Source organism: Sphaerodactylus townsendi, linkage group LG05, assembly GCF_021028975.2.
Source record: "Sphaerodactylus townsendi isolate TG3544 linkage group LG05, MPM_Stown_v2.3, whole genome shotgun sequence".
Taxonomy (NCBI): Eukaryota; Metazoa; Chordata; class Lepidosauria; order Squamata; family Sphaerodactylidae; genus Sphaerodactylus; species Sphaerodactylus townsendi.
Window position 1 is genome coordinate 82,117,660 of NC_059429.1, and position 71,652 is coordinate 82,189,311.

The 71,652-nt window shown below is 42.7% G+C and overlaps 2 protein-coding genes across 13 annotated transcripts; one reads left to right on the top strand and one right to left on the bottom strand.

Moving 5' to 3' along the window:
- The first annotated feature begins 2,203 nt into the window (after nt 1-2,203).
- On the top strand, nt 2,204-39,466 carry HMGA1 (high mobility group AT-hook 1). 7 transcript variants are annotated; one of them, XM_048497430.1, is made up of 5 exons: nt 2,204-2,597; nt 19,651-19,762; nt 21,515-21,598; nt 28,680-28,730; nt 37,049-39,466. In XM_048497430.1, exons 2-5 carry the CDS (start codon nt 19,661-19,663, stop codon nt 37,103-37,105), a joined length of 294 nt encoding a protein of 97 aa, XP_048353387.1. In that variant the 5' UTR covers nt 2,204-2,597; nt 19,651-19,660; the 3' UTR covers nt 37,106-39,466. The 7 variants fall into 7 exon arrangements, with proteins under 7 accessions (XP_048353387.1, XP_048353391.1, XP_048353392.1 ...); XM_048497434.1 differs by having other exon boundaries at nt 21,518-21,598; XM_048497435.1 differs by lacking the exon at nt 2,204-2,597 and adding an exon at nt 2,889-3,144 and having other exon boundaries at nt 21,518-21,598.
- A 3,274-nt stretch (nt 39,467-42,740) lies between these two features.
- SMIM29 (small integral membrane protein 29) lies at nt 42,741-53,210 on the bottom strand. Of its 6 annotated transcripts, none has more exons than XM_048498495.1 (6): nt 53,105-53,210; nt 52,823-52,924; nt 49,810-49,981; nt 47,460-47,485; nt 46,104-46,209; nt 42,741-43,656 (listed from the first exon to the last, which is right to left on the bottom strand). In XM_048498495.1, the coding sequence occupies exons 3-6, from the start codon at nt 49,918-49,920 to the stop codon at nt 43,594-43,596; spliced, it is 306 nt and encodes a 101-aa protein (XP_048354452.1). In that variant the 5' UTR covers nt 49,921-49,981; nt 52,823-52,924; nt 53,105-53,210; the 3' UTR covers nt 42,741-43,593. The 6 variants fall into 6 exon arrangements, with proteins under 6 accessions (XP_048354452.1, XP_048354451.1, XP_048354454.1 ...); XM_048498494.1 differs by lacking the exon at nt 53,105-53,210 and adding an exon at nt 53,009-53,064; XM_048498497.1 differs by lacking the exon at nt 53,105-53,210 and adding an exon at nt 53,026-53,050.
- Between the last annotated feature and the right edge of the window lie 18,442 nt (nt 53,211-71,652).

The window sequence follows — 71,652 nt, forward strand, 5'->3', positions numbered from 1 at the left end:
TTGTTAGTTAATTTAAGAAGGAGAGGGGAATGCTCACTTTCAGCGCAGTCCACATAAAAGTAATTATTTCATTAACAATTCACAAAGGCCAATACAATTTATTCTATCATTTTAAAAAGTTGTTGAGACTATATATAATATACATTGTTATATATGTAGATATAAATAAAAATATGTATGTAATGCATGGGGCACTTTTTGTACTTTTGCCCCCCTTCAAAAATATGCAGATCTAGCTATGTGTTCTCATGACACATAGTGCATTAAAATAAGTTTGGTGGTTTGGCATTTTCATACATCATGAAAGCTTCTACCTGCAGCACATTTGCATGGAAAAAAGTCTTATGGAAATAAATGAGGCTTTACATATACATGTGTAGGTTCACAGTAGAAATGTTATAGCTCAGTCTTAATCACATTTACTCAGAAGAAATCTCACTAAATTGTGTACTTGAGTACAGTTGCTTCCACATAAGCCTTTTCCCAATGGTTAGGCATCTCTAGCCATAATGAAGCATCCACATGGTTATTTTACTCACACTTGCCCCACCCCACCCAATGCCACAATTTATTCCCTATCATATCTGCTTGGAATTAATTCCCACTGAAGTTAATTGCATTTACTTGAGGTAAACTGCAATTTGCTTGGGATGAATTGCAGCCTTGGAATTTTTAATGGCCAGTGCGTAAATAAACTTGCAGCCCTTTGCAAGGCAAAATATTTTCTATGCATAGCATCTCCAAAGCACAACTGACCAGTTTGATCAGGAAAACTTTCAAAGAACGATATTTTACACAGCCAATACTGTGTTTATTCTATAGCTACACCATCTATAAATATTAATCTCCCTAATGTTTAAACCAAGCTTGCCTTCATATAATTTATATATTGTCGAAGGCTTTAATGGCCGGATTCCACTGGTTCTGATGGGTTTTCTGGGCTGTGTGGCTGTGGTCTGGTGGATCTTGTTCCTAACATTTCGCCTGCATCTGTGACTGGCATCTTCAGAGGTGTATCACAGAGGGAAGTCTGTTACACACTGTGTCCAATTTATATATTGTTTTCATCCTGTCCTCAGTGGATCAAACAAACAAACAAAAACCAACTGCTTCTTTTTCCTGATCCTATTTTTTTTTAAAAAAAAAACTACAGTCCTATGTGCCCTTATGTGCTCAACTACATTGAGATTTCCAAGTTGGAGTGTCAACAACCAGGAGAAAAAAATGCCCTGATCCTTTTTAACAGAGGGTTAAGTTATGGAAATGGGCAGCTGAGACTTTTAATAGCATGAAAGTAAATAGCATTCCCAGTTTGCTTCTGTTAAAGGGACAGAACATTTTTCTCCAGGTTATTGGACGCCTACTAACAAGTAAACAATTATGGCCCAAAGTTTAATGTTTCTACATAGGTACAAATTAAGAACAGTTCTGATAATCAAAACAATAACCTTGAGACAAGCATATTAAAAGGGCATCTAGAATAAAACTTTTGATTTCCAGCAGAAAACGTTAAGATCACCCTTAAGAATGCAATCCTAAGCATGTCTGCTCAGAATCCTTCTCAGGCCTACTCAATGAGGCTTGCTCCCAAGATCCTTAGAATTGCACTGAAATTCTCCTGTAAAAAATGTGATAAATGCCACTGTTTTGTTATTGGTTATGCCTCAGAATATGAAGAATTGTTAGAAAACCAAGTAGCCATCTTTCCCCTCGTAACTATAATGGATTTATGTCCTGTAAAAATACTTCCTTACATGACAACAGCACAGACTGGTGTATTCCACTGAGGGGCACCCCTCGCAGGACGAACATCCCCAGAACTTAGAATGTCTGAAGATAAAATAATATTGCTTAGTGGCCATTTCATCTCTTGGGTGATTTCCTATCGGGCAAAACTTCAAGATCACGCACTTTCCAAGCGCAGGCTTTCCCAAACCACAGAACACTCAACAGCTCTCCTGCAAAGAAACTGGGCGCTTTCATCGGTGTGCAAAGTTCTAGAGAGGTGTGAATTTGCAGTTGCGTCTGATAAGGGGTCTCGTTCTCCTACTCTTGCCAATTTCCCACTACTTTCCTCTTCCGTGCTTGCTGCAAAACCACGCAGTCCTTTTAAATCCCCCTTGTTGGCTTCTTTGCATTTCCTCCACCCACAGGTGATGATGCAGTTCATCTGTGACTCCTCCTCTCTCCCCTTTACCCTCTCGCTCGCTCGCTCTTCCATTGGTAGGGCTTAGCTCCCCTTAGTCAGCCTGCCCTTATTTAATTTGGAGTGTGATTTTGGTATTTTTAGCTTCTGGATCATTTCCAGTAAGATTTGGAAGAGGGCTTTTTTTCCCTTTCCTTTTTTTTTTAATTTCTGCAAATTATTTTAACCCAGCTTCCTTCCTCTTGGAACCTTTAAAAAAAATTAATATAAATAAGAGAGGGCCTGTCTGCTCGTGCGCTCTCTCTTTTTTTCCCCAGTGCGAACCTCTCAGCATTCTTATTACAGCTCTGCATTTGCAACCATCAGCAGCCAGAAGGGGGGTTTATTTTTAATTTCATCACAACACACAAGGAAAAAACACATACACACAGATTCGCGAATAAGAGCAATAGTAAGTTTCCGATTTCTTTTTTTTTTAAGTTTGGCGTTTAATTTATGAGAATTTTACAGAATGTAGAAATACGTTTTGCGAAGTCGTCTTAAATTGTAGAAAAAGATCGGCTTCTCTGGGGGTTCGGAATTTGGGACTGAGCAAGGCATGCGGAATAATACACCGTTTTAGCTTTTATTCTCATGGAGCATTTGAAGGGGAGGAGTGTGTTTTTAAAAGCCACGGGGTGGGGGGGGGGGAATGTTTGCTGGGGAGGGAGGAAGCGGCTTTCTAACTGGAAAGGGTAATTGGAAAGGTGATGCCGTCGGCCACTTCTCCATTAACGTGAAATCCCAAGGCACTTGATCCCGTTTCCTTCGTGGAGGTGGTGGCGTGACGGGTGCAGTTCTGCAGCAGGTCTGGGCTCTGATGGCCAGCATTCCTCTCCCCCGGCTGTACACTGAAAGAGAGGAGGAGGAGGAAGAGCAGTCTGTGGCAAGGGATTGAATGCTGTGCCTGAAAGGCTGGGCTCAGCTCCGGCTCGCCTCTTGCAAGTCGCCTGTGGTCGGTAAGGCTCCGGTCATGCTGGCGCTTGGGGCGGCTGGTGTTTCAGGTTGCCCTGCCCCCCCTCCCCCAGCTGTCTTTCCGAGGTCTCTGCAGATCAACGTTCGTCGGGTCTGTTTCAATTTCAAATCGTGCGACAAGACTTTCCTCCACTTATTAATATTTTTTTTGCAATATATGTCTTCCAATAGACATGCAGATCTGGATTTTTTTCCTACAAATAGCAGGTAGTGTATTGGGCTCACTAGAAACACCCCCTTCCGCTCTTTTAAAGGGGAAGATCTCAGAGCATGGACGTCCCTTTAAAGAACATCGGAGTGTACCAATATTACAATTTTACACATGTGGAGAGATTGGTAGGCTTCTAAGATACTGATTCTGCTTTATGAATTAGCTTTTCCGAGGTATTTAGAAAACCAATCTACTGTAGTTTGGGGTGTGGGGTGTGTGTGAGAGATCACATTTGATTATGAAATCCCTGTGTGAATTAAGCTCAGTGGAAGGTGGCACACACCTTGCTTTTCAAATTGCAAGTTCTCGTTAAGTCATGTTGGATGTGTGTGGACTGGTAGATGAATTGTTAACTTTGGAAGTATTAGGGTGTTGAAATTAAAAAACAAACACTAATGCTTTACTTGTAGCTCAGTTGGGGTTGAGTGGGTGGAACCCTCACGGCGTATTTAGTAAGGAGAATTCTGTGAGTCAGTTTTCCCCAAGTATATTCCTTTGATTTTCAGTTGGCTTGATTTTAGTTGTTAGCCAGAAAATCTGGGGGAAAGACCCTTCCTTGCTCTACACACACCCTTCCAAAAGCTTTCTGCACACTTGAAAGGAATTCTTTACTAGCTGCTTCCTCTTGAGCAGGGGACTACACTTCACCCATGAAATCCAGACCTCCTGGGGTTGAATTTATATCCCCTGCAGGACAAAGTGCTTCAAAGGTCTTGGGTTATTGTCCTTCCTGTGTGGCTCCCCCTCCCCAAACTCTCCTTTTATCACTTCCTTTTATTATCCTGGTTTTAAGGGGTTTTCTGTTTTAATAGCGCATCTTATGGGGCCTCAAAGAATCTCCTTGGAATGTACCCATTAATGGATCTGCCACAGCTGTTCTTGTTCTCCTCAATCAAACAGGCTCTTCAAGTTTCTGATTTTGTTTTGTGTGTCCTTCCCACCCCCCACCCCCGCAACATGTTGTAAGAAATTGATCTAGGGAGGTGCCCTTGAGACACCACACAATTTGGAAAAAGGCCAATCATCTTAGGTTTGAAGAGAGTTAGGCTTAACCCTGTGTCTTCAAAACTTTTGTTATTAATCAGATAGAGGAATAGGAGTTATGGCCCAAGTAAATACTTAGCACATCCAAAGGGCGTGAGAACCTGGGAGAACACAGGACTGCTGTTTTTCAGGGTGATCGGTTGTGGTTTCTGGCAATTAACTTCTTTTGCAGTGCTGAGATAGCTCTCTTTTAAGTTCTTGGGATGCTGGGATATGTGGGCAAGAGGGTGATGCAACTTGGCAGTAGGATTTTGGTAATTTGAAAAGAGCAATGCAACTAATCAACCCAGTGGCAAATGCATAGTGAAGCATCATCCCTAACCATGGATCCAAATATTGGAATACTGTGGATAACAATCTTTGTTGGGGATAGAGTAGTCCTGGTGGCTTGAACTCCAGGTGATCCAAAATAAAATTCTCTTAGTGGGCTGTTCTTAGTAAAATGTGTGAAAATTGCTATTCCATGGCACAGTGATAAGACCTGATACCTGTTAGTAGGCTTATATGCATGTGTATAGGCAAGTATGATTGAACTAGTTAATCTTACACACCTAATAAATTACATAATGTTCACAATGCTGTAATAAGAGGAATTCTCTATCTCCCAGAGGGCTTATAGTTCTACATCATATATGATTATCAAGCTGCCTTCTTGAAAGCTTGACTTGATAACTTAAAAAGATGCTTGGTGTCTTGATTGTTAGGACCAGATGTTACCTAGGACACCATAAGCACACTTTACAGTTTGGCTGGATAACTTAGATCTGAGCTTGTTATACTGGAAGCTTGAATTTCAATCCTTACTGCACCTTAAAGAGACAAATAAATTGCTGTATAATTTTCTGAGGATTAGAGGTCACTTCACTAGAACACATGAAAGTTTGTGCTAGAATGAAAATCTGTTGGCTGTTAAGGTGCTACAAGACACTTGGAGTCCTTGCTGCATTCTTTACCAGCTTAGTTGTAATTGGTAGCATCTCTGAATAATTGGTGTTGTGTGTACATTCATGCACCCACTCATGGATTCTATGAAAGCTGATGCTATCTGCTGTCGTATTGCTGTTAGCTTATGTTGTGCTTATCATTTGACCATTTTACTATGGACAAAGGCATATTCTAGCATAGCAAAATGCTGTACGTAACCAGTAACAAAATAGCTATGGAGTTCGTGTGCACTGTCATTGGCAGTAAGCTCTTCAGCCCAGGGTTCCCTACAAATAAGTGCCACGCATGAAAATGGCCAGACAGAACTCCATTATATATCTACATACTTCTGTACCCCAGAGGCATACAGCATATGGGGGCATGGGGTTACCATGGGCACTGGGCATCCCCCACATGACCAAACAGCATACGCCCCAGCCACACAAAACTGAGCCCCGCCCCCTACCCTCCCTTCAGGCTGGCTTTTGACCTCCCCAGGCCCTGGGGACAGCAGGAGCTGGCCTGTAGAGAGAGCAGGGGCGGGGCCATGCCCCCAGCCTCATCCCCAAGCACAGGGGCGCTGGGGGCGCCTGGAGAAGGTGTTGTCCCCGGGCACCATTTCCTCCCGATATGTCTCTGCTGTGCCCCCAAAATTCATGTTAATCTAATTATCTCATGTTTGTTTAATTGCAGAGGTGAAGTCTGTTACAGTACAAAATAAATAGGAGTCTAGTGGGAGCAGCAGTGGCGTAGGAGGTTAAGAGCTCGTGTATCTAATCTGGAGGAACCGGGTTTGATTCCCAGCTCTGCCGCCTGAGCTGTGGAGGCTTATCTGGGGAATTCAGATTAGCCTGTACACTCCCACACATGCCAGCTGGGTGACCTTGGGCTAGTCACAGCTTCTCGGAGCTCTCTCAGCCCCACCTACCTCACAGGGTGTTTGTTGTGAGGGGGGAAGGGCAAGGAGGTTATAAACCCCTTTGAGTCTCCTGCAGGAGAGAAAGGGGGGATATAAATCCAAACTCTTCTTCTTCTTCTTCCTCTTTAAAGGCTAACAGCATTATATTCAAGCAGAAACGTTTGTTGACTAAAGCCCACTTCATGGAAATGACGGTCTCCTTGTTAGGCAGCTCTTTTATGTGAGAGATAGAAAAGAAAACAGACAGCCGTGCAGTGCAGGAAGTAGAGTGAAAGTAGCAAAATTATCTAATTTATTTTCCATCATTTATACTAGGCTAGTCTTCCCGATGGCTTATGATGTTCTTGTCTCCCTTTATTCTCACAATAGCCCTGTGAGATACGGTAGAGAGAGAGTGTGTGTGTGTGTGTGACTGGCCCAAGGTCACACAGCAAGTTGCATGGCAGAGTGGGCATTCAAACCTGATTGAGAAAAGTGAGACCGCTTGTTAACACCTTAAATTGATGCAAAGTTCCAAATTTTGCTAAAATAATTAATTCCTATTGTGAGTAGGAAGTCCCAGATCAGTGTGTGTATGTCCCTTGGTGGGGAGGATAATGTTATCACTCTTCCAAATTCTGCACTTTCATGCTGAAATCTCCCTTGGGCAAAAAAATGTTGACACTGAAGATGGCAACAGAATATGCTGAAAGAGTAAAATGTTCTCACTGTTTTCTAACTATTGCAGTTCTTGGTGTCCGTTTATTCTTTTTTATAGAGATTGGTTTGCGTATCTTATGTAGATAGCAGAAGGGCCTGGTTGATGCCTGATGGCGTACATCACTGTGGAGGATGGGAGACTACATAAATTCAGAAGGGCATTGCTGGTTTTGTTATGCTCTGAGATAATATTGCCTGAGTGGATGTAGGGACCAAATTGGCATCTTGATTTGTTGCAAGGTTTGGTTCTTGGATTTGAATCGGGTGGCCCCAGTTCTCATTTGTAGTAGGCTGTTTTAGGTTAGAGAGCTGTCTGCAAACAAAGAAGGGCCTACCATCCAAGAAATGTGTGAGAACAGCTAGTGTGGCTGGTGTTGGATTAAAATCTGGATAACCGAGGCTCAGCTCTCCATTTTGTGTTGAAGCTTTCTGCGCTAACTTTGACCATCATGATCTCTCAGACTTGAATGAAGGAAGAGGGAATGTTTCATTCTGCCCTGAGCTCCTTGGAACAAGGGTGAGATGAAAGTATATGGAATATTCATGTTGGGCTGTACATCACTGATGATGCCCTGAGCTGAGCTGAGAGCTGTGAGTTACAACCAATAGTGTTGTATTATGTCGTCTTGGTCTGTCTTGTAATAAGTTGTTTCTGGGTACAAAGCTGGTTTTGTTGATCTGTTTGTTCATTTCACTGTCTTGGTACTGTAATTCTAGTTAATGCCGCTAGTAAATCATTTTATTATCCAAGGAATTGGAGCAACTGCAGTTGTAACATGGTGCTTGGCTTGTGTTCATCATGTATCTGGGTGTGCAACAAATATATCTGTTTGGATTGAATATACTGTATGATCTATTTGTTCAGATTATATGTTGGTACTTCTGGTGAGAAAGATAGGGTTAAAATGCCTGGTCAGGCTCAGGTTGGTAGTAAGTCCTGGTAAAATGTTTCAGCCTTCCTCCCAGATGATGAAAATGTTATCCATAACTTTCAGGAGATGTTAGTGGGTAGAAGCTGAAAAAGCATTGCTATAGTTAGCTGTGAGGATGAAGCTGTGAAGATGATCTAAAGTCATGTGAGTATCCCGACTGATTATTTTTTTATTTTGTTATCTGCCTCCAGTTGAAGTGAGGAAGGCAGGCTGTAAATAAAGATTCAAGCTGTTTCCAAAGCTGAGGTAGTTATCAGTGAGAACTAGTGATGTAAAATTTCTGGAAATTCTGAAGTCACAGGGAGAAAACCTGGGGGGGCGGCAGGGGAATCTTCTTTTTTCTGAAAGAAACACATTTTGGGATAAATTGTAATATATATTCTTATCAAACCTAAACTACTTTTTGAACAATATAAAATGCATCATATAACATATAAAATTATATTATTTGTATATTTATGATATATAAAATTATAAATATCCAATTTTAAAAGAGTTGCCAACTGCCGCACACATAAAATAAAAGTTGTCAGTAGAAAACAAACTTTGTAGAAAACAATGAGTCTGTTATTTGGACAGAAGCTCTCTCACAGTCAGATAGGACTGCCAACATGTCTGAATATTAGCCTAGAGTAGACTTTGTAACACTGAAAATATTGAACTCTTTAATATTATATAATTTGTTTAATGATAAAGCATTAATTGTTACCAAAATTATTTACCGGTATATTGAAACCAAAAAAGTCTTGATAAATGCTGCATGTCTTCCATATGCTTTTTAATGGTCACAATTTTTTTTGCAGTTTTCCCAGTGAAAAAGGTCCTGGCACTTTCCATGCAATTTAAGTTCATTGTGTAAAACCCTACCTCAAGAACCATTTTACTTGAAAAAAAATTTCATACATTTTATTGAAGTGCTCCTCCATTTTTTTCCATTAGAAGAATTCAAAAAATGTCCTATGGGGAAGAAGCAGTGGTGGGATTCAAATAATTTAACAACTGATTGTTTACAAGCACCATTTTAACAACCAATTCTGCCAAATTGGTTCGACCCTGCTGAATCCTACCACTGGGAAGAAGTCTCCCCCCACTACCACCACCACCCTGGGCTATTGCAACTCTAGTGAGAATGAAGTTGCAGAGTTTAATAACAAAACGTGCTGTGGAATTACTAGGGATAGTATTCTTCTTGGCTTGTAATCTGTCTTTATATGCCAGCATCGAATAGAAAGCCTCTGTATCCATAAGTGGGGCTTGTGGGGGGCTGTGTCTAAATTGAAATTGAGGAAGTTAGCGGTATCATGCAAGTAACTGACACCAGGCACCAAAGGAAGAACATTTCAGTCTTCAAGGACATTCTGCTGCTGATCTAAAAGTCACCATCCTTCTTACCAAAGGAGAATCCAGAATGAAAGTATGGGAGAGCTTTGACACTAGTTTCCATATTGAGCTTACCTTTATTTTTATAGCAGATATCTCTTCTGTTGTCTAGAGAAATACTTACTTTAAACATTTATATTCCACTTTTCTCTTGATCAGCAGGACTGAAAGTGTCTTGTATAAATGTAATCATAATGTGTTTTTAGATCAGAATACAAAAATATGAGATGGAAGTAGGCCACAGCCATTCACTCATGGACCAAAAGCACAACGAAAATGTGCTGTAGAACTGAGACCTTTTAAAAAATAAATAATCTTTATTAAATTCCACAAATGATAATAAACATTATCATAATAAACCATAATCACATAATACAAAAGAAATACTATCAATGTCTCGCAGGAACGTAAACTCATTTTCATCCTCTTTATGACTCTATGAAATCAAATACTCGTTTGGTCCTCTTTACTATCTCTTTTCACAATTAATAACTTATTAGCTATATGTCACTTATCCTAAACATAACATTATTTCGACTTTATTAGCACTATAGATACATTGACACTTAAATCTTTTCTGTTTTTAACATAATTCACCAGCAGGTCCCAATCTTCTAGAAAATTATCCTAGTTTTTATATTTTGTTAATGTAAGCTTATCTATTGTTGCATAATCTGCTATTTTATTTGTCCAGTCTTCTGTTGAAGGGATTTCCTCATATTTCCAGCTCTTCGCTACTTAGATCCTTGCTGCTGAAATCATGTATCGTACCAATTTCTCATTCTTCTTACTGATACCAAAATCCAACACTTTTAGCAAAAAACATCTCCAGTCTTAACATACAGTCATTCCCCAAAATACTTTGTATTAAATATCTAACCAAAAATGTTTGATCTTCTTACACTCCCACCACACGTGAATAAAGGACCCTTTCTCTTGTTTACATCTCCAACAAATATCAGAGACCTTTACGTACATTTTTGCAAGTTTTACCGGGGACAAGTACTAATGGTAGAACATCCTATAAACATTTTTTATATTTGTAGAACACGTACATTTCAGATTTTTTCCAGATTTTGTCCCATTCCTCCAATTTAATATCTAAATTTCTCACCCATTTTATCATATTTTTATTCACTGTTTCTGTTTCCATTGTCAATAACAATGTATATATCTTTTTGATTAGAAATTATTCTCCTTTACACAAAGCTTCCCACAGTTCAGACTCTTGCCTTTCAAAGCCAATTTTCTCATCCTGTTTATATTTTTCTCTCAGTTGGAGGTATAAGAACAATTGACATTGTTCTCCTTTAATATTTCATTTCTGTCTTTTAATTTCTGACTTCCATTATGTTTTTTCAAGACATCCCCATATCTCAAATAATGTATACTTTCTCTGTCATTTAATCAGATGGTTTTGTGTGGAGACATCCACCAAGGTGTTTTTATAATCACCTTATTTCTACAATCCTCCCAAACTTTAAGTACTGCTCTCCATATGAAATGGTAATTAAATCCCTGATGTATTTAGTCTTATTTATACCATATATATGCATGCCACCCCCCAAAAAAATCATGGCCTTCCAAATTCAATCAATCTTGAACTGCTGCTTGGTAGTAAAGTTTGAGATTTTGACAAGCCTAGACCTCCACGTTCTTGGCTATCTCATATTTGATTCTTGGCTTCTTCCCTTCCCACATGAAATGTAATATATCTTTCTTCCATATCTTAAAGCATTTATCTGAAATTATTATAGGGATATTCCAGAACAAAAAATTAATCTTTGGTAGTGCATTTGTTTTAATCGCTGCAATTTTTAAACAGCAGTAAATTATAATTTGTCACATTAATTCTTAAATATTTGATTTTTTTTCTCCCTACTATAATTCATAATTTTATTCGGTTCTTTTCTTTGCAACTGATTAAATGTTAGTTTCATTTTCTGCTGGTTAATTTTCATTTCAGCTACTTTACTGTACCGTACCTTTACCGTTAATTTTCATTTCAGCTACTTTTTCTTTTAGTATCTGCAGAGATACTGCTGGTCATTCTAACATAACCACCATATCATCTGAGACCTTTCTTGCATCCTCCAAAAGCCCACTTCACAGCTCAGGTACAGCCATGGACAGAGTGCATAGCTGAGCAACAACAGTTCTGACTGACCCATGTAGGGGTTTACTAAGTCTGATTGGATTATTGGGACTGCCTTGTAGTAGTATATGAGAAGAGGCAGTCTGACAGATATAGAAGAAGAAGAAGAAGAGTTTGGATTTATATCCCCCCTTTCTCTCCTGTAGGAGACTCAAAGGGGCTGACAATCTCCTTGCCCTTCCCCCCTCACAACAAACACCCTGTGAGGTGGGTGGGGCTGAGAGAGCTTCGAAAAACTGTGACTAGCCCAAGGTCACCCAGCTGGCGTGTGTGGGAGTGTACAGGCTAATCTGAATTCCCCAGATAAGCCTCCACAACTCAAGCGGCAGAGCTGGGAATCAAACCCGGTTCCTCCAGATTAGAGTGCACCTGCTCTTAGCCACTGCTCATAGCCACTACGCCACAGGTCCAAGATCATGTAGGTCTTTAAATGTTAACACCTTGAATCAAGGAAGGAATCATATTGGTGGCCAGTGTAATGTTCTTAGACCCAGAGTTCAAAATTCTTAACCTCCATCAACAGTCTAGCTCAGGCATCCCCAATGCGCGTCCTTGGGCTGGTACATTGCTGATACTTCACTGGCATCTGCCTAATGCTTTTAGGAAGTATGTAGGACTAGGTCATGATTGGCTGTGCAGATTAAAAGGCATCATATTAAACAAAGCTTCTGCCTGAAATGTTAAAGAGGCACTACCGGTATTATTGTTTTAAATATTTAGCCTTGCTCCCTGCCATTTGGTGGTTGGCTCAACCTCCTGCAGCAGCCATTTTGTGACTGCTCCACCTTCTGTGGCATCCATTTTTTGATTATGCCCATTGCTTGGTGTCAAAAAGTGCCTGCAGGCTCAAAAAGGTTGGGGATCCTTCTGTTGTTTTCCTTACAAGTTGTAGCTTTCATGTACTCACATGGAGGTAACTGCTTCTGGAGGCTTCTTCTAAGTGATGTACAGCTGGTGTCATCAGAATTTTGCACAGTTTCTGTCATTCAAAATTTTGGATGATCCAAGTAAATGATTTATCATAGATGCTAAATGACATTGGAGATAATATTGAACCCTGTTGAGCTCCACATGAGAGCTCCCATGCTGCAGAAGTGGCATAATCAAGAAATACTTTCTACATACAATCAAATAAAAGACCAAAAACATTTTAAATGGCACACTTCTAAAACCAGCAATATATTCTCATCATCTCAGGAGAATGGCATGTGGACTATAGAAACTGAAAGCAGCTGATGAATTCAGCAGCACTAACAAAGAAGCATTGCTCTTGTCTGTTTGAAGACTGAGATGGTCTACCAGAGCAACTATAGAAGCCCCTGTGCAATAGCCTGGCCTTAAAACAGATTAGAAAGTGTCAAGGGCAGATAATCATCCAGAAAACCGTGAAATTGCTTTCCTAGCGTATGTTAAATTACTTTCTCCACAAAAGACAGATTAAAAATCATCCTGTAATTGGCCAGAATCCCTTTGTCCATCGAAGGTATCTTGATTATCAGACAAATCACTGCTTCTTTCAAAAACCTGGATAAGTCTCCTACTATCAAAGATCTCATCTAGCAGACACCCTACTTAAAAAAAGAAATTAAAAGTTAATACCTGATCCCAAAGTGCCTTTGTTAATCTTACCATATCAATTTATAACAATGTATTTTTAGCAGCACCTCATATTTTTTAGCAGCAGCACCTCATATATGGAAGTAAGCATGGCATGTTTAGCATTGTGAAGATGTTTTACTGGTGTAAAGTGCCATCCATAAAACAACTTCAAAGAATTTTATCTCATATTAGCTAAAATATTCAGGGGTATCTTCGAAAGATTCTTCCAAGTGGTTCTGGTGGGTTTTCCAGGCTATGGGGCCGTGGTCTGGTGGATCTTGTTCTTAACGTTTCGCCTGCATCTGTGGCTGGCATCTTTTTTTTCTTCTGCTCTATACAAGTCACAGGATTCCAGCATTTGATATTGCTGATACTTGTCTGGGTTGCAAAAAAAGTAGATGATTGGGGGATATAGGTAGTGCTAATATTGCTCTCCAAGATATCCAGATAAGTTACATACATCTAGTAAATGGAAACAACTGGGCATTTATTGGGAAAATTTTATCCCCTACATCTCACCTCCTCCCTTCCACTATTGAACAAAAATGAGATTTTTTACTTATTACAGGTGTTAGCCTGCTTAGCAAGCGTAGTGTAGGAAAACAGCTTTATGAAAGTAGCAGTGTTGTGCATTTTCCAGTACTCATCCTGGTGCATCTCCCAGGCTTTCAGAAGCTCTGTATAGCCCCATAAGATGTACTGTGGCTTCAGAGCAGTTTTCTCTAGTGGTTTTTAAGTCTGCATTGAAACAGTGCCTCTGAAACCATGTTTTCATATGACAACTCCCGAAAGAAAATATTTAAAGGGCTTTAAAGCTGTGAGTAATATTTAAAGAGTGTTTATAGGCGTCTGTGGTTTCTTTAAAAAAAAATCTTGAGGGTTTTTTAAAACTTGTGAGTCACTTCCACAACTGAACATGAGTCAATTTACATATTTGTAAAAGGCTAGGCAGCCTTTGTGTTCAAAGTTGGTATGCTTGACTGGGAGATGTATATATTTTAAATAACAACGTTCCTAGATATATTGGAATCCTGCAGGCTACCAGTCTTAAACCATAAAATCCCACTTAAGAATAAATGTTTCCCCAAAAATAAGACCTATCCCAAATATAAGCCCTAGCATGATTTTTCGGTATTGTTGGAGGTTGCTTGAAATATAAGCCCTACTCCAAAAAATGAAGCCCTAGTTACAGATTCCTTGGCGCATCCCCCATCCAGCCAGGCCAGGCACAAGGGCCTCAGACGCCCAGGCTACACACAGGCCCGCTGGCTCTGTGCATTAAAAAAGGTCATCTTTTAGCAAGCATGGTCCTGCCTTTGGGCTATCTTTTAAGTTATGGCGAGCATTTTTAAAATTATGATTTTAAACTGTAATGTAGGTTTAACATGTGGTTGCCGCCCTGAGCCCTTCTGGGATGGGCAGGATATAAAAATAAAAAATGAATTTATACTTTTTTAACAGCATACCCATGAGCCTTTGCTAAATAGGCAAATTATTATTAAGAGTCATAGACTCTTCTTGCAACAAGCTCTTCCTACCAGAACCCAAAGCTTGGAAGATCAAGGACCTTGCCACTCAGGTCATCTCCAGTGCAGCTTCACCTCTGATGCTCATGGCCAAACTCTTAGGATTACTCATCTCAACTATCTATCTCTATCCAATAGACTTCACCGGACCACTTCAGCAATTCCCCTGGCCCATCCAATCAGATATAATGTTCTAGAGAGACAGAGCCATCCAGGTTTCTTATGCAGTCAAGTCCAGCCTTACATAGTGGACTCACACACAGTTTGAACAAGGAAAAGGTCTACTATGTGGCTGAATACTCACAGATGTTCTTGGATGCCAGCCTTGCCAGTTGGAGAGCACTGGTCGACAACGGAAGTCAACCTGCCAATCAGTGTTCTGGAAATTCGAGCTATTTTTCTGACCTTGCTACTCCTCCAGCCCAAGTTCAAGGTAATATTCAGGATTAGTGGGTGTAGGCATGCGGTTTTGACAGAGGCAGCCCCCCCCCTTTTTTTTTCTTTTCAGTCTTCTGCTTTTGTTTTCTCTGTTTTTCTTTCTCTTTTAAGTTTCTTTGGATCTGCTGTTGTGTTGCCCAGATATGACAGGAACTGCCTTTTGCAACATCCCCACATCCAGAGATTCCTCAAGGGATCGTCACAGATGGATCTTCCCTCATCACATCATTTCCCATCATGGAAACTACACACCATTTTTCCATAAAACTGGCTCCCATAAAACTGCCCTTCAAGCTGATCAGGGACATTCCTCTGCCTTGGTTGAGAACAAAAACAACCTTTTGGGTAGCTGTGACTTTTGCTCGTCGGTTTTCAGAACTCGGGGCTCTCTCCATGCCAAATTTTGTACTTCTCACAGGGACAAGGTGGTGCTGAGAACAGATCCTGTTTTCAAGGAAAGTACCCCCAAGGAAAAGTTGTGGCACCATTTGGATGTTAGGAGGGCGGTCAAGGCCTTCATCATAAGAACAGTTGGACTATCTGTTCATATCCATCAGATGTCAGCACCCTCACTGAGTTCTACCCTAAAAGCTTGCATAGTCAAGACATATAACACGCAGCAGCTGGTGGTACCTTTAAGCACTGCACCTCATTTAGTCTGAAGTCTGGCTACCAATGCTGTTCTGTCATACCAGGCTTCAGTGGAGCAAATTTGCAAGGCAGCTGCTTGGTTGAGTTTATCCACCTTCATCAGATATTACAAGCTGCAAATGTATATAGCTCCATAGAAGCAGTAAAAAGGTGCTGCAATACGTGTTGGATACATGTTTGATGACCCACCCATTGAGGGGACACTGCTTTGGAAGGTTCCAAGACAAGATGTCCTCCTGTCCCATCAGTAGAACAGACCGTTCTATACTTACTGTGAGTGGTCCTCCAATGGGGACAGGAGGACATCTTGGCCCTCCCTATCATCTTAATCATGTATCCATCTTGTAATCCAGGGTTAAATGTTTAGTGAAATGGCATTACTGCCTTACCTTTTGCTTCCTGTTATCCTTCCAGGCTCTTCAATTCTGAATAGAAGTTATAAGTTAGTGTATCCAGAGTATTCAGATGTTGTTGTTATAATTCAAGTGTTAGTCGAGCACTGCATCCAAAAAGATCCAACTGAGGATGAGCGACTCCCAAGTGAGAAGACAGGAAGTGAAAGGAAATTCATTTCCTGCCTCTCTCAAGGAAGGGTGGTAATCACCCAAGACAACCCACCCCGTAGAAGTACCATTCACAGTGAGTATCCAATGGACCATTTACCCCCGCCACCATTCCTTCTGTACTTGCCCTATGTCCTAACTCCTACCACATAACCTTGAACTTCTGTTTCTTACCACCCATCAGGTGTGCATACAAGGGCTCTAATCAACAGCCTTCTACATTCATTCTTTCTGCTGAAACCCCTGCTCTTTCCTTCACTGATTTCTGCTCCATTAGAACATATATAAAAGGGAAGGGGAGCCTCTATGTGGCTCACAGAAAATGGAGGGAAGAAAATAATTCATCTAGGCAACTCTGCAAGGCTTGAAGGCAGTTGGAGGCTCTTTCCCTTCTACAGTTGCTACTGGTACCAATTGTTGTTCTTGGTGGTTCCTAAGTGCAGTGGACCATTTATTCTTCAGGTTTTATACAGCTGTCTTTAGTAGTCTCTTGTTTATGTGGTCTGTCTAGTTTTATTAGGTACCTTGTACCTTGTAATCATAATCATGATTTGTAATCATAATCATGATTTGACTTCTTGTTCAACATCAAGATACACTATAGCCTTTTCTGTAAAATGATGTCTTTGAGACTGGCCCATTATCATTACACTGGTTCAGAGGCATATGGGGGGGAAATGGTGCCCGGAGACAAGCCTTCTTCGGACACCCCCCTCCATGCCTGGGGGCAGGGTTCAGGGGTGGGGCCTCTGTGAAGAGGGCAGAGGCCAGGCTGTGGGGGGGGGCAGAGGGGGAGGGGGAGGCACCCTGCCCTCCCCCTCCCGCAACCTGGATTCTGACCTCCCCAGAGTCTGGGGAGAGCAGAAGCCACTGCCAGCCTCCGAAGACATGATTTTAAAAGCATGGAGGGTGGGGCTTGGTGCTGGGTCATGCCCCCCCCCCCGAGCCACACTTCTGGCCTCCAGCTTTTAAAAGCTCATCTCCAGAGGCTGGCAGTGGCTTCTGCTCTCCACAGGCTCTGGGAAGGGCAGAGGCTGGGCTGCGGGTGGGGGGAGAGGGGTGGCACCCCATCCATCCCCTGCTGGTCCCTTGAGCCTGGCTCCTGCTCTCCCCAGGGCCTGGAAAGGGCAGAAGCCAGCCAGGAGGGGGGCAGGGCACTGCCGCTGCCTCGTCATCTTCGGGCTCCCTCAGCCCTGCCCACTTCATCACTCCCATGATGTGGGTGGGGCTGAGGGAACCTGAAGACAACAAAGCAGCAGGTCATCTTCGCGAAGCCATCTGGTCATGTGGGGGTGATTTTGTGCCCCCCACATGACCAGATTAGTTGCCCCCTGGGACAGGGGCTACCCCTTGTCCCCAGGCAGATACTCCACTGCTCTGGTTCATTCCAAGTGGCAAGAAGGAAAAAAGTATGTTTCTCTCTCAGGAGTGCTCAAAATATATATTTATGCTGAGGGGTTCTTTATTTTTCTCCATTGCCCATGGGGGGAAATCTGTGTTGGTTCCCTTGTATACATGCTTCATTTCTGTTGCCCATTTCTGTCTGCCTGTGGTTTATAAGAATGTGTGGTGAACCATTTACTAGATGCAGGGACTGTCTTCTAGACCTGGATGCAAGGCAGTGCCTGTTGATAAGCATGCCAAACTTATTCAATGCTAAGTGTTGTGTCGGAGTTGTGCAATAAGTTGTCCTAGTCCCAAGGTCATAATAACAACAGCTTTGTCAGTAGCCCACACACACACATTTGAGGCCCCATTTCTGTTTCCTGTTTGATCCTGACTGTTATCAGGATAGCAGCTCTAAAGAGGTTGTCAAAGTGCTACTGCTATAGTGGGGTGGGGTAAGCCCTTTATTATCTGGAGAAATCCTTTACTACTTTTCTATGCCCTTCCCCAGAGCTCAAAGGTGCTCCCCTCTCTTCCTTCCCCCTCCTGCTGAATTTCATAATTACTATGGATTTAACTTTGAGCTTTCTTGCTGGTAATTCTGTATTTTCAGAAATAATTATTTTGGATTCAAAGGGGCTTCTCTGTACCCAGGGCCAAGTGTTATTAGAAAGATGGGGATAGAGATGCTCCAAAGAAATAAAGTTGAATCTTAGAGGATATTACAATATTCATAACACTGAAATAACAGCATAAATGCATTCAGTGAACTACAGAGAATAATACTGTGCCTCAGCTGAAAGGCAATGTATTCTCAAGGAGAATTAGTACCTCTTGGCCGAGTTGAAACAGTGTACTCACCACTACAACTGCAGTTCTCAGGCTGCTGCTGGGGTAAGCCTGGATGCGTCTCAGGAGAAGCCCTCCCACTGTAGCCAGCCAGGGCTCCTGGTGACATCATGGGGTAGGGCCTGGTATGGTGGTGGGGTTCACTTCATGGGCTAGTGTAGATCATTATGGTCCAGATACACTTTCTTTTAGTTGTGGTCCCCTACTTTAGAAGTTGCCATGGGTGTGGATATATTCATTCCCCCCCCCCCCCAAGAGTTGCTGAGCAACCGCCGCTGTAGATGTCAACAGTCACCAGAAGCAGAAGGTCTACTTTCCAGGCTACATTAATAAAGCAACTCCTCCTCCTTTTGTGACAGCAGAAGATGGTGGCAGGTCACCTGATAGAAATCCTCACCCCAGTCATGATGTTGCTGACAGTTCCCTCTATGGCATAAAAGGAACACAAAAGAGATGTCATACAGTGCATTAGGTGATACTTTATGCCAGCTTCTGTACTTGGTGTATGTATTATAGTTAAAGATATATACTTATAATACATAGCAAGACACTAAGTGCCTAGGTGAATATCCTGGACTTGGCCAGGAATGGATAGGATACAAATTTAATTAATTAATAAATTAAATAAGTAAATGACTATTCCAAAGGAATGGTAAATGCATATGGTATAACTAATTTGACTATTGTAGTATCTAGACTGAACTGGCCACTTTCTTCCCCTTCCCTTTCCCCCAGGTCTCTTTTTTTGGTTGGTATGACTGGGAGCTATACACTGGTTATGGAGGAGATAACTGTATTATTTGGTTGGGCTTGGCATCTTGGGTTTTTAGATTGAATTGTATTATATTTGCAATTTGTGATTTTATTATATGTTGGAAACTGCTCTGAGCCTGCTATGGTGGGGAAGGGCAGGGTGAAATCAAATAAATTAATCTCACTGGTTTTTATTATGTGGCTGGATGCAGATTTGGATTCTAGCCCCTCCAATCTGTTCTAACTCTCACCACTCTATGACACAGGAGCATGTATGCACATGTTGCAGATCTGTAAATCCTTTACTATTAGGCATCAACTGTATTATGGAGCCTGACTGCCTAAAGGTGATCAGTTTGTAGCAAAATCCATTTAATATCCTAAAGCAGCTATTTGGAGAATAGTGGCATTGGCTTCTATATCATCTGAGCGTAACATAATGATTGGGTTTTTGTTTTTAGACGAGGAAAGATGAGTGAATCCAGTGCAAAATCAGGCCAACCTCTGGCTGCCAAACAGGACAAGGATGTCTCTGAGAAGAGAGGACGGGGGCGACCCAGGAAACAGCCTCAGGTTTGTGGACAGCTCATGTTGCTGGGAAAGCTTTTGTGATAGTCTCCTAAAATGTTGCTAGCCAATGTAATTGACATGACACGAGGAGTACAGGGAAAGGCAGTACCCAGTTACACAGCAAAGTTATTGTCATAGAATGAAACATAAAGATAAGGATAGAGCACTACAGCTATCTCACACTGTTAATGAAAGCAAGTCTCTTAGGGAGAAGGGCCCTCTGTCACTGACAATTATGATACTTTGAACCCCTCCTCCACATGACTGCAGTTTCATTAAGCAATATTTACATATCACTGGATAATGCACTCTGAATCCACTATAGCAATGGTTTGTAACTGTAGCTTCCTGTGTGAAATATGAAAATCCAGTTGCAAACAATTGCCTTAGCGCGTTATTCACTGAAATGTGGAGCAGCCTAAAATCTCAGGAAGCCCTGTGGTGCTTTATAGCATCAGTAAGTCTTTGTCCCTGAGTATGTTGAAGACATCTATACTCCGTCCCACCGAAAGATGTTAGTAGAACTGTGAATTCATCCACCACCACTTCTTGATCCTTCATGCTGCCCCACAGCCCTCCCAAGCCCCTACAATGCTCCCCTTGGCCCAAGCACTGCTCTTGAAAGGCTGCATGTAATTGATAGAATTGTCTGCTTAGTTGTTGTTGCCTCTCCTTTGCTAGGGTTGTCTGATTGGTGTGGCTGATAAAAATCTCAGCACTACTGGTACAGAGTGACCCATATAACACTTTCCTGTGGTGAGCACAGCTCCTTTTCCTCTTGCATTCCAAACTATGACTAGATAACTGTATGAGCATCGTCCTCTCTGCCCCCAAAGATAGTAGTTACCAGTAGTTCAGTACCTGTAGTAAGGAAAGGAGATGAGACTGAAAAATTGAGGCATCTGCTTTAGAGGAAGTGATGACATATCTGCTGGAGTTAAATTGTTGAGTGGTTAATAACTGAAGCTGTAAATGGAATGGGAAAAGGAAGTCAAAACTGTCTGACCCTCAACAGTAATATAATGCAGCTTTTTAAAAATCTCCCAGGAATCTCTTAAGTGGTAGTCTGTTAAAGTGGATCATTTCAGGCGTCCCCTTCCGAGCAGATATCACTGAACAGCATTGTCCTAGTGTTTCCAAATTTGTACAGAAAAGCAAATTTTAACCTTTTAACCTCTGTACTTATTTCAGAGTAGCTGTTCTGTCAAAATTCTGAGTGGCTCTCTATACTGTTCAAGATTTTGTAAACTGAGATGATCTTGCAATCACTTTAGAGTGCAATCTCATAGTGGGTCCTTTTGCACTTGATGGAATCACCTTTCCAGGGCTTCTATACATGTAAATTGTTTTACGCACACATACTCATGGATGTGTCCTATTAAGTGGTCAGAGATCAGTTTACATGAAGGGGGAAGAAAACATGTTGCCTATAATACATGAGATAAGCCTTGTATAGTGCATCACACATCATGCTACAGGTTAATGATGAGGCAGAAAAGTCTTTAGTTTTTTTAGTTCTTGATAATAACAGTTGGAAACAAGTGTATGGTATCACAGATTATTCCTGATAATTTCCCTGTGGATGCCATAACTATAAGTGGTGGTCATCTACAGAAGATTGATGGGGTATCTTTTGTCTCTATGATTTCTGGATGGAAAACCAAAGGGGCTTTGCCTGAGTCAGGGCAAGTAGAAGCAACAGGCATGCTTGATGTTCATTCCCTTATTGGTGACTGTAGTATGCTTTTTTTATAGCAGGAACCCAGTGAGGCATCAGTCCCTAAGAGACCACGTGGCAGACCAAAGGGGAGCAAAAACAAGACTGCCTCAAAGGGACGGGTAAGTATTGGTAGGAGGGTGTTTAATCTACCACTTGCACTTCATTTCTGTGCTCACCAATTAGAATTAAGACTGCATCTAAATTGATATCTTAACAAAAGTCCCTTCCCATGGAAGAATGAACCATCTACATCAGTGGTTCCCAAACTTTTTTGGGCTGCCACTCCCTTGGCTCCCAGGCCACATCTCTAGTGTTGCCCCCCCCCCCCGACCCTCCCCCCCCACAAATAAACACACAACTTTTTCTTGGTATTAGGTCTACTGCAAATTCAAAACAATTTCTAACACTGTAAACACACATATGCATTTCACAAATAACACATGACGTAGTTAAACCTGTTTTAGCAATATGAAAGGATATGTTTGCATGTCACCTATCGTGTCTTCACAGTTTTAATGGGATGGATGTGTTGGTGCTGGGATATCAGCTTCTCAATCCTCTTGCAAGGCACTAAGAAGTCTTAGATCCCCACATTCAATAATTTTCAGTCTGTTTCTCTGCTTGGGTGACTGCACTGAAGCCCCCCTTTATTAAATACGATGTTGGGAAGACAATAGAGTACATCTTGACTTTGTCCCACAGTGCAGGCTAGTGATCAGGAAGGTCTTTTTGAGAGAACCATGTAATTGAGATACAAAGTGAAAAAGATGCCTTTGCTGCCTCTATGCCTTGATACCCCCCTCCCCATCTATGGCTATGGACCAAGGAGAGTTCTGTTGGGGCAAGAAGAGCAAGAGTCAAGTGCTCCTTATTTAATCAGCTCATAAGGCACTCTGAATCTCATCGAGCATGCAGGGTTCTGGAGATAATGAGGATGACTCTCAGGCCCCTCTAACAGTCAAGCTGGACCCAGACCTGAGAAACGCATCCTCCTGGGCTGTTACCAGCACAATCAAATCCAAGAGCAGCAGAACTCTTCAGGCAGCAGAGCTGGCAGAAAAATGCACCCAAACCTCATGCACCCAGCAGTGGTGGGGTGACCATGTCTCTCCCCAGAGCATTGGAGCAATATCCTCCATCCTCCTCAGGAGTAATCCCTAAGGAACAACAAGGGGTAATGTAACTGCGCCTGGTCCCAACCCTCTGCCACCAGACCTTTACTCCTTTGAAAGGAGCAGGTGCAACAAGGCATTCCAGGTCTGCACTCTACAGATCTAAGCTGGAATTCTTCTCCTATGTTCATGAAAGAATCAGATCCCAGGAAAGGGGGATGTAAAATCATGGACAACCAAAGCATTCCAAAAGAGAAACCTTTTCAGTCCCTATAGACAGGTGTCCAGAGGCTCAAAGCACAACTCAGATTCCAGTGAGGAGTAAATTCCTCTCTGAGGAAGAGGAGGATGGCAAGGAGGTCCCAGCAGGTCCCAGAATGGGCAGTATGATTCCTTAAGCTAAGAACTACGGTACCAGTCCCTTTTAGCAGCCCTGGATTGAAGAAAACCTATACCAGACACAAAGTCTACGTGTGTAGGGCACGAAGATTTTTTTTCCAATCCTGGATCAGGGAAGGACATGGGTACTAACAGATGTGCCACAGGAGTCATGTTATCCATGTGTTGAAAAACTGATTACTGATTACAAATTGGTTTCTTGGCAAAGGCCTACAATGGTTCAAAAGTAGTTGAAAGATTATTTCCTCTCATATAAACTTGCGTTTCCCTGATATTGTCCAGAGAAACTCTTCTCCAGACATCCCTGTGCTCCGAGATCAGGAGGGGTTCTTAGTAGCGGCTTTATTCCCGTGGAACTTTTTCCACATTGAGCCTTCTGCTGACACTTTTTGGGTACGTGTTTAAGCTCCTGGTGAATCCTTTAACCTAGGGCCTCCTCGCTGGCAGAATCTCAGATGTGAAACTCTTCCTTGAAGTTCACCTGATTTTTTTTTGGTGGGTATTTAGGCTCTGGATGAAATCGTTATTTTGTTCTGCTTTTGATTTTGTAAGAACTTGATTTATTGTTCTTTTGAGATTTTATTATTCAGTTTTTGAGCCTCTATCTCTCCATCTATTTTTCTTTTTCCCTTTCCACCTCCATTTCTGGTATAGCAAATCCTATCTTTCCCAGAGCATCATAACATTATCAATATTATTAGATCTCAAGAGTACAAAAAAGTTTCCCTCTCACACATCATCTTAGCCTATTTGTACCCTTCATAGACTTTTCTTCTCCAGTAATGGGGAAGAATTATGAGAACTGGCTTCTTTTCAGGGTGGGGGGGACAATTTTGATAGGGAAATTATCAATAATTAAAAAGATTCCTTGGAGTAGAGATGTCTAATTTAGATATGATCTGTATTTTATGTCTGTGCTACATATGACTGGAAACACATATGTGGAGGTATTGCTTTGAGATAGTTATCTGAAAAATGGGTGTCTGTTTTGTGGGGGCACAATTTTAGTTCTTGCCCCGGGTTTCATATTCGGTAATTACGCCCCTATGGCTGTAGACTATTGCCTCTACCAAGATGGTGTCGAGTTTGGCTCTGTCCATTCAGAAAATATCACATTTCAAATGAGAATTGGCTATGGATTTTGCATATATGTTGAGCTTGAGAGGAAAGAAGCCTCATGGGTATTGAAACAAAACTTCTTTTGTCTGAAAGGTATTTGAATTAGTCAGACGGCTGGTGACATTTGCTTTTTGTGAGTGTGAGTCCTGGCAGCTGGTCTACATGTGCCTTTAAGGGGAGGAAATGCATGTTCCACTCATTTGTATAAGAGGAAGATAAGAAATTAATGTAGGGGCCTAGAGTGGCACGAACCTATCCCCAACTCTTTGGCTCTTGAATTCCTGGCCTCCTTGTCACCCAGTCTCTCATTCTGTATAGCAGCTGCTGACCCATATCACTCTCTGGGCTGGTGGTGAGTGAAGCGTTGATACCATCTGGTGCCATGTAGTCAAAAGTAGGTGGGGATTGGAAAGGTGGCAAGTGAGTAAATAAATGACCCCACAGTTGGTGACTTGGCAGCTGTTGTGGCTTTCTTGTTTTTGTTTTTTTTAATGCAAAACACAGAGCTAATTCATGCAGAGCATATTTGGCATGCTCTTCACTACCCCTCCCCCATTATATAGACAAGGATTTTTAAGTGTTCAGCTGCTTTTAGAGCAACAGATGCCTCCTCTTGAATTGGCAGCCAGGCTGCAGGGGTTATTTCAGTGGACACTTTGGCTTAGCCCAAGCTTTTGACCATCTGTTCAGACCTCAGATATGTGAAGGAAAGAGAGCACCCAACAAGTGGCAGAGGATAGTTGCTTCTTCCTGTTCTGTACCTGGCTCCTTACAGCTGCTCCATTCTCTTCCTCCTCTGATATAAAAGCCAAGAATAGGAGACTGTCATAGCGAACTGATTTGACTGAAAATATTTACACAGGAGTTGAAGATCTATGTTCTCTGCTCTGGGAACATAAACTTTGGAGACAGTATTGGGTACACTCATGTGGTGACTTGTGCAACTACGCAGAGTGTTCCCTGTTATATCTGCTTGGATAACTGCCCTCCTGCCTAAACTCCTTATCCAGCACAGCGGCAGTTACTACTGTGTCTTTAGTAGCTTCTTACTGGTGCTTGTAAGACTACTTGCACTGTTCTGTTATGGCAAGAGAAGAGGAGGTCATTCTTTCATCCATATCCCTTGAGTAGCATTCCATGAGCATTGTCAATCCAAAGCAATCGCAGTCAGGCTCACACACACAGAGTGTTCTGTACTTTAAGGCTGCAGGTTGTCTTTATTGCTTGGCTAGTTTTCCTTACATGTTCTCCTTTCATTAACCAAAATGGAAGGCAGATGCCATAAAACAATGTACAAACCTTTTTATTTATGCTAGTACCTTGTTTGCTGTTTGGATGAGCTGAGATTAGATTCCCCTCTCCAAAGATCTGGAAGTATAGGGCATGCTGATCTGCTCAGTAATGCTTGACATTGCACATACTGTTGTGAAGAACCCGGCCTCTGTGATCCAGTTAACAGGATTTTGCTCCCTTTAGGGTAGGAATGGCTTGTAATGGCTATACCAGAAATGGGAGCATAAAGAGAGTTCTAGATGAGGACTGAGATCTGGGCTGTTGTTTTTAAAGGTCGGTCCTTGAAGACACAAGTGTAAACAACTTGGGAAGAACTTCGGGGGGAGGGGGGCATACAAGGCTCTGAGGATGGGGTGTGTTGGTTCAAACCTGTTTTGAAAATACGCGACTCATATCCTGCATTTCTGAGTCATGGGGTTGGGATCCCAGATGGCTCCAGTTGGAAAAGGCGATGATGGGGATGGATGACAAGGGAAGGTCTTGTGGCATTGACCCCCACCCCCCACCCCACCCAGGCCAAATGAAAGAGGTACTGTTGCCAACCCCGAGTGTTCAAAAGACACATGAGTCACATCCTCTGATCTGTAAGATTAGCTTAGAATTCACAAGATTTTACTACTTTTTTTCTCCTTTTGAGTACATTTGAGAAGCTAAAGTATTTTTTTCTTGGCAGATGAAATTGTTTGTTTCCATTCATGAACATTGTCTCAAGGGTCACATTCACATACCCCCTTAGAGAGCATCACTTAAGGTTGTATCAGCCCCAGAGCATTTAATTTCTCCTGGTTCTCAAAATTTTAACTGCGTTCATTATCCCATTTTTGGTTACTACTCACCTGTAGACCTCAGCAGACAGTATACTTATTGAAATCAACATGTGGGCGGGGGGGGGGGGAGAGCAGGCTAGCCTTACCATCTACCTACACAGAATCACTAGCTCATGAACAGCTGTGCAGAGGTTATATCCCTGTGACTTAAAACATTTGAAAAAGCAATATTCCCAGTAATGCAAAATCTTCCTATGCATATAGAAGTCATGCTGACAAGTTGGCAGTTGCACATAGGCATGGCCAATGAGTCCCTGCTCTGTCCCACTGCTTGTGTTTATTTCAACACATGTAACGTCACTTGTAGAAGGCCTGAGTGTTGGGGTCTTAGTATGGAACAAGGCTACCTTCTCTGAAGAATGCTTACAGGTGTCCTACAGGCCATCATCAGGCTTTCAAAGAATGTGATGTCTGTTCAAATAAAACTGAATAATTACTTTCATGATTGGTGCCTAGGTAGTATGTCTGCTTAAATGAGAAGCAGGCTGCTTGAAGTTTCTTAATACGTTATGCAACAAATGGATCACTACTATTTATCACAAAGCTGTGACAGTTCTATACTCTTTTCTACCAAAAGATCTAAGGAAAATTGTAAATTCATCCGTCACTTCTTCCTGGACATTCTTTGTAGTGGAATACTCCACAGTGGTCCTCGTATCTCCCTAGTTCTGTCCTGCTCCCGCCCCCTTCAAAAGAAAAAATGAAAAAAATTGCCCACATAACTTTGTAGTTGTTTGAGGAGCCCTGGAAGAAGTACACAAAATCACATTTTTGCCTACCACCTCTACCACCTTCGCGTTCTTATTTTCCTTTTGTAGCGCCTGCCGTTTTCTGCCTGCTTTATTAGGAGCCTCTGTTCTTCTGCCGCCAGTTGCTTGCAACTCATCTGATGATCATTTCAATGTAAAAAGTAGATAGCTCAACTCAACTTTACCTTTTTTTGGCATTGAGACAAAGAAGTTGGTACAAATAATATAAGGTATTCAGGTTAAAACATCAAAAGAGATAAAGAACTAGCATGCCTAGGCCAGATAAGAATAATCAGGAAGTGCCACATTTTGCGATAAGTAGGGGCGATATAGCTGCTAAAAATTTTGCCACAATATCTGTTGTAAATGAGTATTTGTCTCTCAGAAGTTGTATTATTTTCTTTTAGATTTTTTAGGCCCTTCTTATTTATATATAGTTCCAGTGGCAAATGTAGACGGACAAATTGTTTACAATTAAGCAATAAATGTAGTAAGGAATCTGGAGTATTGCAGCCAAATAAGCATAATTGCTGCTGGAATGGTATCTGTCTGTATCTTCCACTTGTAGCATTTGATGGAAAAACGTTAAGTTGGGCTACCTTAAATGCTTGTCGATGAAGTAGAATGTCTAGAGAAGCTAAGTAAGGCATTGAGCTCTTATAGATATGTTAAGCCAAAAAAGTGGGGAGCAAAAATAAGATGAATAAAGTTTGTTCTCCCTGGCACACATGTCTTTTGTTTTTGAGGGAGGTGTCTTCATAGCTACAGTGACACCATCTAAGAATTGTAGCTGTTCAGAGGGCAAGTGTACTTCTCATTAAGAAGCAATAGGTAGACCTGTCCTCTGTTAAGGGATGGTTTACCCAAAATTGAAAGTAACGGGTAGGCAGAGGATATGGAGACACCTCCCTCCACTGTTGTTTGGGGGGGGGGTGTTGAGGGAGGTGTCCTCATAGCTACAACAACACCATCAAAGACTCACAGCTGTTTGGAGGCCAGGTCTACCTCCCATTAAGAACCACTGAGGTCTGGTCTATATGTAGATGGAGGACAGGTCTACCCATCGCCCTCCGAATGGCTGTGATTCTTAGTTGTCATCATAGTTGTGAAGACACCTCTCAAAGCAAAAAAGGAGAAAATGACACATGGGTGGGATTGCCAGGGAAAAACAAACTTTATTCATCAACTTTTTTCAGCAAAATGGCCATTGTGTGAGCTGCAAGCAGAGAAAACTCCTGGGAACATTCGGCAACTGGGCGCAGCAGCCTGAAAGCTCCAGAAGCTGACACAAAATGGCAGGCGTTAGAAAAAGGAAAGTAAGAGCTTTAAAGTGTGAGGGAGGGCAAGTTTTGCTTACAGTCATTTGATGCACTATGAATGCTCTTTTATCAAACGAGCATGTTTAATAGTGCACAGAATGATGCACAAAGGCTGCTCTTAAAATTGATTCTTTAATGTTCATAGACATTCGGGACTATTTTCACCTGCAGAAACACAATTCTTTCACTTCCGCTGCACCACGACGGAGTTCACTTAGATCTTTTGGTGGGAAAGGGTATAATAAGGGAGAGTGTGACAGAGTGGATAACTCTTGGAAAACGTAATAGAAAAGAGATTGAATGTATAGAAACTGGGAAAGGCCTGAAATACTTCTGATATTCATACGATTGAAAGTTTTTCTTTTCTCTTTTTTCTGTCCAGAAAACTTCTGCAGCACCTGGGAGGAAACCTCGAGGCCGACCCAAAAAATCAGTACGTATTGTTCCTTTTGTTTGTTTTTTAAGCCACAATGGAAAAAGCACGAAAACTGATGCAAGAGGTCATGAATATGTTGAATCTCATGTGAATCCATTGTTAAGTCAGGATAAGATTCATTATTGGTGATTTGTCAATCTGGTGCTCTGTACAGAAATTGCAGCATTATAGCTGTAAGGTGATAATCTCAGTCTTTGTAGTTGGCTTCCTTACATGCTGACACACACACACGAAAAAAAAAGACATGGTGATGGATGTCTACTTGAGACTTTGGGCTTGGAAGGCATAGCTAACTTACTCTTGCTTCAGGAGAAAGAAATACAAGTGATAATGCAACTCTCTTGGGGAGCCTTCATTCAGTGTTACCAGGCGCACAGCAGGCTGAGAAATTGGAAGACCCCCAGTGTATTAGCATTGCTGGAATAATCCGCTGTTTGAAAAAAGGGTGTGAACCAAACTTGATGTTGTACCATTAAAATAAAAGTGTTCTCTTCTTCCTTCCCCAACAAAGAAGTAACTGGACAAGGTCTTCCATCTAGGCATGGAACAGTCATGCCCCAGTGAGGACAGTGAGAATTTTTTCTGTGGTGTGAGCTAATTGATGACGTGCTAAGAGGCCACTCTTCTCATAAATCTCAGATGTCAACACTTAGGTTTGGCTCCTATACCCTCTTTCTGCTTGTGCTCTTTTTTGTCCTTTCCAGCATTTCTCCTCCATTGCAGAGCACTCATAAGAACATAAGAACAAGCCAGCTGGATCAGACCAGAGTCCATCTAGTCCAGTTCTCTGCTACTCGCAGTGGCCCACCAGGTGCCTTTGGGAGCTCACATGCAGGATGTGAAAGCAGTGGCCTTCTGCGGCTGTTGCTCCCGAGCACCTGGTCTGCTAAGGCAATTGCAATCTCAGATCAAAGAGGATCAAGATTGGTAGCCATAAATCGACTTCTCCTCCATAAATCTGTCCAAGCCCCTTTTAAAGCTATCCAGGTTAGTGGCCATCACCACCTCCTGTGGTAGCATATTCCAAACACCAATCACACGTTGCGTGAAGAAGTGTTTCCTTTTATTAGTCCTAATTCTTCCCCCCAGCATTTTCAATGTATGCCCCCTGGTTCTAGTATTGTGAGAAAGAGAGAAAAATTTCTCTCTGTCAACATTTTCTACCCCATGCATAATTTTATAGATTTCAATCATATCTCCCCTCAGACGTCTCCTCTCCAAGCTAAAGAGTCCCAAACGCTGCAGCCTCTCCTCATAAGGAAGGTGCTCCAGTCCCTCAATCATCCTCGTTGCCCTTCTCTGCATTTTTTCTATCTCTTCAATATCCTTTTTGAGATGTGGCGACCAGAACTGGACACAGTACTCCAAGTGCGGTCGCACCACTGCTTTATATAAGGGCATGACAATCTTTGCAGTTTTATTCTCAATTCCTTTCCTAATTATCCCCAACATAGAGTTTGCCTTTTTCACAGCTGCCATGCATTGAGTTGACATTCCCATGGAACTATCAACTAAGACGCCCAAATCCCTTTCCTGGTCTGTGACTGATAGCACTGACCCCTGTAGCATGTATGTGAAGTTTGGATTTTTTTGCCCCTATGTGCATCACTTTACATTTTGCTACATTGAACTGCATTTGCCATTTCTTAGCCCACTCACCTAATTTATCAAGGTCCGCTTGGAGCTCTTCGCAATCCTTTGCGGTTCTCACCACACTACATAATTTGGTATCATCTGCAAACTTGGCCACCACGCTACCCACCCCTACTTCCAGGTCATTTATGAATAGGTTAAAGAGCACTGGTCCCAAAACAGATCCTTGGGGGACACCACTCCTTACATCTCCCCATTGTGAGAATTTCCCATTTACACCCACTCTTTGCTTCCTGTTCCTCAACCAGTTTTTAATCCATAGGAGGACTTCCCCTCTTATTCCTCGATTGCTGAGTTTTCTCAAAAGTCTCTGGTGAGGAACTTTGTCAAAAGCCTTTTGGAAATCCAAGTAGACAATGTCCACTGGTTCCCCCTTATCCACATGCCTGTTTACACCCTCAAAGAACTCTAGTAAGTTTGTAAGACAGGATTTGCCTCTGCAAAAGCCATGCTGACTCTTTCTCAGCAGGTCTTGCTTTTCTACATGTTTTATAATTTTATCTTTAATGATAGATTCTACTAATTTGCCAGGAACAGATGTCAAACTGACTGGCCTGTAATTTCCCGGGTCCCCCCTAGATCCTTTCTTAAAGATTGGTGTGACATTGGCCATCTTCCAGTCTTCAGGGATGGAGCCTGATTTCAGGGATAAGTTGCATATTAAAGTGAGAAGATCAGCAATTTCATGCTTGAGCTCTTTAAGAACTCTTGGGTGAATGCAATCTGGGCCAGGGGATTTGGTAGCATTTAGTTTATCAATGGCTGCCAGAACTTCTTCCTTGTCTACTACTATCATCGCTAGTTCCTCAGAATCGCCTCCTAAGAAGCTTGGTTCAGGTGCAGGAATGTTCCTCACCTCCTCTTGGGTGAAGACAGATGCAAAGAATTCATTCAGCTTCTCTGCAATCTCTCTGTCATCTTTTAGCACACCCTTTGTTCCTTTGTCATCTAACGGGCCTACCGCTTCCCTTGCTGGCTTCCTGCTTTTGATGTACTTGAAGAACTGTTTGTTGCTGGTTTTGATGTTCGCAGCCATGCGTTCCTCATAATCTTTTTTTGCCTCCCTTACAGCTAACTTGCTTCTCTTTTGCCACCATTTGTGTTCCCTCTCATATTCTTCATCAGTCAAACTGGACTTCCATTTTCTAAAAGACATTTTCTTTTTTCTGATAATTTCCTCAACCTCTCTTGTTAACCATGGTGGCTTTCTTTTGGACTGGGTGCTGCCTTTCCTAACCTGCGGAACACATTCCAGCTGAGCTTTTATTACTGTGTTTTTAAATAACCTCCAAGCATCCTGGACAGTTTTGACTCTCTTGATTTTCCCTTTCAGCTTCCTGCGCACTATCCCCCTCATCTTTGAGAAATTTCCCTTTCTGAAGGCGAATGTAACTACACTAGTAGTTGCCACTTGTTCGCATGCAAAGATACTGAAACTGACAGCATTGTGGTCGCTGTTCCCTATTGGCTCAACAACAGTGACTTCCTGGACCAGGTCCTGGGTCCCACATAGAATTAGATCTAGGATCACCTCTCCCCTGGTTGGTTCCACAACCATCTGCTCTAAGCCACAGTCATTTAGCATATCCAGGAATGCTCTCTCCTTACTATGACCTGAACATGCATTTTTCCAGTTTATATGGGGATAGTTAAAATCACCCATTACCACTACATTTTTGTTTTTGTTGGCCTCTCTAATTTCTTTTTCCATCTCAGAATCCTCTTGTGCACTTTGGTCAGGGGGACAATATATTCCTAATATTAAACTGTCCTTCACCCCTGGTATTGATATCCACAGTGATTCTGTAGGGGAACCAGCTCCCCTTTCATTTTCTATTTTATGTGACACTATGCTCTCTTTTATGTAAAGGGCAACTCCACCCCCAATGCTCCCTGTCCTATCCTTCCTATAGAGCCTGTAGCCTGGTATAACAGCATCCCACTGGTTCTCCTCATTCCACCATGTCTCTGTAATGCCCACTATATCAAAGTCCTCCTTCAAAACTCTGTACTCCAGCTCCCCCATTTTAGGTCGAAGGCTTCTACTATTAGCATAGAGACACCTGTATACCCTGTCTTTGTCCTTAACCTGGGATTTATGTGCTTTACCCTCAAGTCTTTTGTAGACACTATCCCTTGTCACATGAACATTGCTATGTTCCTTGCTTGCATGTGGTTGATTTAGAAAAACCTCCCTCTCTGTCTGCATCCCCATAGATACTGTATTCCGAACCGAAGTCACCTCAGCTCCTGTCGGCTTTCCCCCAGGGCTCAGTTTAAAAGCTGTTCTGCCACCTTTTTAATGTTGAGCGCCAGCAGCCTGGTTCCTCTTTGGTTCAGATGAAGCCCGTCCCTTTTGTACAGGCCTGCCTTGTCCCAAAAGGTTCCCCAGTTCCTGACGAATCTGAAACCCTCTGCCTTACACCACCTTCTCATCCACGCATTGAGACCCTGTATCTCCGCTTGCCTAGCTCGCCCTGCGCGTGGAACGGGTAGCATTTCTGAGAATGCCACCTTGGGGGTCCTGGACTTCAACCTGTTACCTAGCAGCCTAAATTTAGCTTCCAGAACCTCCCGGCTACATTTCCCAATGTCGTTGGTGCCAATGTGGACCACAACTGCTGACTCCACCCCAGCACTGTCTAAAAGCCTATCTAGACGAAGCGTGACATCCGCAACCTTCGCACCAGGCAGGCAAGTCACCATGCGGTCATCACGCCTCTCGCAAACCCAACTCTCTATATTTCTAATGATCGAATCACCCACTACGAGGAGCCCCCCACCTCCCTGAGGGGTATCCTCAGTGCGAGAGGATATCTGATCACCAGCTAAGGAAGGGGTCCCATCTAAGGGAGCATCTTCCCCCACCTCAGACTCACTCATTCTTTAGGTGGTAAGCACGTTTGCACAGGTAAGACTCTTTAAAGGGGGCGATAGGTGCCTTGCGTAAGAAGACCATTGTAGCAGAGGATCACCTCCATAATGGACGAAGAAGAGCACAAGCAGAAAAAGCCAGCAAAGGATCCAAGCTAAAGCCCCTTCTTCCTGGTTAGAAACTTCAGTGTTTAATCAGATCCCTGGATTTTGGTGTAGATGGCTCACTTTCCCATTATTGATAGGTGTGTACCTATTAAGTAATTATTAACTTCAGTTTGCTAAAATGCTAATTGAAATGTATTGATGCAAGAAAGCAAAAGCCACATTGTATTGCATCTTTGAGAGTCCCTTACTGAGGCCAGGAAACTGTGTTGTAGCAAAATGGGGAAAGATGCAACCACTATATGACAAATGGAAGCTGTTACAGAGCACATCGGAGGTTGTTGGGTCTATTGTTGAAGTCTGAAGTCTGTCACAGGTCTTTGGTGATTTCCTTTCTGGCATAGTTGACTGAAACAAAGTTGCCATTTAGATTCCCTCCTCTCACTATAGTGTGTTAAGATGTTTTGTCTCACTTGCCTAGAAGTGAGTAACAGGAAGTGGCTTGTTCTCTGAAGTTAGCTGGCAGAGACTTGGTGTTACTAGTGTGGCATCTGATCATTCCTGCAGAGTGAGTCTCTGGCAATTTCATCTGGCCTCAATCTTTTAGAGCAATCCCTTCATTTCATGCCATTAACAGTGTCCTTCCTGGCTGTACTGGCTACTCTAAAAAGAAAATCTCATTCCATAAGGTTGCAAATTCTCTAGTTCATACCAGGACAGATCTTTCCTTGGTCTATACAGAGCTTGCCTTTGGCAGGCTTTGGTATACTTGCAGAAGAAATCTTTCTTACAATAGCTGTTAAGGTAGCTGTGCTTTTTTTGTCCTTCCCATGTAGCCTCTGCCTGTAATAAAATACATACCAAAACATGAGATTTTCTATAAAGGAACTTCCATTGGCCTTACCGTTCTTGCCAGTTTAATACAGTTCACTTTTTTAAAAGTCTGGTACTAGCTCTGTGGTTCATATTCTGCTAGAGGTAATGGGAAGTTTTGTGTAAGTCAGGACCATAGTAGACCCTCAAGTATTTTATCTACCAAATCCATCTTTTGTATAGGACAGTGATGGTGAACCTTTTCAAGACCGAGTGCCCAAATTGCAACCCCAAACCCACTTATTTATCACAAAGTGCCAACACGGCAATTTAACCTGAATACTGAGGTTTTAGTTTAGAAAAAACGGTTGGCTCCAAGGTGTGCATTACTCAGAAATAAGCTTGGTGGTAGTCGGTGGCTTTGCTTTGAAGCAACCATGCAACTCTTCCAACGGGTGAATCACGACCCTAGGAGGGTTTACTCAGAAGCAAGCCCCATTGCCAGCAACTGAGCTTACTCCCAGGTAAAGGGTTGTGCTTTAGTTCTTTGCATGAAAATCAGCGGGATTTAACAGCGCTTAACAGGGTTACCTACACTGCTTCCCCAAAACTAGGTCTTACGTTTAATGCTAATAATCGAGCCCAGTGGCCCAGGCCAGCCTAGATGTCCGGGGGGGGGGGGACTCTGTGCATGCCCACAGAGAGAGCTCTGAGTGCCACCTCTGGAACCCGTGCCATAGGTTCGCCACCACTGGCTCAGCCATTCCTGGAATAAACCTACGGGGCCAAGTGTGCATCTGAGGGCAAAATTTGCTACCCTTCCTTTCCATACAGACCCTAAGTAGCTGACAATGTCACAGTACAAATCAGACCCCCAGAATCTGCGCTGATTGTAGTACGGCCCTGCTGGAATCAGCTGACAGGAAGAATGTGCAATCGGCAGAGACAGCCTTCCGAAACTTGCCAGCAGCCTTGATACTGCAGGCTTTGGTGGTTTGTTGTTTTCTCCTTTGCAACCCTGACACAGAACAGTGCACACCAAACAATGTATTTAGCCTTCAATTTCCCAGAAATTGAGATATTTTTTTTTACTGGCAAGAAGAGTAAGAGGCTTGGCTGCGGTGACAATGGCTGTCGCTGAGTTGTTAGGCTTGCAACATTTTCTCACTTCTGCCCAAATATAACTGTCATCAGAGATGGCTGAGAGTACATACATTCCCTAATGCCACTGCCTCCTTTATTGTTGAAGTCTGAAGTCTGTCACAGGTCTTTGGTGATTTCCTTTCTGGCATAGTTGACTGAAACAAAGTTGCCATTTAGATTCCCTCCACTCACTATTAAAAAAAACCTTGCTTGGAAGAATTGAGGTTAATGAGAATAGGCCGGGGGGGGGGGGGGGGGCACTTCAGCAGAGGTGCTGGTGAGACCCAGTTTGGCAGGTTAGAAATATCATGCTAGTTTGTAGGAGAATGTCCTGGCAGAACTACATGAGGATAAAGCACCCTGCATTTGCCATGACAACTGTGTTTATGATAGTTCTTGGTCACAGCTGGAAGTAACCCAGTACTATCAGCTTTGAAGTGTTCTTCTTTAATACTAACTACAGAAAGATTTCATTTGCCACAGCATTGCTACGAAGTGACTTCCATTTAAACTGCCGGCATAGAAGGGCTGCATGCAAGCATTCTGGTGAACTTCAGATGAGCTTGCCGGACCTTTTCTTATTTTGTTAGCAAGCTGGCTTGCTTGCTGTCCCCTCTCCTAAAAATGGAAAAAAACTTAAGTGAGTAGCATCAGTCACTTCCTTCCTTTACTAAATGAGATCTGTATCCCTGGAACTCAATGTACGGAGTTGACAAGCGCATTCCACAGTGGCTTAAATGTATATTTTTATGAATGAAAGACAAGGAAGTGGAGGTTGCTGACTAACCCGCACACTCAGTCATGACTCATCTCATTCTGACAGCATTTGTATTTGTTTGGAGAGAGTGGGTGGGAGAGACTTCTTCAAGAAATATGTCGGTCCCACATCCCCCCCAAGGCATACACAATTGCCGTTCAAGTATGAAAGGGTGTGGATGGCAGGAGCGCCACTTAGGAACTGTGTAAACAGATGGTGGTTGTGCAGAAAAAGAAAAATGGTTTGGCTTTGAGGCTAAAGTGGAGAGGGGTTTTTAATACTGGAGTCCCTCTTGTGGCATCATGGGTGTATGACATCTAGGACATATGTAGCTTTATTGGGCTATACAGCTTTTGTGCTCACTCTTCATAATTTTTATGCTACAGTGTCAATTTCCTTGCCTCCAGTTGACTAAATAGAGTGATGTAGATTCTGTCCTGTGATTACAGGATTTACTCCTCCTTTACTACATGATTTGTCCTGTGTTATCCCAATCCTCACCGTATCTTGTGTGGTGAGAGGAGGGATTGTAGCATTTGAAAGAGCACCATGCTCAAACATGCCTGTTTGGAAGCAAGGAAGCCAGGATTAAAATGAATTGATTAAATATTGTGTCATCTTTGATTAAAGGACATAAAAATCAAGTGGAAAAGGAATGATCTCAGCATAGCGAATATAGGCTTGGGGCTTCATTTCCATCAGGGTGCAACAATTTAGCCTCGGTTTTCAATACCATTGCTCAGTTTTAGGTCATAATGTTGTGATTTAGTTGCTAAGAGTGAATGAATCTGACCGATTCCCACACATCTGAGCTAGGTGATGGGATTCCACATCAGAGGAACTGACTGTGCCTTTCTTACACTCTCAGAAGTGAACCCTTGGTGGGTTTTGTTGATGAGTGGGGGCAGTCAAGCAAAGCAAAACAATAACACACACCCAAGTTTTTCAACCTTTTTCTTTTCCTGTGTAGGAGAAGGAAGAAGAGGAGGTCAACATTTCCCAGGAATCGTCAGAAGAGGAGCAGTGAACATAGTCAACTGATTCTACCTCACAATTCAATTCCTATTTCTTGTCAAGTTTTGGGACAGAAGAAGAAACAAAGAATCCTCATTACTTCCCTGCCCTCCCCACCTACCCAATGTTCTCACAGTTAAAATAACAGCAACACTGGAATACGGTGTAAAACAAATCAGCCATCACGTTTGTTGATGTGTAATGTTTAAAGGGAGAACAGTGTACTCTGTTTCCCTCTCTCATGTGACAGGGTTAAAACTTTAGCCTACCAGTTTATGTAATTCTATATTGATATCATCATCCATTTCTGGCCTGTCTTTTCAATGCACTCTTTGAAGAGAAAGGGGTATATAAAATGTTATATTAACCACCTATTCATGTTGAAAAGAGTGGGCAGCCTAGTGTTCCCGTATCAGCCCTGATCTCCCCTTTAGAGAGCATACCACCATCCTGAAGGATATTTGACACTGGCAAGGAAGTAATGTCAGAGAGGAGGAGGAATGCTGTATTTTCTCCTGGAAATTCAGTTTAGTACAAAGAGCCAAAGCAATGGAAGGGGTGGGGGGAACTCATGAGTTTTCCTATTGTATACTACTTGCCTGGGTACTGGTACTGATTTTAGAAGTTGTTAGCTTGCCACATTCCCTCTACATCCCCTGGTTCAAGGGTAATATGGTTCTTTACAGTAGGTCTATTTGTTCTGGTCAGCTGTCTAGCCTTCCCCAGGAGTTGAAGCAATGTAGTGCTACTATGGGTGGGATAGACTTTGCAATGCTTTTTCATTGCTGGTCAGTAGGGCTGTTTCCAAAAGTTCTCCAGTGGCAGATGAGTGTCAGTGATTGTGTAACAGTCCTGTCCCACCCTTCCATTATGATATTGGCTGCTAGTCCCCAGGGCAGGGAGATCGGAAAGTTTTCCTCTTGGTTCCTGCTTATTCTTCACAGAAAGCACTGAAGGATCTTCTTTGCATCCAAAGAAGCCATTGCCATGACCAAGGAAAGCAGGTTGGCAGAATTCCTCACCCCTTCCCGCCTCCTCATGTCTCATCTGCTTCAGTGATGTTTTTCCCATTGGGTACAGCACAGTTGATGTTTTGTGGGTTTTTTTGGCTGCAATTCTTTCCAAACAGGTCTCTTTTCAGGTTTTCTTTTTCCTCCATTCACAACTACCTCTGAATAATTTAAATTTCATTCTCTTAAAACATGGAGTTGCTGCTGCTGTTGTTGCTGCTGTGCTGGTTACAAAGTTTTATTATTCCAACAGGTTCTGTCTGGGGTTTTTTTCCTCTGGAACTGACAAATTGTACACTATAGAATATTTAGTTTGAGTTGACTTTTAAAACTCTTGCTATTAAAGAGGGATAAAAGCTTACAGTTGTCAGACTGAGTGATCTGGGAGGTGCTTCGTTCATCATTGTTCCAAGAATCAACCATCAGCACATTCAGAATGTTGGGGTTCTTTCCATGGTGCCCACAAGGACGTGTTCCTTTTGGAAGCACAGGCCTGAGCTCCTGAAGGCCCCCTGCACTCAAGCAAGAAATCCACATTTGATAGTTTGTGATTACTTGCGTTTCTGAGTACTTCTGGGTAGAACAGAAGCTATGCTTGACCATCTCAAGCCACGGAAAGCCTTGCATCAGTCTCAATTTACACTAAACTAGAGGCTTAGAAATAAACTCTCCTTCCCCCAAAAAAATCCCAATAGTAACTTTTAGTTTGGGTCTCCTTGATACTGTTTCCAAACCAGTTCTTTCAAAAAGTTGATACTCATTTGCAGCCCAGTCATCGTTGGGGGCAATCATAACTTCTGAAAAGCAAAACCAGCATAACATTAAGATAATCTTTCCCTTAAATTGCTACATAATTGCTGGACAAGGTGGTCCTCCAACTTGGCTCTTCTGGTATGTTTGTCAAAAAATATGCAGCAGAAATCCTCTTGCTGAAGTTGGTTTGACCTCTTTCTAATCCAGAGAAGCAAGACTTGCACAGTGCCTGAACAAATCCATTCAGTTTGGAGGCTGAGAGTGAATATGTTGGTATGAAAACAAACTTCAGTTGTTTGCCATTAACTGGCTGGATTCAGACATTTTGATCCATTCCTGTTGGTGAGGATTGTTCTTCCTTCTGCTTAAATTTGATCTCTTCAGCTACCTAAGGGCTAAGGGTTACAGGGAAGGCTGAAATCATGGATCTGAAAGTAATTTATCAGCAGTCTGACCAAGGCAAGGCAACTGTGTAAGAACAAGCAAGGGTGGGGGTGTCCAGTGCTTTGTAGGCTGTGGTGGGAATCATTGTTGTGGGAATCTCTGGCCCATGCTAAAGCCTTCTTGACTTCCTATTTGCAGTTTACTTGAATAAAAATACTTAATTGATATTTCAAGCCTTCCCTTTGAGTTTGTTTAAGGAGTCTTGGGGAATGTTATTTCCATGCTGCATTTAGAGCGATGGCAGCTTATAGATTAGTGCTTTGGCACACAGCAAACCAAATGAGTGAGCAGAGACCAAAAGGCATGAAGCCAGTGTCTGGCCACGCTATCTAAAAACACACACACACAAAACTCCCTTTCCTTCATACCTAACAGCAGAGCTTACAAATGCATATTCTGGTGGTCCGGTTTACATTTTTATTTTTCTTTATCAGATCCAAGTGAGATTATAGCATGCCTACATCAAGATCTGGATGAGGATGAATATGTTGAAACTCAACCTGGCCAAGTCAAAGTTGATGACACAAGATGTGTACGTGCTGGAGCAGGGAAATGCTTATGACTGATGTGTTTAATCTGAATTTAAGGACCCTGGAATGATTGAGTGCTTTTGGAAGCATGCTGGTTTTACCAGCCTCTGAAAGGATGCAAGAAAAACATTTAGGCTTTGGGAGTTGCACTCATATGGCTTGACAGTCATGGGGAATAACATTTGTTATTGCTTGTTTCCAAGGATGTCTGGTCTGTCAAATCCAAACCCATACAGGAGTATATATCTGTTTGTCCTGGAGCTTCCTACTGAAAAAACAAATACTTCAGTGTTGCAGCAGTCATACCCTCTAATCTCGCCCAACAGTGTTGGCATCTTCCTTTGCCTCTAAGTGGCAGAGTTTCAGACTTACAATTATGGCAGGACTCGGCTTCTGCCTCTAGCATAGTTTCACAGAAGTTTTTTATAGCTCTTTTTACTATTGCATCATTGTGACATAAGATAGCTGCTATAGTTCCCTTGTCTATGTTGATATTGAAATGAGCAAGCTTGAATGCTGGAAACTGCCACCCAAAATGGTATAGTTTTCCAATACAGGATAGTCAAGTTGCTGTGCCTTACGGTGTCCCTGATGGCCCAGTAGGGGGTACAAGATCACTTTTCAAACTTTCAGCCTGTGCCATTGGATTCTGGACAAGAGGAAAGACCAAGGTTGTTTTTCACATCTATATACCTTTCCATTTGTTGAGAAAGGAAGCAGGATACAGTGCCACAACACAGCCTGGTGTTGCCTGTGGATAGTACAAGAAAGGTGACTACTAATTAAGGAACCTACCATGACATTGTCCTATAATTTTATTCCCTATAATGACAAAATGCCAACACAACAGGTAGCTTAGACTCTTCCAGTTAGCTCAATGGAGGAAGAAGAGAATTAAGTCACCAGCACTGATATGTAACAAACATGAGAGTTTAGATGATGTAGCTTGTAGAACCAGTGTGATACAGAGCTGAGAGTGTCAGGCCAAGATCTGAGATATCTTGGGGACCAAATCCCCACTCTGCTATGAACTATTTGTAAAGAAAAGGAAATGTATGCTGCTTTGGATTCCATTAGGGAGAAAGGGTAGGTATAAATGTAAATAAACTGGCTGGAGCCCAAAAGTCTATTCAGTAGTTTTAAGTCAAGGTGTCATTAGGTACCAATGATGAAATAATTACAACTAGGTGCACATAAACCCCCATAGCTCTCCTATTAGAAGAAGAGTTTGGACTTATACTCTGTCTTTCTCTCCTGTAAGGAGTCTCAAAGTGGCTTACAAACTCCTTCCCTTCCTCTCCTCACAACAGACACCTTGTGAGGTAGGTGGGGCTGAAGAGTTTGAAGAGAACTGTGACTAGCCCAAGGTCACCCAGAAAGCTTTGTGTGTAGGAGTGGGGAAACAAATGCAGTTTACCAGATAAGAGTCGGCTGCTCATGTGGAAGAGAGAGGAATCAAACTCGGGCCCTTTCCCCACTTAAGCCCCGCGCTACTCTTCGCAAGTAGCGCGGGGTCCCACTGCACTCCCCACGTCAGGGGTGGCAACAGCGCAGCCGCCCCAACGCTGCCGCTCTTGCGCCCACTCAGCGCGTGGCATCCCTGGCACTGGCGAAAACTGTGCCTTTGGATGACCCCGCGCAGAGCGCGGGGTCGCCCGCCAGGGATGCCGCGCGCTCAGAGCAGCGCGCAGCAACGGCAGCAGCAGAAGTGGGAAAAGGCCCTCGGTTCTCCAGATTATAGTCCACCGCTCTCCACTACACCACCACGCTGATAAAAGGGAACTGCGTAGAAGCGACCAGTCCTTCAGGTTTGTATTCTAACTTTAAACAGAAAAGCTGCTATTAAGCTAACTTCTGCTAATATTTTAAGCTAAGTTCTATATACAACAGTGTGCTTGACAAGGCAGGATAGCACTTGGAATCCGCACTAGAACTCCTCTGCTCTGGACATATTGTTACAGATCAGTTTATCCTGCCCTATTAAACAAAAACTCACAGGAATCCTCTTTTGGGCCCACTTCTGCCTGTAGTCACCACCACAGTTTCACATGGCACCTTGAACTAAGATAGCATTTTAATAGCTGTAGAAATGTTGTTATACCATCAGGGGCAAAGAGGCATAAACCCTCTTATATCTACCGTTGGGGGATTTCCCCTTTAAAAAAAATTATTTGCAAACCATGGGTTTCCTCTAGATGATCCTATTGTTTCATGTGCAAATGTGACTGGTGTAGGGCCACTGAACCACTAATAGGCTGCTGAAGTCTTGGACAGGCTATTCAATAGCGTTCAATCCTGTTTGAAATGATAGCCTGCGTAGCACAAAAGTTAAAGTAGGGAATCTTAGGAAAAAAGTCATCCTATTCAACAAAACCAGTCAAATGCTATGAATAGCTTGTCCAACAGAATGAGATCATTATATCACTACGCTATGACCTCAGCCAAGCTGAACTCAACCTATATAAGTGCTGTACCTTCTACATTCTTGAGCAAGGCAAGGAGACAACAGCTGCAGCCTGTCTTATGAGTATGTCTTCAGTAATCTATTTGAGGCCTGCAAGTCCGTCATATTTCCACATTCTGGTTTTGTTTATGGCAGTCAGCCATTACCTAGAACAAACAATGGATCAAGCCAGTATCGTAGTGCACAAAGTGGCGAGATAACTCGCTACAAAATGCTTTTTCATAGGAGGAAGAAAAAGGAGGGAAGCCAAAGGCACACCAAGCAGTCCCAATATGTATTTTTGCCCAGATTCACCAGTCCAGCAGCTCCAGACCCTATACAAGGAGCTGTTATTCTTCAGAAAGGCACAAATGGCTCTTCATTTCCTCAGTTTGCCACAACAAGGATAAGTGTGGGCAGCTGGAGTCACAAAAGGCAGGCACAGTGCATGAGAGCTGAAGCTTTAACTAGAGTTTGGTCCTATCCATGGCTTGTTTTATTTACAAAATGTACAGTTCCCATCAAATACAAAAGTCATCAACATAGAAAGAAGCACCTTGCTGGAGGAAACTCCTCCTCACAAATACATTCAGGCCCCTTCTGGTACCTGCTTACCGCTGCAGGTACTTCTTGGCCCACCCCCATCACCACTGATCTGCGTCACTGGCTCTGGAACTGTACAGAGAAAAGGATATTAGATTGCTTCACCCACAGGTCTGAGCTGGACATTTGTATTTGCCTTTCCTGGATCCACAAAGGGGCACATCACGGGAACCCAACAGCTAAGTGATCATGCCCATTATGAGCATAGGTTAGCAGGCAGCAAGATGGGCAGTGGGGGCAACGAGCAAATGCATTATCATGTCTTTGCAGCCACATCTTGGATGCTGCATCTGCATGAAGAGGAAGTCAGTGGGAGGGAGCTGAGCTGCTGAGGACTTCTAGCCTTTACTATAAAGGCCATTCAGAGGCATTCTCCATGAAGTGGCAGCATCTCCCCTGCATCCATCCCAAATGCAAACCAAGAGTTGTTGTTGATGTGTCTTAAAAAACTGTTCCAAGCCCAAGCATGCAAGGCTCCAGCTTCCTAGGCTCATTCTATGCACCTATGCACAGTTACACCTGTGTTGAGACCCAGCAGGGCAGGCACTCACTCGCCTTCTTTCACCAGGAGTCAAGGCAAAGGGATACAGTAGTGAAGTGGAAAACAAACGCAGCAGGTTCAAGGTCCAAGGCATTTGGGAGCACTTCCAGTTGGCATGCATACCAGATAAGCGAGATCATTCGCCCCAAGCCCTGTTGTCAATCTCTTTCAGTTGCATTAAGCCTTCACATCTGCAAACGAAGCACGATAGGGCTGGTATCCTCCCCAACCTCGCATCACCTGTAGCATGCAACAAACATGTGCGTGGTCATTTATAATATCCATTGGGGCCAGTGATTTTTCAAGCTCCATTTTGACTCAAGGGACGTTTAGTCTATCAGCTGATCTGAACCTTCTCAGCAGTGGGGGGGAAACCAAGCCTTTATAATCAGAAGCTGCTGCCTGTCTTGTGGTACGCGTTATCTGGGATTTTTCTGATTGTGTTAGATTAGCACAGCTTTTTGGAAAAACTTCTACTGCAAAGGTTAAAGAACATTTGTGTTTTTTAAAAAACAAGTCACTGTCTATTACGTAATCCCTAAAAGGCCCACCCATTCCACAGTTTAAAAGTCCAGTTGGAGTAATTTGAATCAGGCTCACTGTTAATGCACGCAGCATACACTGATCATACACAAAAGCAACATGCACATTTCTTTGCAAACCAGTGGTGGAGCTACAAGGGGACGGGGGTGCGCCGTGCACCGGGCACACGCCTGAGTGGGCACAGAAAATTGCCCCCAGGCCCCTCCCCTTTCCCCTGCCCCCCCTTCCCACACTTACCTTAGTTACTTTCCTTTTCTTATAATTTTTTTCAGACTGCAAAAAGGCTGTTCACAGTAAAAATGGGCTGAGGAACTACAGTTCCCATCAGGCCATTTTTACTGTGAACAGGCCTTTTTGCAGTCTGAAAAAGTTCTAGGAAAAGGAAAGGAACTAAGGTAAATGTGGGAAGGGGGGGAGGAGGGGCGGCATTGGGGGGTGCGGGGCACTGTGGGGGGCCATGGGGCGCCGAAAATATACACTGCACACTAGGTGCAGTTTGGCCCAGCTACGCCTCTGTTGCAAACACAATCCCTAAACACACTGACCTAATTTTCAGCCAGCCTTCATGTGACCCATCAGTAACATTTTTAAAAATGCTTGGCTTCCTCTCCATTTGCCTTGTTCACATTCCTTACATGATAACCAAATACTGGATATCTGCACACATCTATGGGATTGCAATTGCTTCACACAATGGCTCTCAAATTTCTGGACACTACTCTCCCCTTTATTTTTAAGAGCACATTTTCTGAACTCCAGGTAAGGAGAGAACAAATGGTTCTACCCTCCTTAATGCAAGCTTCCTTCTGCTATTTTTGTAAGATATTTAACAAAACTGTTAAATAACTTTTCTGCCCCCAAAGGACCACCAAGGCAGCTAATTTGAACCTATAGGAACAGAGCAAAATTTAGGACACTTCCAAGCAGATGCCTTCATGATGGACCCTACACAGGAACGATGCTACACTTAATGTTAGCCAAAAGGCTGAGAAGCAATCAGGAAATACGCTAATCTACATCATTAGTAAAACTCCAACAAGGAGAAATTCACCTTTTGCTTTTCAGCGCTGCTATGTGTCCTCAAACAGATCTAACTTACTGAGGATTCAAGGGATTAAGAAAGGGAAAGACCATAACATGGAGATGGTGGAAGAAAAATATTTAAATCAGGCAAAACATTCCATCTGGAAACAACCCTAGATCAGCTATTTTTTAAAAAAACCTCTAAAGACTGTAGTAGAAACAGGAACAACAGTGCCCAGACAGTGATCAGTCTGCGGGCAGCACCCTCTAGTTCACTGGCCTTCTTTTGTAATGATGATGGAAGTGACGTGGCTTCCTTTTCCACAGTTCAATTGCCCAAGCTTTGAAAGCACACGTAAGAGTTGTCAGGAAGAGTGTAGAGGGAAGGGACTAGCACCCACTGAACACCCACAAAATGGGTAAGGGTTAGAATCCCATGAAGTTTTTCTACTGATTAAAGAATTTCAGTCAGCAGAGCATGATCATCTCACAAGCCCTTTTTCTATGGCCCCAAATTGCCCCCAGAATATAGCTCCCAGGAAAAATGGGACCTCCAGGAACATCATTTGAAGGCATGACAACCAGCAAGGGGGAGGGGGCAAGAAAGTAAAATCCTTCTGTCAGCAGAAACACACTTCAAAATCAAGCTCAAAGGTGTTTCAACTCTTGTATCAGCCTCTCCTGTGGCTAAATATAAAATCACAGACAGCTTGGCAAAAGAAGCTCTGGTCCCTATGGACCAAGGAAACCAGCCATAGTTTGTCCAGATGGTCCTTTGCTGAGGTTTTGAAGTCCTGTATCCAGCAAATGTGGTACAAAGCACTTATGCTGTCACTCCCTCTTTTCCCAACAGTAATGGAAGTATTAAAACTTACTGCAAATATAATTTTGGGGGCTGGGGGGGAGATTAGTCCTAGCCTACATGTTTTGTGTTTAGTAAAGATGGACACAAAGAATTGCTAAGGTGAACAAACCAAACAGAGGTTATTTAAAAGATGTAGCATTGTGTTTGTCCTTGGACCTTCCACATTTAAGTCAAGAGATACAAAAGACACCTCTCCTTACAGCTGAATTCCAGGCTTTGATTTGTAGAATGGGGAATAAGTCCCAAGAAAGATCACCTTAGTGTCTTCAGGCTCCACTAGGAGCTCCTGTTCTGCTTCATGAAGTTCCTCTGCAGGATCATAGCTATACATTGGCAACAAGTGATGACGTAGCCGGTCATACCTAAGAGACAGAATGGCAGATGTGACCCTCTTTTCACACATGGTCCTTGTCAGGTTACAGACTAGGTTTGCCTTCTCGTAAACAGAAGCCACTTCTCTAAGGCAACCTCAAATCTCTCCACCTAGAATTAACCTAAATTATGAGGTGATCTCTAATTATTATTTAACAACTTTTTTTCCAATAGTGCAAATGTATCAACACTCGTCAGCCTTCACAGTACAAAGCCTCCACTGCAAAGCATAAATACATTGTAGATTCTGACATGATACTGGAGAGCTCTTCAGATAGACTCACACATTTTGCTGGTATATGCATGAGCCTTGGAAAAAAGCTTTCTGCTTCTCCCTTCCCCATATCTGGCAAGATAATCTGTAATTTTTAGTTTCAAGGCAAACCTTAGTTTTCTATTATATCCCAACTAGTTTATAATTGCACTAAAAATCAAAATTCCAAACTAGGAACAAGTCATTGGTTAGAGCTCCAGTTTACAGAGCAAATGGGAGGAATAATAAATTTTTACACACAAGTAGTTAGGTACGGTAATGACAAGTCTTTTGCCTATAACTTTCTTAGAGGACTGTCTTACTTCAAGTAAATACAGTGTTTACTAACTAGTCTGCTCATGTTTACCCATGTAAACAATTTGCAACCTAAAAATCATGTCCCTACACTCCAAATTTGTAACACTTCCCCTGTTTGTTCCAATCAGATTCTTGCTCACCTGACAACTAGATGAATGCTTGTTTACAAGCCTGGTAGAGATTAAATCTCACTCTGCAGAACTCGTTAAATTCATTCAAGAGTTTGTTCTTACACTTTTTGGTTTAAAAATGTTTGACACCAAGCTGAAGGATTATCTTTTGGAAAAAAGAAGGGTGATACAGTCTACTATGCATGGCAAGTGTTTTCTCACCCGGTGAAAGCTGCCCCCATTTCCAGAAGCAAGTTTCCAAGACAACTCAATGGCCAAAGCAAAAGGGCAAGAAAGTACTGTATGCTCATTAGAACTGTCCCTCCCCTCGCCCCCTCTCTAATGATAATTCTGCCTCAGATTACTTAATGGACTGGACAAAGCATAAACATAGGCATGACAGTCTAAGTTACAGCTAGTATCAGGGCACAAAAGCTCCTGTGTTCTTATGATGACTCAAATGCTATTCTCTACCAATGACGTTGGTTCTGAAGGCCCATGTGACCAGAGCTCTCAATTTCCAACCTCATGTGACTTTTCTCCCAGCACAGACTCTTACCTCCTCTTCTTCTGAATATACATCATCTGCAGTATGAAAAGAAGAAAACGTCTGTGATCAACAAAACAGATACAGTCTATGGCTATTTATTTACAGTATGTCTTTCTTATGGACACTCAAGACAAATTGCACTAGGGATCAAAGTGGCCAGATCTGTCAAGTCTAGTTAGAGGCCAGCTTCAGGTCTAAACTGCATTTAAAGAAAGTATTCTTTGCAGCTGCATTAACTTGCTTCTCCAACAGTAACACTGGTTCCAGCATAACCCCAAGGCTCAGCTGAAGTCTGTCAAAGATGGGAAGCAGGGTATCCTTTAAGATCTCTACCTTCCCAGCCAGCATTGCTTTGCTCTTGTGAGGATTTAGGCTCAATTTGTTCAGTCACAGCCATCTAACCACAGTGGACAGGCAGCCATTTGAAACCTTTACCACATCCCTGGGAGATTTGAAAAAGGAGATACAGAGCTGGGTGTCGTCAACATATTGATGACAGATAACCCCAAAACTACAAATGATATATAGAGATTGAACAGTATGGAGAATAAGACTGTGCATGTGGAAACCGATACTTCTTACAAGAAAAGCAGCATGGAACAAGACGTGGGAATAGCAGTGCCAGACACACCAGCAACAGAAAAAGCAGTTCCTGCATGATTCCATCCAAAACTGTAATCTTAGCAGTGGAGTTTTCACTAGATAAGCATTCTCCCAGGTGTATTGGGAGCACTTGGGAACTCTGCCCCTCATGCCAGAATAGCAGTGATGATCTTAAGAGAAGCTGCAGGTAGCATTCCCTCGGCCTTTTATGATACCATTTTTACCACTGTATCACTGCTGTGGGCTAGGCAAAGGACATTTGCTCATTTTAAATGCACAGTTTCTGGAAACAAGGGACATCACACAGGACAGATTTTGTGCATTAAAAGTGGCTCACTACATAAACCACAGCAGAGACATATTTCAAATTCCCTCTGTGAAGAAAAACTGGTAGTACTCTGCTACAGACGCCCAAATACAAAATGCATGTTTAACATATATATTATACACACTACACTCAAGGAGAGCAGTCATCTCTACAGTACACAAAGGGTCCAATACTTACCCACTTGCTACTTATACACATGTAAAAGGGAAAACCATAATTAGATGTGCAGCTTAGCTAACATTTTAACGCTGTCCTTTCTTCTAAGAAGCTTAGGGTAGAGTGCAAAGGTCTCCTTTTGTGTTATCTTCAGGTAAGCTAATCAGAAAGAAGACTATTCAAAGATCACCCAGCAAGCTTCATGGGCTGAGTGTGGATCTGAACACAAGACTCTCCAGATCTGGGCCAACATTTCATCATTACAGCCACACTAGCTCTCACAAAGAGAACAGCAATAAAATTTTTACTTTGGTGCCGAACCCAACACACAATTCTGTATACTCCATTTTGATTTTCAGGATGGTAGACATAGCTCTCCTTTAACCTTCACAACATCCCTGTGATACAGACTAGATTGGCAGCAACAAACCCAAGGTCGCCCAGCAAACTTCATAGAAGACAGAGGATTTAAACCTGGTGTCTCCATATGCTAGCCTGACACTAACCACTATACCAGTCTCAGTTTTATTATAAAATCTCATTAGAAGCAACCCTTACACTTCAGCATAAGATTTCAAACAGAAAGGTACATGACATCTTCCCAGAGCCAGCTTAATGTTCAGCATAACCCTCCCACAGATACTAGTACCAGCCAGGTTTTCATAAGCTTTTGTCATGCATCTCTTGCTAATGCCATCAATGAGGTTCTATCCACCTAAGCTCTCCTTCTGCAAAAAATGGGAACTATTTGCACTGCAGGGGGGAGGGATGGAGCAGGAGATGTTCATCTAGGCCTCTCTTGTGTATCGGAAGATAAATTATTTGGGAAGAAAGTGCTCCTAGGATGGGAACAGAGAAGGTAGTCAAGACAAGCCTCTGCAGACCCCAAACAATCAAGCATGATTCCCTAAGCAATCTCCTGCCATTCTCCCATTTCTCTTAATGGAACTCCTATGGTCCCTGAACTGCTCTTCTAGCCACAAAACAGGTGGAACCAAGTAAAGGCAACCCAGGAAACCTTAATTGAGGGTCATGCTGTTCCATATGGGGTTTACTCTGGTCTGCAACAAAGCTACTACTGCAACCCAGAATCAACTGCTATGACATCAGGAATCTGTCCCAAAATCAGCAAGCTCTACCCAAGCAGACCACCAAGGATTCCTATGGAAATTTCTGTTCCTTCCAAAAACAAATGTTAGTGCCACATACATATTCTCTTATAGTGCTAAGGTGCACAGGTTAAGATTGAGCCTAAAAAGCAAAGCCACTCACCACAGCCATGATGATCCCAACCACAGTGATAAGGAAAAATGGCACCAGAACATAGCCCACCAAAGAGTCGCTGGTTGGTTCAGGAGAGGTGGGCAGGGTAGTGTTATTCATGGCATAGGAAATCGTTGCTGACACAGGTCCAGAGAAGGAGCTTTGGTCTTCATCAGGAAGTCTGCCTCACAACAACAAACATTGAGAGATTAAAACACATATTATTTGTTTCAACAAGTTTCCATAATCCACCACCCCCCTTTGCGCTCTTCCCCCCACTAACAGCAGCTGTGCATGACAGGGCAACAGAAACCACAGGCACACAAAGCATAAGCCAATCACATGTCCTCGCTCACATCTGATTCAGTGCTACAATTGCAGGGAACTAAACTCACTTCAATGGTATTTATTTAGCCACAAGGCCAGACCTGCAGATAAGGCTTAGTAAGTGAGGAAACAGATTCTTTACTATTCCCCCAATGAACACGTTACTTCTGAAGATGCAGTTCCAAAACAAAGTAGCTAGAGAGAAAGTGTAAAGACAGAAGTCCTGGCAAGCTGTTCTAATCAACTGCTTTCAAGTTGAAACCAACTCATGGCAATCCCAGGTCCCATGGAGTTTTCAAAGCAAAAGATGATTTACCACTGCCTACATAGGACCCCTATTATCTTTGGTGGTCTCCCAATCAAGTACTGACCATGGCTGACCCTATTTAGCTTCTGCCTAGTCTAGGCTAGTCAGCCTACTCCACTAAAGAAGCTCTAATGCTTTCCTCAGGGGGAAAGGCAGCAGCCCCAGCACTTGTTTCTGTGAAACCTTATTACCCTTTTATGATGTCCTTCTCACTAACCTAAACTGGAAGCTTATGTCAAGTCAAAAGAAGAACATGACATTTCTAGATCAAATTGAGAAAACGGGGACTTCCATTTTATGCCTGAAAGGAGCACAACCAGTTTCCCAATGCTAAGTTACCAGCATTTAAAAATAAAAGTGCTTCCATGTGATTTTTATCAAGAGATGAGGCAGTAATGTCTTAGCAGGGAGAAAATAGGGAACTTTTCAAACAGGTGAGGGTAAGATTTCCCAAAAGGTCCTGCTCCTTAAGACATATCCTTCCTAAACATAAGTGAACCACAGGGCTTTGTACCATCAAATGTACAGCTGTATAACCAATGAGGAAGTCTGGCTGCACAAGTCCCACACAAACCCTCTCAGGCAACATTTTACTTTCAGCTTCTTCAACCATTCTAAAACGTGAGAGTAAAGTCTGGGCGTAGGCATTTGGGCCTAATTCTTTCTGTACAACTTCATGAGAAAGTTGTTCAAAGCTGCTACTGAAAACTAGCCCTCCTCTGTCACGTCCGAAACAACGTGCAAAATTTTATGATTGTAAAAACTTTTGATCTGCCTGTCTGTACATAACTGTGCATCACAGGACTGGCTTGGGTTCAGGATGCCTGACAAGTTACTCCCCATCCAGAAGGAAGGGCCAGCCACCCTAAACCAGGGGTCTGCAACCTGCGGCTCTCCAGATGTTCATAGACTACAATTCCCATCAGCCCCTGCCACATCTCCAGGGGCTGATGGGAATTGTAGCCCGTGAACATCTGGAGAGCCACAGGTTGCAGACCTCTGCCCTAAACAAAGAGATAAGCAGCTAACTGCAGGGCTTTGTATATGACACACATGAACACCTCTGCATCTCATTGTACACTAACATCTGCACAAAAGGCAACCAGAACAGGCCAGTACATGTGAAAAAAGGAACACCAAGCAGTTCCTCTTTACTAGTTTGTTTCTTCTGCAAAGATCATTGAACCATGCCCATGACCAGTGGAGGGATTCAAATAATTTAACAACCGGTTCCAAAATATCTCAATTGTGGGATTACAACCAGTTCTCTGAACTAGACAAAAAATTAGCAACCTCTACCGAACTGGTGCAAATAGGCTGAATCCCACCATTGCTCATGACTGAGAAAAGAACACACTTATGCAGATAGCCCTCAGTGTTGAAGAAATAAAGAGAGAGAAAACTAGCAGGGAGGGCTGCAGAACTAATGTAGGAAAGTCAGAAGCCATTTTACAAACACCTACCAATTAAAACATATTAAGTAAACAGTGCTCTGACTTAGAAACCAATAACCCCTTAAGAAATTCAGGATGCCACATGCAGGGTCCCTGTTTTCACCCTCACAACAACCCTGCAAGTTGTTGGATGAGCAGCGCTTCACATTAAGATCACCTGTTTCATACTCAGTCACCACTTCTCAGTCACCACTTCTGTCCCCAGTTCCTCAGAGGCTGACTCAAAAAAGTTACTATGAAAACTAGGAACAAAAATATGTGCTTCTCAAACACAAACTGGTATTTGCTTAGCAGTTTGGCAATTCTACGGGCCTCTCTTACATCATAGCTTTCCCTGAAATCCCAAGTATAGCAACTCACCTCAGAATGCCTGTGCTAGTTAGCAAGGAATCCAGCCCCAGGTCTGTGAAACTGCTGTGAGGGGGGAAAAGGTCCTTTCCCTACTCCCAGTAAGAACTACCTCAGCTGTTCTGACAAAATGTATCAAAGTAGGCCAGTGACTAGCTAGGGCAGGACAGCGTTTTAAAGCCGAATTAAATCCACCCCTTCAAAGCAATTACCAGCGCAGACCAAAACATGTTAACACCCCCACCCCCCCTCTCAAGCGGTAACCAGCCTTCTTTCCAGGGCTATTACTGCCTTGAGCAGAACGATCCTTAACACACTGAAACAATTCCCACTACACAAAACCGGGCTCATTTCAACAGAACCAGGGTTCGGTTCTATGCATGCCGATCTGTGAAAAAGCCCTGCTCAGTTCAGCGACCTGACTTCCCAGTAAATAGACCCACGATTGGACTACGCATCTGCAAAAACCGCGTTGGGCCGGAATTACTATATGACGCCGCCAAAGCGAAGGTTTGCCATCTTTGCCAATGCAGCCGGGTAAGGATTCGAAACCTGTTCCGCCGCTTCAAACACCAGCCGGGCTTACCCTTCGGCGCTCTCGAGGACTGCCACAGCCGCTCCCAGTAGAATCACTCCCCAGATGGAGCCATCCTCCTCCTCCCGCCAGGCCACGCGCCTTCACCCGGCCCTGGGAAAGAAGCAACAGACAGGAGAAGCTAACGATGCTCCACGCCTTCCTCTCCCCATCTCCTCCCAAGCGGAGATTCTCTACCTCCTCGGCCAGGTTACCCCTTGTTTGCATTGTCGCAGTTCCCAGCCTGCACCCCGGCGCGCCACCGAGCGAGCGAACCGTCCCCCGCCTCCTCACCTGCGCCCCCGGCAGCTCACGCCCCTCTGCCCCCCACCAGGAAAAGCCGGGAGGCGCGTGACTGACAGCTGAACAACAGCAGGGCGGAACCTCTGACCAATCTGAGACCGGCGGGGCGGAGCCAGTTTGCTATGGAAAGCGGAACTCGATAGAGGGCGCTCCCCTGCCATGTGAATCCAACCAAGAGAGAGACGTTGGACGTTAGGGGTCTTGATCATTAGTACCGTCTGCTTTGGAGCTGATCGGCGCACGCAGGTTTCTGCAGAGATATTTTCAGAGTCCTTAAGGGTACTTATTTACTTGATGAACTTAACTAGGGAGTACTGTACGTCCCCTTGAACCAGGTATGGTTAATTTTTGAGTAAATACATGGAAGATCAGGCTGTAACTGTGATTATTGTTGCTGATTCATTGCAAAACCAAGAGCCCTTGGCAGGAGTCAGCCTGAAAATATAAGTTTAATTTAAAATCCCGAGGTGCCCCGCTCCCCATTTTAGTTTCTGTAGCTTTAAAACAGCAATGTTTTCAAGCTTTTTCAACCATTGCTCTTACCAATAAAGGTAAATATGTGTCATTCAGCTTGGGATACGGTTAGCAAAATAACAAATATATACCAGCATTAAAAATAACTCACAGACAGAAATGAATTCATCGTATGGTCTTAAGGTGTTTGTGAATGAATTTGTTGTCATACTGCTCTAAAACTGGCAAGTGGGGTTGAGAAAGAAGCCAGCATTTTGCCCTAAGCACCAGCAATCATTCTTGTTTTTGAAATCACTTGTGCATTGTGAAGGATAGGAAAATTGAAATGTGATCATAAATCAGTTTACCTGCATAGTCAATAGTCATCATCAATCAGTTAAGAAAGCTGATAGGTGTGCAATTAAAACTGTATCTTCTCCTTAAAACTATCTGCTGAAACATGCATAGGCCTATCTTTCTGGTTTTTCACATGTACACATGTACATTGACAACTGCCTTTTTTTTGATAAAGCGCACCAGCAATGGGAGTGCAGCTGAAAAGCACTCCAAGTGGCACATATGAGTTTGGTATTGGGAGTGTCACTAATGGTCGATTCCCCACAGTCAATTATGTGATACTCATGCTAAATATTCAGGTTTCAGCAAGAACTCCCCACTGCTTAACTCCTGAACACGGATTCATCCCGGTTCTGGCACTCCTTCTCCCCCTTATCACATGTTTTTTAAGAATCTGCATGGAAGTGCACCTTTTTAAAAAACATGCGCTGAAGCCGGATCAGTTGGGAGGATCAGGGGACAGAATCTAGGTTTATTATCCCGCTGTAGGGAGTGACTTGGAGCCTTCCAGCCAATCAGAGTGCAGTGGCCTGTGCCCAAAGTGCACGCAACCCTTTATTTTGTTTTGTGCCAGCAAAGGCTACGTTGAAACATGGCTACGTTGAAACGTGTTTTGACTTGTGTGCCAACTGTAAATTGTAAACAGAAATTAGATTGTCGGGTCAATGAATCTGCGTGTGTAAAGAGTTTATAAAATGTCAAAGCCACGCATAAACATCACTTCTATCTATGCATGTGCGTGGTGACGTAGCTGTGCAAAAAAGTTTTTTTAAACATTCCCGCCCCAACACAGTGCAACAGCCATCAGGAGAGCTGCTGAGCAGATCACATGTTTGATCGTGGGGAGTGTTGCATTGCTTGAAACTGCAATAGACATCGAGGTCTTCACTAAACACACACTGCAGTGGGGAAGGAGAAACCGCAATGAAAAGGTGCGGCTTCTTTTGAAACCTGGTTGTATCCAGCTTTAATTTCTCAGTGGGGAAATGGCCCTTGTCAACCATCAAATGTAGTAAACAATGGAGGAAGTGGAAAGGATCCTACTACTCAGCCTCAATAAAGTTATCCACCTTAGGCAATCAATGATTTACTTTGAGAAAAGTCTATGCAACTGCCATGTATGAACAAAACTTGGCTGGAAGAAGCTGAAAAGCTGTCATCTTCTCCTGATTAACCATAGGTAGATATGCTTTATCAGCCCCAGATTGGGAGAGGCGGCTGTTCTCTTCTCTGAGTCTTGCTCTTTCTACAGATTCCTGGGACAAATAGTGGCTGATGCTGCTTGTATGTAGCCTGTATCAGATACCACAGGTAGGCTAGAGCTTCTGCTGGTTTACCATCTGCCTAGTTCATCAGCATGTCTTGACTAAGCAGAGGCGTATCAGGGGGAAATGGGGCCTGGAGATAACCCCTTCTCTGGGTGCCCCCCACGCACTCAGGGGTGGGACTTGGAGGTGGGGCTGCCAGCATTGAGAATCAGATGGTCCCAGGGCTGATTTATAGAGATGTATGGGAGACTGAAGATGTGAACAGGATTCTTAGAAGTTTGAGATCAACCCACCACATATTTGTATGACCCTTGCCCTCTTCTGGCTGCTTAAATCTGTCAGGGGGTGCTAGCAGACTGGGGTTGGAAGACCTCTACGAGAAGAGCAATGGTTGCTCCTGTCTTGAAGCATGCAGTGGTGCATCCACTCCTACAGAAGCCTATGCTGGATCCAGTACTGGCAGAAGGGTTGGGTTGATCCACGTACAGATCCCTCTATTGTTCTCTTGAGATGTGGCCTCTTAAACCTCGGATATGTGCAGCCACACCTCCTTTCTGTGTTAGTTACTTTACCACAAGCAAACCTAGCAATTGTCATATTCTACCACATCCCCATTCCCCACCCCAAATAAAAACATTGACATCTACAGCAAGAATACCAATCTGCAGTTGCAAGGGACTACTGCACAACCTCTTGACCAAAGCTGCAGACTCCAGCACTAGCTGCAGCAGTCAGCACATGGGCAGCAACTGCATTCACCTTAAATACCTTTAGGAGAGCTCTTCCTGGCCAGCTGTCAAGCTGATTATGCCCTTTTCAAGATAGCAATGACAGGAGATGTGTGCATAAATCCGCTACATCTTTCTGGATCGGGGTCCTAGTACCTACCTTTCCCCCACCTTCCGATTGTCTGGCATTTAACTCCTATTAAAGTGTTGCTACCATCAAAACTATTATTATCTGCTCCCAGAAACACAGCACTTTGTTAAAACAGCATTTATATTGCTCCAGACACATACTAGCAAGACTTGTCTTTTTGTAAAGTTGCGCCCATTGTTGACTTTCCTGCGGCAGGAACTGGAAAGAAAATGTCAAACACAACTTTACAAAAAGGCAAGTCTCGCTAATATGCGGCCGGAGCAATATAAATGCTATTGTAGCCATGTGCTATATCTCCTGGGGCAGATAATAATGGTTTCGACAGAAGTGGCACTTTAATAGGAGTTTTAAATGCTGCCAGAGAATTGGACTCCTTACTAATGCGGGCACATACTGCTCCGACTTCTGCCGGAGAATGTACAACCGCACTGTCAACTTAATCCTGAAAATGGTATAATACAGTTAATGTCTCCTACTCCCACCCTCACTTGCCCCCGACCAAATGAATTTACTGCTTTGCCTAAGCTGAAGGCTTGGGAGGAATCAGGTGAATTCACCAGATCCGTGGAGTACTGTAGAGGCCAACAGCTTCTGCTGCAGGGTGCTATCCAGCTATAGAGTCTTAATAAGGATCAGCATTTGAAATGCAATTTGTTCTTGATCCAAAAGAAACACATGAAAAATACAACCTCTCAAGCTGAACTGAAACAATAAAAAATTCATTTCTGTCATTCATGACTATGGGCTCACAAACCTGTGGTCTCCTCCCCCAATTTAGTAGCTTAAAATTAACCCCTATATCCATGAATAGATGTTATGTCATCTGCAATCAAAACAAGCTGCAGGCAGTAAATATGTCAGTAAAATCAGGACACTACTACCGTTCTCACTATGCCTGCTGTTACTTTCAAGGCAAAGAAGCTGTTATGTTTGATTTTCTTATTAATATTGCAAACTTGCTTGCCCAATAAACTTAATGAGGTCATTCACTCTGGATTTAGCAAACAGATTTGAGCTGGCTTTAGTGATTTTCAACAACTGGCATTCACAGGAATTGAAGCCAGATCTAATCTTTTCAGTGACCTCAATGGCTTGGGGAGAATCAGATTCCACTGGCAGCAGCTGAATGCATTCAGCACAGTTCCAACACTTATACATTTATCCATACATCTGCCAAGAAATCCACAGGGAAAAATATATATTTCAAAGATGTAGGGAACAGAAGGCAGATGGCTAAACAAGACTCACCAAACAAGCTTTCATATTTAGGCTGGCTTTTAATAGACAGAATGTAGGCATGGGGTACTTTTGTTTGACTTTTCTTCACTTTTTTCCTTGCTGCTTTTCTTGCATTATGTTTTCCACTTGTTTCTACCTTTTCTAATTTCTAGATACTGGATGATGTAGAAATCTGACCTGCTGGGGCATTTAAAGCCCTTCACAGTTTGGAGCAGCATACCTTTCAGACCCCCTCGCCCTATATGAGTTCCCAGAGTGGTTGTATGGCAAGTTTTTCAGTTGAAAAGAGCAGCCTTTTCTTTTCTGTTGCAATTGCCCAAGTATTTGCAACACTTGTTCCACAATCTTCTGATGAGGTTGTTTCAGAAGACTTGCCTCCACTGTTGTGCATACTGAGTCTTCAAATTATTTTTTTAATCACTATACTTTTATTGCCGTTGTATGTATTTTATTCTTGGAAAGGTGAAATAAATACATTTTAGATAAATAATGAGATTATTGCCTCATGGCAGATCTGAAGGACTAGTTAGTATGGCAGATGTTGGCTTGGATCCAAACATTTCTGGATACTTTAAGAATTTCTGTCCAGTGCCCATGAAGCCGGACAGCTGCATCTGGGGTGACATATTTGGACTGCCAAGGGTCAGTAGAGGTGAGAAACTCACACTCTGCTGACAGCAATCCTTCCATACATATAAATGGCTCACTGGATTCAAGTACTTACCTGGAGAGTAGAGGAAAATGCCAGGTAAGCATCAGGAACTGACCTGTTTCCCCTTAGCCAGGAGAGGCTGGCAGTGCCAGGTATGCACATTTAGTCTTTTCAAAAGGTAGAAAACACCAGCAACTCTACTCCCAGCCAACCCCTTTTCACTTTACTTTTACTCTAGAAGCAGTGTTCCATTTCTCTGAAGAAGCTAAGCTTGTCTCTCCCCCACACTGTGTGTAAGCAGCATACAGCAATCATGCTGTTGTCTTTCAATGGGAACATGTAGAACTTTGGTACAAAGGCTTTCAGACAACAACTTCCCAATGACATAGGATTAAAAGTTAGTTGAGGGAGCAAGCCTACAGATTAACCATACATGTAATCACAGATGCCTAGGATGATGCAATTCGAGTGATAACAATTAGCATGCATGTATCATTTTTCTATGATACCACTTTTGACATAGCTAGCTCCTTCTGCCAGTTAAGAAAGTGCCCCAGAATCAAATTGACAATTTCTACTGATATCAAAGAAAATAATGTGAAAATGTTTTACAGGTGGTGTCTAATTCCTTCATGATTATCCAAAATGTACCAACACTGTTCACCTCTTTGTTGGAAGAGATGGCACTTTCTTCCACTGTTGGTGGACTTGTTCTAAAATTACACGATTTTGGGACACAATACAAAATATTATAGAAATCATATTAAATTACAAGTTTGAGAAACAACCTGACCTATACCTTCTATCGATCTGGGACTCTAATGATGGTATATTACAAAGACACAAAACACTCCTTTATTATTTAATGACAGCAGCAAGAGTAGTGATAGCCAGATATTGGAAGACGTAAGAATTGCCATCATATGATGAATGGCTGTTAAAAATTGAAGATTACAGAACAGCGGACAGACTGATAACTTTAATGCACAAAAAATTTCTTGATCCTTTTTATAAAGTATGGGATCCTTTAATACAATACCTATACAATTCTGACCCTCAAAATAGAATCTTATTGTTATCTGCATATCTTAAGATTATTATTAACCTATTTATTATTATTATTTATCTGTGTGTGTGTATTAAGTCAGATTGTCTGCCAATTAATATGTATTCCTAAATGATAAAATTTTTAAAATGATTTAAAAAAAAGAAAAGAAAGTGCCCCAGAACCATCTACACACAGCACTCTGTCCTGCCTTTACTTGAACAGTACACAACTTTTACTTGGGGAAAAGGAAAGACCAACTTCAGTGGCTTTTTGTGACCCTACATGCTACAGTTCCCTGCTTCACTCATGTTCCAGATGGAGGAGCAAAGATCAACTGCAGAAGAGCAGAGCACAACACAGTGTTCCCCTTCCCCCAATTCCTGGCACATACCTGTGCTGTGCCCAGTTTGGCTTGTCAATGCCCATGCTGGATTCCTGAAAAGCCACTATGAAAGCAACATTTGGGCATGCATTTCTCAATGGCATGCAGGAGACTTTGTCTGGAAAGTGATCGTATTTCCCTTTCTAAACCCACGAGGCTAACTAAAGACAGGGTCAAATTCTAGCAACTAGGGATGGTGATTCAGTAAACTTGTGATACCGCTTTTGACATAGTAAACCTGAATCACCCCCCAAAAATCCCACACACACACCCCAAAAATTTCCTTTTTACTGAAAAAAAACCCCAGATTATTTGGCAGAGCCAAATTAGCCTGGTGCCAAAATCTGAATAGATTTCAGCATTTTCAGCTTTTGCCTGCTCTGCTGTGGTGATCTAGTGCTGTAGCACTTTATCACTAATCTTAGAATGTTCCCCCCAAAAAACAAAAAAGAACATGCCAGAAGAAAAGGAAGCATCCCGACATTTTAAGCAGCACACTTCAGTGATTTAGAGGCACAAGGAAGAAGTGAAAAGGGGAGAAAGCAGTTTTCTTAAAATATGACTGAGCCCTGGGATGCCAAGAGGACACAAGCTGCTTTGTCTCAGAAAATTTTTAAAAATCCATTAATAGCCGGGAGCCAATATGGTTGTGTCTGAAATGACACAAAAAATCCATTAGCAACTGGCTGCTCAAATAGATTATAAGGGCAGTTTGAAAGGGCCTATGTCTATAGATAGCGCTACAAAAATCATGCATCCATTCTTCATGGCACTACCACAGTGCAGAAATATAGTTCCAAACCACGTATCATCATGGATCCTAGCAATCTTTGTGTTAGGTGTAAAGGATAAAGAATACGCAGGGAAAGAGAGAGGCCCTTTTAAACTTCGAGACCCCGTTGGGAGGAGGGCGAGAGAGAGATATGTAGATTTAAAGGATCCCCACACTATCCTTCAAGCTAGGGTAAAGGGATCTTCTTATTTTACTTCGCTGCCACCATAAAAATAAAATAAAACTAGAAATCCCCCAAACTGCTACTGGTTTGCCAAAACATTAAGGATCCCACCTCACATACACACACTTGGTCTGAGGGAAATGTCCTTCAGAGTCCCTTTAACAAAAATGGAGGGAACTCAAAAACTGGCTGGGAATCTAGTTATGCAGACAGGCACACACAATCCTCTCACACATCAACTCAGGCTGGCACAGGGGTAACTTAAACATAGAAAATAGAATTTATTTTGAGAACTAAAGAAAGGTTTCTTAAAATACTGACTCACAGAGGTTCTTACGCTTAATGGTTTCAGAGCTTAAGATGTTACTTCAGATTCATATGCACACAGACACACGCAGGTGTCTCTTAAGGGAAGATTTAGCTTTGAACTAATAAATTCCCTTACACACACAGACACTATTCCTCACTGCTCCAATACCCACTGATCACACCCAAACACACAGTCCAAGCCCAGGAGATTCTGGCACAGTGGGCCTCCCTCTCTCCCACTAGTCCTAATATGGCTTCACTGCCTCTGGACCGGCTTCTCCCAGACTGGTGATTCTGGGGATACACACAAGGGCAAGGCAGACTCGATAGGTCTGGGCAGTTTTAAAACCGCCAAGCTCCTGAAGGGCACTTCAATCTGCACCCAGTCAGGGCCTCCTCTCTCTGACAAGCATACACCGCTTAGTCAGGAACTGGACTTCTGTCAGCCAACTCTGCTGAGACAGAATCCTTTTCTTCCAGAGCTGACAGATTCCTCTCTGCCAGACTCTGCTCTGCTCTGACTGATCTTCAGTCTGGACTGCTCTCTCACAGACTCTGATCAGCACTGACTCTAAGTGCTGTAAACACACTAGCTCCCCCTAGCTTTGGCCAAACGTTATTGGACCTTCTCCAACCAATCAGGTTGGTTCTCTGCTTGTGGAGCCTTTTTCTCTTACTCTGGCTGTTGCCTTTTCAATTAGGCCTGTTGTATGCCAGCCCTTCAAGGTGAGGCAAGTTCGTTACACTAGGTCACTCAAAACTGATCATTAGATCGCATATCAAGCCCTTGTCTACAGACTGCATAACAAAAAAATCACTGATCCATTGCTTTGTGGCACTGCCACAAGGGTTTTAAGGGTTTTAATTGTTTTAAATTATTGATTATGGACACTGTTCCTGTAAGCCACCTAGAGCCCTTCGGGGATGAGGCGGTCTATGAAATAATTTTTTAAATTAATAAATAAATAGTTTTGAAGTTCTAATCCACATAGATCCTCACGATTTTTGCATTGCGTCATCTCAAATTCATTATCCAACATATATGATAGCCATGGCCACAGGTTGCACCAAAGAAATCATGCATCCACTGCTAAGTGGTACAAAAACATGGTTCCAAAGCTTCGATGCATATGTTTTTGCATTAAGTTACTCCAAACTCGCCATCAAATCAAATAGACCGCACCACAAAAAACACAGTGTTAACCAAATTGTTAGGGGAATTAGCTGGATACAGACTGGCAATGCTAGAGGCAGGTAAAGGATTTCTACCAATATATACTGAGGTCTGTCCCCTAAGAAATCCACTCAAAAGGCCTGAGCCTTTGGGGGATTGCGGTATATAAATATGATAAATAAATGAATAAATAAAACCAGAATTGAGGCAAAGAACAGTAATACTTTAAGGGATCAAAAATAATAAAAAGGCAGTCACAAGCACACAGACATCTAGGAAATAAAATGATGAGCAATACCTGGAATAGCTAAGAGTGTTGGGAGAGTGATATTTACCATTTGAGAAGTAAAGAGAAGTAAAGACTTCCCATATAGAATATGGCACTGGGTAGCTGTGCCTGTCTTGGCTCTAGCTTTGCCAGGCACCGAAGTTCAAGGGTACAGTTCTGAAAAAAGGTGCATAAGCCTTTCCGGATGGAGAGAGAGCCAGGGAAGCCGCCTGTACTCCTGAATCAATTTCCTTCAAGTAGAATCACGCAGAAACACTCACTGCAGTGGTCCACTGGAGTTGAGAAGCTGGAGGCAGCAGTAATCTCCATCTTTTCCAACTTGAGCTATCAGTCCTCTTCAGCAGGAAACATCTAAGCTGTGTATCCCTTTTGTATGGAATGACGGCATAAAGAGATTGGGAAGAGGAGTCCTTGTCCTGCTGTTACTAAAATATAGAAAAAGTGTTTTAAGAAAGCTATACTAAAATATAATCCCAGAGGAGAAGGCATTCAAACGAGATAGCCATTTTAAAGCAAAACATTCCAGATCTTTTCCATCTTGCAGTTGGTGAGTTGCCAAAACAAAACCAGAAAAGAAACAACTTTATTACTACATCAGCAACTAGAGAGGAAATTTGAGGCCTACATTTAACAACTGAAAATTTGGTGAAAGTGTGGAAACAGGGACATCTAGTGGACATGGCAGCAACCAGAAAGGGCTTAGTGTCTCTTGAGCAGTAGCATATCTGCCCGGGGAAAGGGGGTACCCCTTGTCCCTGGGCGCCACTGATCTGGTCACGTGGGGGTGCAAAATTGCCCCCCCATGTGACTAGGTCTGGCGCGAAGGTGATGAGGCAGCAGGAAGTCCTGCTGATTCATCATCTTCAGGCTCTCTTGGCCCCACCCACATCGTCATCAACATGAGTGGCCAAGGATGCCAAAGGACACCACCCCCACCCCCCTCTCCCGAAGCCCGGCAGCCCGGCTTCTGCCCTCCTCTCTGTGTAGAGACATTGTTGTCTATTTCCACTCTAAAGAAATGGCAGATCAGATTCTGGAAGCACAAGAAATCAAAAGTCAAGATAGAAGACAAGGACACTATGACGACAGAGATTCCTTTAAGAGTCTTACAGAAAAGGAAAGAATGTGCATTACTCAGGAACATTTTAAGAAGAAACCAGATAAGATTTTTTGTGGCTTAGATGGGAAGTGGGTTTTTTTCACTTACAAGGGACAACAGCAAAGAATTACATCAATATCAAGTGCCAATGAGGTATCCAAGAGGATTTTAAAAGTCCTTAAATAAAAATGTTCTCTAAGAACAATTAATGATTCAACAAAATGGGCTTATTGTAGACTAGTAATAAATAAAGCTGGAAAGGTAGATTCAGTTATAAGATTAAGTGAAGGGAAGAAGGGAAGGAAGGGTGACATTTGCAAGTTCTTTGTAGCACTGGGGCCAGGTGTTTAATCTCAAAGCTGGGCTGTCTTTAAGTGGCTGTGCTCTTCGGGGGAACATTATCTGAAACTCTGCATTCTTAATTTGGGAGGGGGAAGAATGATGCCATGAGTCAGACAGACCCTCCTGATATCAACCCCTTGAATTAAGACTGGCATCCATCTTAGACCCCTTCCGCACATGCAGAATGCACTTTCAATCCACTTTCACAATTGTTTGCAAGTGGATTTTGCTATTCCGCACAGTAAAATCCAGCTGCAAAGTGCATTGAAAGTGCATTGAAAGTGCATTATTCTGCATTTTTGGAAGGGGCCTTATCCTTGCTCTGTTCAATGAAGCTGAGCTGTACATGATATCAAGATTATGACTAGTAGGGCACAGTACCTGATCCCAGGAACCCCACCCCACCCCCACCCCCCGCATCTGACTATAGGCTTTCCAGGTATCAACAGATTCACTATTCCTTGATGCCACAAGGGCACAAAAGATGGATCCAAAGTATGGTGCTTTAAAAAAATTATCTAAAGCACTGGATCCTCATATATCCTTTGGAATTCTACATTAGCTCACCCAAAAGTATATCACATTCATACCTATAGAATGAACCACAAAAACACAGATCCTAGACTCTGCAGCACTGCCATGGAGTCAGCACTGAATTAGATACTTGGATCTTGTGGATTCTTATGATTGGTAAATGGGCTTCACCAAAATACATTGTAAGATCTCATCAACATCCATCTAATGACCCACAAAAACAACAGGTCTAGCATTTCATGTTCCAAATCAGTTTGAAAAGGGCATTAAAATTCATGAATCCTCATGATTTCTACATTAATACGAATTAAACTCCCAGAACTCTCTCAGCTCCACCTACCTCACAAGGTTCCTGTTGTATGTGTGTGGGAGGTGGGGATGTGATTGTAAACCACTTTGAGAGTCCCTTGGTAGAGAAAACATCTGATATAAAAACTGACTCTTCATGTAAAGATCTGGTTACTGAGGATGGAACTGTGTCTGTAGCTACTCTTTGTGGTATGGAGATAAAGAACAACTACATGACTGTGTTGGGCAGTAAGATGTACATATCCATAGCAACATAAGCTTTCCCATTTGCAGATCAAAACAGAATCTTACTGATGCATGTAGGCTCAGTTGTCATTCAGATTACTGTCATATGCAGTTCACATTGAGCTATTGGTTTGCAGGAAAATTTGAACAGAATTACCCATGTTACGTTTTTCCTTTCTTAAGTATATATTTGATGTTTGCCCATTTTTCACTGTAATGGTTGAAGCAAACTATTCATTTGGTCATGGATAATATTAATATCCATGGATATTAATATCCATGTCCCCAGAAGGTCGCAAGACGTGATGCATCCATAGCAAGACAAGACTATTGCAACTCGCGCTTCCATTTATGCTGGCCTTCCTCATACCTCTGATCTCGAGGATTAAAAAATGGTCCAGAATGCAGCTGCTCTCGGGGATGTTTACAGGAGGCAGTGCCATAAGAGAACATATTACACCTGTGCTTCACGCTTGCACTGGCATACCCATTGAATACTCCGGAATCATTTTCAAGGTGTTGGTGCTAACCTTTAAGGCCTTGGCGCTGCCTGGGACTCCTTCCTCGCACCTGCGGGACCGCTCTCTTACTCCCATACACGCCCCGAATCGGTCTCAAGTGACGTCGGCAGAGGCCAATCTACTGGTGATCCCTGGCCCCTCCATGATACGGCTAGCCTCCACCCGGGCCAGAGCCTTTACAGCTCTGGCCCCCACCTGGTGGAACGCTCTTCCACCAACGGTCCGGGCCCTGCGGGACCTTGCTGAGTTCCGCAGGGCCTGCAAGACAGAATTGTTCCACCGGGCCTTTGGGGAGACTAGCCACTGATAGGTGCCCCCTCCTCCCTCCTCCCTCCCTCCCTCCCTCCTTCTTCCATCCTTATTTGCTATTATAACATCATATAGCCCTGTCACCCTCCCCTTTTGATGTACGTTCTAGAGGGAATTGATAGTAGGCGCCAACTCAGTAATATTAAATTTTAATATTAAATTATATGTTTTAATGGGGTAGGGTTTATTTTTATTAAGAGCCATCGTATCTTATATATATTATTGTATTTTAATTTTGATTGTGCTCTGCTTACATGTTGTACACCGCCCTGAGCCCTTCAGGGGAGGGCGGTTTATAAACCCAATAATAATAATAATAATAATAATAATAATAATAATAATAATAATAATAATAATAATAAAGAATAATGCCTACTTTACAAGCTGCTTAAAACAAAGAGAGCCAGCATGGTGTAGTTGTTAAAGTGTTGGACTAGAACCAAATCCCCACTCAGGCTATGGAAGCTTGTTGTGTGACCTTGGACCAGTCACACATCCTCAGTTCTGATCCTGGCTTGCATTTGGATGGTAGACCTCCAGGGAATACCAGGGAGGCAAGGCAATGGCAAACCACCTCTTGCTTTGAAATCCCTGCAGGGTCACTAAAGTCAGCTGTGACTTGATGGGGAAAAAATGTGCCTTGCTATAGCAGATTGCACTACCTATGCGCCTTAAGAAATGAAAAAAATGTCACAGCAACACCAGTTTCCACCAAGGAAGGGTTGAAGTCTGTTATCTAGCAGGAATAGATACGTTTGGACTGTTAAAGTATTATTTTTTCCTTGTAGCTAAAATCAATCATGGGGCTCAGAAAGCAATTTAAGGGTAAAATAGGCAATAAGGTGTTTTTCTTCCATTAAGTCCGAACACCAGTGGAGGGAAGGAGTGCGAACAGAATCCTTGGCCATACCCAAGTCAGACTTTTAAGTACAAGCCAGGTGTTATTTCCACCATGTACTTCTGATAAACTGCAAGCGCAGCATGTGTGTAATCCTGAGGGGACCTGCTGTGAAGCACCCACAGTCTGAAATGATAGTGGGAAGAAATTATTACTATTGTACAAATAGGAATTCATTTTTCCTCCCTCGCTTTTAACCCAACCAACACAGTAGCAAAAATATTTTTTTAAAAAAAATAAAGGCAATCCATTTCTAAGAAAGCTTTTTTAAATGTATATGGTATGCAAGATATCTGCCCTCTGGTGGTGCTACAATTCTCCAATTCGCCTAATTTTGTACAGCTCTTCCCAATACATTTTGCTAATGCCATCAAAAACATTTTGATTTGAAGTCTCTCTCCTGATTTGGACACATACACTTGGGTATAACCAAAGAGACATTGTTCCAAGATGTGGGGATTAACCTATTGTATTGTATTGTATATTTAATTTATATACCGCCCTCCCCCAAAAGGCTATCAATTACTATTAGCCATAATAGCTAAAAATGGAACTGCTAGGGGTCTTGCAAAGCTTGACTAGCTTCAGCATATTAGATACTGCAGTATCATATAACATGTTACTACTCTAAGATGCCAGACACTCTTGTTTCCACTACTGAATACCAGACATAAAAATTCAGCCACTGATACTGCTGAACCATTATATACTTCCCAGTAAAGACAGTATAGTGATCATATGAAAGCATTCAATCAAACCCCCCAGACTTTTCCAAATGGCCACCACAGGTAAAAACGCCTGTATCTCTGGAATCCTTTGGGCTTTCACAGCAGTTTTAACTGCATTCTGCTTGAGGTCACCTAGAGACTCTTCTCCACCCATCAGTTTTACAAAACTCAAACCTTCAAATTTCATCATTTTTCCCTGGTCCCCTAAGATGGCTACTACCAGCTTTTAGTAAAAAGATATTGGAAGTGGCTGTGCATTAATTCAACACTGAGGTTCTATCTTTGTGTGATACATGATATAAAGGCCTTCAATCTTCAAATCTCAAACTTCTGTTTCATCCTAGTTGGCAAACATGGAAGATTTTGTTGTTGCTACTGCCTTACTGCTCCTCTTGAAGAAAATTCTTATGTTGGAAAAAATACAGTGTTGCACTTACCTGTAACTTTAGTTCATTGAGTGGATTCCTGTGCAGGTTCACATTGGGTCAGCACATGTGTGCAGGCCAGCCGCGGTAGAATAGAAAACTTTAAAGTGTTAGCTAGCTGACTGGAAATGCACTCACTTTCTCTCCCCTAGTTCCAAAGGCAGGTAATCTTCCTGTTTGAGGTCACACAATGTGCGGGGGGGGGGGGGGATGCACCTTCCCTCAATCCTTTCACTGCCACCACAGCCTGGCTCCACCATGCAAGCAAGTCATTTAGCAGCCCACAGTGGGGTAGGAGGGAAGGATGCCTGCACAGGAACCAACACAATGAAGTACAGTTATAGGTAAGTGCAACACTGTATTTCATTTTTGTGGGTTCACAGTGCAGGCCCACATGGAAAGAGTAGCAAATTTAACAACCTTGGAGGTGGGTGTGAGGCAGTCTATTTGAACAATTTTAGCAACACTGCCCTCCCAACAGCTGCATCTCTCTGAAAGTCAACATCCTTCACATAGTGCTTAATGGATGTCTATGGGAGGGCCAAGTGGCAGCCTTGCAGATATTGAAAATGATGACACTGACACCACAAGCAGCAGAAGCAGCCTGCACCCTAGTGGAATGTGCATGGACCCTTAAGGGGCAAGGGACCTTAGCAAGATCATATGCCTTTGTAATAGACTTGGTAAGTCATTTTAACACGTTTGTCTTGAAACCTTCTGACCCTTGTAAGGACCACAAGCAAATAAATAGTCTTTATGAAATGAAGTAGTCCTGTCTATATAAAATGAAAGAGCTCTGCAGACATCCAAAGAGTGCGTGGCAATCTCAGCAGGAGAAGGGGAAGGAAAAAAGGGCAACACAATGTCCTGGCATAAATGGAAGGCGGAGACCATCTTGGGGAGGTAGTCAGTACTTGGGTGAAGGACAGCCTTATCCGTGTGGAAGTAAATGGGGGATCCCATCTAAGGGCCTGTAAGTTCCCCCACCCTACAAACAGACAATGTTGCCACAAGGAATGCAGTTTTGTAAGAAATCAGGTCCAGGTCACATGTAGACATCAGCTCAAATGGCTTGTTAGTCAGGTGAGTGAGAATAAGCATGAGGCTCCATTATGGAAGAGGTTACCGTTTTGTCACAGGAATATAAGTGTTATGCAGGCTCTTTTTTAAAAAAAAGTGTGAGCAAACAAAGATAAGAGAGTCAAATCCAATGTGAAAAGCTGATAACAGAAAGATGAACTTTAATGGAAGCAAGTCCAGAATCCAACAGGAACAGCAAATAGCCAAAAATGTCAGTGAACAAGCAAGTTTCAGGAATAACTCCTTTCTCAGTAGACCAGCAAACAAATCTGTCCCATTTGTAGGCATGCGAACTATGAGTAGACGGTTTACATTATGATAATAGAACATCCCATATTCTGCCAGGCCATTCATTTAGCGCCGAATTAGCCAATCTGTTAGTCACAGCGGGTCTAGGTCATGGTAACAGAGAGGCCCCAAAGTGAGGAGGTCCGGAATCTTGGAAGGAACACAGTACGCCTTGTTGGTCAGAGCAAAGCACCAGGAACCAGGGCTGACCACTCCAGAAGGGAGCAATTAGAATGCAGCGACTCTGTTTTGGCCTGTATCTTCGCAGTCACCTTGCCGAGTAGGGGAAGATGGGAGATGTAAAGGTCCATCAAGACTAATTCATTCAGCATAAGCAACCAGAAGATCCAACCACTGTGGCAGCAAAAGGACAGAGGGAAAGTGCATTCCTCCCTCTCTCATCATGTGACCTCAGGCAGGAAGATTTCTTGCCTTCAGCACTGAGGGAGGGAGAGTAAGTGCATTACTGATCAGCTAGCTAGCAATTAAAAGCTTTCTATTCTACCATGATTGGCCTGAGCTCATGCGCAGACCAGTGTGGGCCTGCACCATGAGCCCACAAAAATGAATAATACTTCACGACAACAGACGTTCCAGCTGGAGGAAAAAACCCTGAAATAGATGCAAATCACATTTAAAAATCAAATCAAGCCACAATCCACATTCAGTGGATTTACAAGCTCTGTTCCTTTTCATGTGGATCTCTTTCTGCTCTTCAAATATGCTTAATTTCTTATATTTGGAGAGAGGCTTTAGAAGGAATAGAAAGCATAGTCCAGCAATGTCGCAAACTAAACACTGGAGTATTGGTGGCATTAAATCTGCTTTTGTCAAACTGGAAAGTGAATTAAACAGTGATCTTTAGTACAGACTCTAGGCTCTAAGTGTGTGTGTTTGTGTGCTAAGTGCCATTAAGTCATCCTGACTTATGGTGATCCTAAGAATTAATGTCCTACAAAATGTCCTATCGTTAAAAACCTTGCTCAGGTTTTGCAAACTGAGGGTCATGGCTTCCTTTATAGAGTCAATCAATCTCATGCTCGGTCTTCCTCTTTCTCTGCTGTCTTTAACTTTTCATAAGCATAAGCATAAGCATAAGCATTTTATTGTCATTGTGCACGCACAACGAAATTTACAGCAGCATTCCTCGATGCACACAATTTCAGACTCATACAATTTCAGACTCCATGCAATTCTTTCTGTGACTCCATACATCATCATCCTCTCCACTCCATCCCTACATAGCCCCAAATACATCAATATGAAGCAGCTGTGGAGTTTAGCATAGCCACAGCCTCTAGAGTAGAAGCTGTCTCTAAGCCTCCTTTGTCCTCAGTTCTGAGGGCCCTGTATCGCCCTCGGCCAGATGGTAGCAGCAGCTTAAAAAAAGAGAGTGTGCTGGATGAGACGGGTCCCTTTAGGAATATTTTGGGCTTTATTTTAGGACTCTCGGCATTATAGATTTCTTCCAAGGAGGGGAGAGGGCAGCCGATAATCCTTTGTGCAGTATTGATCACCCTTTGGAGCGCCTTCCTATTCGCCACTGTGCAACTGGAGAACCATACACAGATGCAGTAGGTTAGGACACTCTCTATAGCACAGCGGTAAAAGGACACCAGAAGTTTTCCATCTAGTTGTTGCTTCCTTAAAAGTCTCAGAAAGTACAGTCTTTGCTGGGCTTTCTTAACCACCGCGGTAGTCTGTACTCCCCAGGTCAAATCCTCTTTAATCATAACGCCCAGGAATTTAAAACTAGCCACCCTTAGCCACCTTTCTTAGTTCTATTTGTCTTTTTGGAAATCCATGATAATTGTAAAACTCCCCAAGAAAATGATCACAATTCCACTGATATCTGTTGCCCAACTGTGATTCATACTGGCTGAATAACCTGGTCCAGTGTTTTTATTTAAAGAGCTGACTGATTTTTTTTAAGTCTACAGTTGTAATTATAGCAAAAGGAGACATTTACACATCACAATGCTGACAAACATGAACAACTTCATGTCACAGAGCCCTAATGCTGCATTAAACACACGGGGGGAGGGAGGTTGATGTTGTTTAAACGTGACATGAATCAACATTGAAACTTCACCTAGCACAGTGGTAGCGAAGCTATGGCACTCCAGATGTTCATGGACTACAATTCCCATCAGCCCCTGCTGATGGGAATTGTAGTCCATGAACATCTGGAGTGCCATAGGTTTGCCACCACAGATCTAGCACATATATATTCATTACATGCATACACATGAACACATTCCCTTTTTCCAGTTCTCAAAGAACCTGTCCTCTTGAAAAAGCCTCTCTAAAAAGTCCCACCCAGCAGTTAGGGTTATCCTACCCATTGCAAAGTAGCCAGCAAAAGTGACAATATGCTGTGACTTTACAAACCTTCATAATTAAGCTCAAGTAGATAGTTACAGGAAGTGTGATTTTTTAAATAAAAAAACCAGGATGATAGATTTGCAATTAATGGAACACATTTGAGTTTTAATTATGTGAGGCATGATGAACCATATTCGACATTTGTGCTTCAACTAGGCATGCTGAAACCATCTCGGGTTTTACTGTGAACCCTTGCTATTGTTTGGCATCTCAGAAATCTGAGATCAGTGCTGGATATACAATATTTTGTTGGTGTACTCTTTACCCCCCCATCAAGGCTCAGTTAAAAGAGAAGTTTTAAACATTACAAGTGAAAAGCCATATAAAACATTCTGGAAATTTAGCACGCATATAATTCCTTGAATCAGTTTTAAAAGAAAAGTCCCTGGT

What these genes read in the sequence shown, in the direction of transcription:
- HMGA1 (XM_048497428.1), top strand. Translation starts at nt 3,318, where the DNA reads ATGTCTTCCAATAGACATGCAGATCTGGATTTTTTTCCTACAAATAGC. An exon ending in GACCCAGGAAACAGCCTCAG is followed by an intron (nt 19,763 to 21,514) that starts GTTTGTGGACAG and finishes CTTTTTTTATAG; the next exon opens with CAGGAACCCAGTGAGGCATC. An exon ending in GAGGCCGACCCAAAAAATCA is followed by an intron (nt 28,731 to 37,048) that starts GTACGTATTGTT and finishes TTTCCTGTGTAG; the next exon opens with GAGAAGGAAGAAGAGGAGGT.
- SMIM29 (XM_048498495.1), bottom strand. Translation starts at nt 49,920, where the DNA reads ATGAATAACACTACCCTGCCCACCTCTCCTGAACCAACCAGCGACTCT. An exon ending in TTGGGATCATCATGGCTGTG is followed by an intron (nt 47,486 to 49,809) that starts GTGAGTGGCTTT and finishes TTCATACTGCAG; the next exon opens with ATGATGTATATTCAGAAGAA. An exon ending in TGGAGCCTGAAGACACTAAG is followed by an intron (nt 43,657 to 46,103) that starts GTGATCTTTCTT and finishes TGCATGCTACAG; the next exon opens with GTGATGCGAGGTTGGGGAGG.